The sequence below is a fragment of the Syzygium oleosum genome, unplaced genomic scaffold (assembly GCF_021117445.2).
Source record: "Syzygium oleosum isolate NSW1041296 unplaced genomic scaffold, Sole_v2.1 Sole_v2.44, whole genome shotgun sequence".
Lineage (NCBI taxonomy): Eukaryota > Viridiplantae > Streptophyta > Magnoliopsida > Myrtales > Myrtaceae > Syzygium > Syzygium oleosum.
This window is the reverse complement of record NW_026607528.1, coordinates 339415-394613: the sequence shown is the minus strand read 5'-3', so window position 1 is coordinate 394613 and position 55199 is coordinate 339415. Positions and strand designations below refer to the sequence as shown.

General features: G+C 38.8%; 3 protein-coding genes and 1 long non-coding RNA gene across 8 annotated transcripts; 2 read left to right on the top strand and 2 right to left on the bottom strand.

The window, feature by feature from the left end:
* Nucleotides 1–18183: 18183 nt before the first annotated feature.
* Nucleotides 18184–25028, top strand: LOC115692910 (26S proteasome non-ATPase regulatory subunit 12 homolog A-like). Its single transcript, XM_030619888.2, has 11 exons — nt 18184–18342; nt 18478–18672; nt 21990–22097; nt 22189–22293; nt 22376–22432; nt 22510–22706; nt 22912–23011; nt 23099–23211; nt 23314–23467; nt 23544–23621; nt 24325–25028. Exons 1-11 carry the CDS (start codon nt 18340–18342, stop codon nt 24541–24543), a joined length of 1329 nt encoding a protein of 442 aa, XP_030475748.2. The 5' UTR covers nt 18184–18339; the 3' UTR covers nt 24544–25028.
* Nucleotides 18972–19499, bottom strand: LOC130136245 (uncharacterized). The gene is made up of 2 exons (XR_008815236.1): nt 19266–19499; nt 18972–19083 (listed from the first exon to the last, which is right to left on the bottom strand). It is a non-coding gene; the product is annotated as an uncharacterized LOC130136245 (long non-coding RNA).
* A 4646-nt stretch (nt 25029–29674) lies between the features above and the next one.
* LOC130134342 (axial regulator YABBY 5-like) lies at nt 29675–34233 on the top strand. 2 transcript variants are annotated; one of them, XM_056306439.1, is made up of 8 exons: nt 29675–29811; nt 29908–29987; nt 30982–31107; nt 32157–32268; nt 32756–32804; nt 32959–33034; nt 33149–33217; nt 33976–34233. In XM_056306439.1, the coding sequence occupies exons 2-8, from the start codon at nt 29910–29912 to the stop codon at nt 34021–34023; spliced, it is 558 nt and encodes a 185-aa protein (XP_056162414.1). In that variant the 5' UTR covers nt 29675–29811; nt 29908–29909; the 3' UTR covers nt 34024–34233. The 2 variants fall into 2 exon arrangements, with proteins under 2 accessions (XP_056162414.1, XP_056162415.1); XM_056306440.1 differs by lacking the exon at nt 29675–29811 and having other exon boundaries at nt 29824–29987.
* A 10289-nt stretch (nt 34234–44522) lies between these two features.
* LOC130136235 (nuclear pore complex protein NUP1-like) lies at nt 44523–52915 on the bottom strand. 4 transcript variants are annotated; one of them, XM_056306417.1, is made up of 7 exons: nt 52498–52915; nt 50502–50563; nt 49699–49880; nt 48904–49117; nt 46821–47126; nt 45480–46172; nt 44523–45031 (listed from the first exon to the last, which is right to left on the bottom strand). In XM_056306417.1, the coding sequence occupies exons 1-7, from the start codon at nt 52826–52828 to the stop codon at nt 44600–44602; spliced, it is 2220 nt and encodes a 739-aa protein (XP_056162392.1). In that variant the 5' UTR covers nt 52829–52915; the 3' UTR covers nt 44523–44599. The 4 variants fall into 4 exon arrangements, with proteins under 4 accessions (XP_056162392.1, XP_056162393.1, XP_056162394.1 ...); XM_056306418.1 differs by having other exon boundaries at nt 49699–49874; XM_056306419.1 differs by having other exon boundaries at nt 52516–52915.
* Nucleotides 52916–55199: the final 2284 nt, after the last annotated feature.

Here is a 55199-nt window from a genome sequence, read left to right as displayed (position 1 = left end):
GATCGTGCTCGCAGACTTGTTGCCGATTCCTCGAGCTCGCCTTCCGATATCTAGGAGCAGATCGAGATGGTTAGTTCTTTTTCTTTTGATTGAATTGTCCTTTGGCAATTGTCCAATTTCGATGCTTGATTCGCCTGGTTACTTCTTCATCTTTTTCCTTTAAAGAAGGAAGGTTGGGGTTGATGATGTTCCCGTGGATGTCTAATGGTTGCGCCTGCGTATGTACACAAAGAAAATATGTAAAAAAGCAAAGAGATAGCCCTGGCGATATCTTTTCTGGCAGGGCTCTTGATTTTGCACTTACTTATGAAGTGAAAATTGATTGATATTGGGCGAGTCTTCATCATCTCAGTAGTACTAGTAACCAACTGAGTTTCCACCATAACCATTTGGCGTTGGAGGAGACAGCAAACTCGATAGGTAAAAGTTGTCGAAAGGTTACCTGGTGAAGAATATACCTTTAAAATTGAAGTAAAACATGTATGATGAACAAAGAGAAAAGGCACAATTTTTAAGTTAAGTAGTTTTATTTTTGGTTTCATCGTCTTTTTCGGGGTTTAGTGAAGTCAGTAGTATAGGGATGGATTCTCTTTGTTTTAGATGGATAGGTATTTCCTTGGTGCCTTGCTTAATATACCTTTTATGTAACAAAGAAACCGGGGAGAAAAGAAATTGAGATTGGGTGCCAGAGGAGTAATTCATAATAATACTAATTCAGGGATTGGTGTTTGTCCACCCACAGACAAACTAATAGGCAAAAGTACACTATAAATGCCATAACTTGTGTACGGCGCTCACTTTGGTGCCATAACTTTTTTTCGGATCACTTTGGTGCCAAGTCGGAGGAAAAACGATCACTTAAGTGTCATAACTTTTTTTTGGATCACTTCAGTGCTAAAATTTTTGAAAAACGATCACTTAAGTGCTAAAATTTTTTAAAAACGATCATTTAAGTGTTAAATTTTTTGAAAAACGATCACTTAAGTGCCAATCTCCGGCGAGACTCCGGCGAGCCACGTCGCCTCGTAAATTAATAAAAAAATGCCACGTCGATTTCCGGCGAAAATTTGTGTACGGCACCGGAGTTGGCACTTAAGTGATCGTTTTTCAAAAATTTTAGCACTTAAGTGATCGTTTTTCAAAAATTTTAGCACTAAAGTGATCCAAAAAAAAGTTATGGCACTAAAGTGAGCGCCATACACAAGTTATGGCACTTGTAGTGTTCTTTTGCCCAAACTAATATACAATCGATTAAAGATGAACTATGAGTATGGGTTGCACCTCTCCATTGCAATAAGGGTTTGCTGAAATTTGTTGTTTTTTATAGGTACGAAGGAAGATTGGTTAAAACTGTTGCCAGAAAAGTTATGAGCGAGTTAAGAAGAACTTCTCAACTAATTGTTCCCGAACAGTTTGTTGGAATTGATGATTGGGTGGAAGAGATTATGAGCTTGATAGATAATAAATTTAATGATACAGGGATTATTAGAATTTATGGAATAGGCGGCATTGGTAAGATAACTCTCGCAAGGGTCTTGTACAACAATCTCTCTAGTCATTTTGAACATCTTAGCTTTGTGGCAAATGTTCGAGAAACATCGGCAAAAGGACACTATAAGTGCCATAACTTGTGTATGGCGCTCACTTTAGTGCCAAAAGTTTTCGCCGGCTCACTTAAGTGCCAAAAGTTTTTTTTGGATCACTTCAGTGCTAAAAATTTTTTAAAACGATCACTTAAGTGCTAAATTTTTTGAAAAACGATCACTTAAGTGCTAAAATTTTTAAAAAACGATCACTTAAGTGCCAATCTCCGGCGAGCCACGTCAGCTTCAGAAATTAATAAAAAAAAAATACCACGTCGTATTTCCAGCGAAAAATTGTGTACGGCACCGGAGTTGGCACTTAAGTAATCGTTTTTCAAAATTTTTAGCATTAAAGTGACCAAAAAAAAACTTATGGCACTAAAGTGAGCGTCGTACACAAGTTATGGCACTTGTAGTGTTCTTTTGCCGAGAAACATCTATACACAAGGGTATTTAATACCTATAAAAGCAGCTCATTAACGATATACTGAAAAGTCCATATGATGTGTCTAATTTGATGTCATCAAATCTCGATTTACAAGTAAGAAAGTACTCATTCTTCTTGATGATATGGATGACAATACTCATTTGAATTCTTTGGCCAGAGATAGTAGTTGGTTTAAAGCTGGAAGTATAGTCATCATAGTAACTAGAAACAAGACCATTCTTGACAAGGCTAGGGCAAGCCCCATGTATCAACTCAACGAGTTGCCTTTGGATCAATCTTTGATTTTATTTAGTAGACATGCATTTCGAAAGGATTCTCCTCCAAGTGATTGTGAGGATATCTCTCGTGATGTCATCACTACTACCGGGGGGGCTTCCCTTAGCTCTAGAAGTTATTGGTTCATTATTACATGAAAAGACAATAGAAGTATGGAAGAAAACATTAGACAAATTACAGAAAGTTCCCCATAAGAGAGTGCAAGAGACGTTGACAATAAGCTACCAAACATTAGATTATGGGGAGAACCGGATATTTTGGATATTGCATGTTTTTTCATTGGAGAATTTCGACAAAGTCCGACTTATATGTGGGATGCTTGTGGCTTTTTTCCCGAGAGAAGGGATTGAAGTATTGAGTCGTATGTCCCTAATTAAAATTGACGAAGACGGCAAGCCAAAAAAGGCTAGGAGCCTCTTCAAAGAATCAACATGTCATTACAGAACTTTGTCGTTTTCTTTTCATTGGATCATCATTCAGATGTGACTCACTCTATTTTCTGCAGAATATTATTGTCGTTTTCAAGTACTACTCGAGGATTACCTTAAAGAGACTTGCAGAGCTGTTATGCCTCGGTATCCAGGTCTGATTATGTGGAACATTTGTTGATGTTCTTTATCAATGTCACTCTTTATGAATGATTAGCTAGACCCCTCGTTTAACCCTGAGCAGCCTCTCTGCCTGTCATCCCTGATTGGGGCATGGTTGCTGGACTTGGATATAAGTTCCAAAATGTGTGTAAAAGAGGTTTTGGTGTGATGAAAGCCAAAGGCTTGTCATGGATTTGAGAATGTTGTCTTCACAGTTTTGTTTCATAAACATTTCTGACTGACATATATGTGTACACTTGGCTTAGTCAACTTCTGCTCATAAATTTGTTGTAGCTATAAGTGTCATTGTCTGGCATTGTCAAACCGTTTCTTGTCCCGTGGAGCCTGAAATTCTAATGCGCTTTTTCTGCTAGTATTAACACTCACCATTTCCTGTGTTCAGAAAATCTTTATAGCTGAATCACTCAAGGAAAGAGCTCTTTTTTGGGTTCTCTTACTGCTGTTGTTAAGAGCTTTAATCAATCACATGCCTCAATTTATTAAACCAATACTATCATCTGATAGACAGTCCATATAATGATAATTATACAAGCTCGTATGATATTCTATCAGCATGACCTCTTACTTCTATATTACCATTTTAGGAAACTGAGAAGCATCTCTCCTTAATGGTTGTTTCCAAGTCCCTGGTGGCAAAGATCGACTGACCAATGGGAATTGTCAGTTTCCAAACAACAAAGGACGGCAATGAGATTTTGAACTCGGGCGACAAATTTGGAAAAGCTGCTTGACCTTGTCGAGAAAAGTTGCCACCAAATCCCCAAGGAAACCACCGTTCGTAAGGCTGCTTTGAGAGCTTGAAGATGTTTTTAGTTGAATGAATGATCTCTCTCCCCTTGAGCCTCCCTCTCTCACTCTCTCACCGAAGAATGCTGTTTCACATTGTGGTCTGAAGTGGGGACTGGAGATATTCACCATAGAACTCTCGCGTAGCTGTCTTAAATTTGATTGCATATTTTGCAGGGGGACCAGATCCGGGCCTTGTTTCGGACTTAAATGATATACTGAATACACTTTCTGTAAAGGAATGTAGTTTGGTCTTTTCATCTTTCTTCTTTCCTCTTTCCCCTCTCCTTTTAATTGAAGATTTGTGGGCTTTCAGGGTCCAGAACTTGTACCAATGGAACAGTAGCAGCACGAGATGTGCACTCATTTGGACTGAAATAAGCACCTTGTTACAGAATTGTGTTTCGCATGACAAATATTGCTAGTGCTTGTGTTTTTCTAACATCGGGGATAACATTAGCTCTCCAGATTAAAGGCTTAATGAATGCTACTTTCCATTCCATTTCACATTCGAAATGAGCACCTATTTCTAGGGAGCTTCATTTCAATAAGTTAACTGCACTTTTTATTTCTTTTTTTTTTTTTGGTCTGACACTTTTTATTTCTTCAAAGGACGTGATTTTTCTCCAAGTTGATACCTGATACGGGATGGACCTTGTCATGTAGATTTCCAACTCCTTCATTTTCTTCATGGAAACTGAAAAAATTGGGAAAAGCTGTGGCCACGACATCTTTTTGCTGTGGAAATAGTTATGCACACTAAGCAAAAAGCACCATTTTACTTTCTTCACAAAGTAAATGTATTTGTCATGTTTTTTAAACAATGTAATCGTCAAACTTACTTCGCATAAGTAAGAAACACTTAAAAGTTATTCTTGAAGTCCTCATTAACATATCAATTATTCATGAGAAGTAAATAGTTTTTGAAATCTTACATTCAGGAATGACGTGAAAGTTCCTGCTTTTCTTGATTGCTTGAATTGGGTTTTTATCATTCTGGTATAATTCAACTGCAACTCTCTCTTTTGTTGTTCTTTTACGACTGCTCAAAGTAATTTAATGATTAACATGTGAATTATTAAGGAAGCTTGTGGAGGCAAAGCACAAAAAAACTTCGGCAAAGGAGAGAGATCAATACAACTGGATTTATGGCGCTCCCAATCCCCAAAATTTGCCGGGTTCTTTCAAACTCCAAGGGTATGAGTTCGTTGTTTCAATGTCATTTCAAACTCTCGATGAACTGTTTGTGTGTTGAGTTTGATCCTAAGAAGATTCACCTCGTTTCTCTAATCACTATGCGATTTACTCCTCTGCTCATTAGTCATTCCAATGCTGGGATTTTTTCACCACTGCAATGAAGATTTTGTTCCGGTGAGTGATGCTCTGTTTCAACTTTCTAGTATGCAAGTTTATGTCTCCTGTTGCTTTCTTTCTTTTTCTTTTTTACTTTTTTTTTATAATCTTGGTCTTCATGATATGCGAATAGATCTGAGTTTCACATTTTCAGAGGGAAACCATATATGTTTTCAAAAAAAAAAATTGAACTATATTACAAGTTTGAGAAATGTTATCTATATAAATCTTGCTAGAATCGTGAGAAGAAGCCTTTTAACAAGTTTATTCACTTTATGACAAGTAGTAACATCTCACAGTCTACCTATAGTCCACCTGTATCTGGTAGAAACAATGATCCTCATGTATTATGCACTTATAAAGTAAGCTTACGGCAATGGACATGAGCAGGACTAGCAGTGTGACAACGAGAGATGGAGCACCACTTCCAGGTGGTGGCGGAGATGGTGATGGTGTAGTTGGGGCTGGTAATGACAGAGATCCAGCTCGACAGGAGGTCGGGCCGTTGGAAGTTTCACTGACCAATTTTTGGCCCTGTGAGCAATGGTCACCATTAGCAAAGGTGTAGATGTGAGTAATACTTGCTGGCTATGGCGACGGAAAAGGTGGCCGGTCCCTTGGTCAGGGCAATGAATGGAGAAGCAGCATTGCGGTTGTTGTCGTCATCCTTTGACACGTAAACGACATTGTATGACCTTGTATTGAACACTGCAAAAATAATGGAAGATCATCGGCATTAAAGAGTGCAGCTCTAGATTGATTTTTTGGCCACTGAAAGCTCAAAGATTGATTGCAGTTAGAACGGACTGGTCAGAGCAAAGTGCTTAACAACTATGATAAGCAAGTATCTGATTCCTATTCAAAGAGCGCCCAGATGAGAAAGGGCGTATTGGCTCGCGCAGTCAAAGCTCATTGTGGTGCCTAGAATGGATCTTTCATCCACGCGGAGAGCAGCACGGAATTCCACTATAGATCAAGCGATACAACGGAGATTACAACCACTCTCAGTGTTTCCTAAGCCCCAATTACACCCAATAACTCACGTAGTGTTTAGCCCCACAATTCCTCACGAAATAATCTCTCAATCTCACGAAGGAATTGTACACAAATCTTATCACAAGATTTAATCTGCTTCAATACTAACTTCATGGATGTAATTCACGAATTCCCTCTGCTCGTCTTCGCACACCAAGCACTCGCAAGCCAGCGGCGCTTCAAGAAGTCTTCTTCATCAACAATAGCGCACCAAGACCTCTGTGCGGCCAAAAAACAGAACAGCCCGTATTTATGCTTAGGTTCCACGGTCAATGTGGACTCCATGCAAATATACTTATTTCCTTTTCCGAATCCAACTTTCTCTGACACACGTGGCAAGAAGTCCACAATTTCCTCTTTCACAGTCAAAGTCTTCTAGGCCAACGTTGGACTCAATCCTGCTGATTTCTTCCCGACTTCGATAGATAATCCTTATCTTTTATTTTGCACCCATGTTGACCGAATCAAAGAAGACTCACTTAAACTTTCCTTTTCTTGTTTTGTTTGGAATCCTTGAGCAACGAAACTTTTACGCCGAAAAGGAAACTCTGGATTTCCATGGCTTATATTTGGACATCCGCAAATACTAATTCATCACGGGTCGGGTTTCATTCACATGCTCAAACTCGAGATATATTTTCAACATGAACGATGCACATGGACTGTGTAGGGAGTCACTAGCTTTGTCCCTTCGAATGAGTATAATACTTTCTGAGTGGTTGGTGAGCGAGACTGTGATAAAAAATGAATGAAGCCGGTGCTAGTCGTTCATTCTCTGTCAGAACGATGCATTCACATCCGTCTCTTGATGGAGCGAAATTAGTTGATTCTAAGATGTTGCCCGAACGGATTGCGGGATGGGGTGAGAATGAACGCGACACCGTTAAGCTCAAACTATTTGCATTTCTTTAGTCTTTCCCAAGAGACGAGAGAGCCGTGACTCAGAGAAGCATTTTCGGTCGATGTCATCTGAGAATCAATTGAATTTGTTTGTACCAAGTGTCTAAACAGAAAGAATTAGAAGACTATGTTTCAGTGTGTAAGCTCAACATCTATACACGAACATCGACTCGGACATGCAAAATACATACATGACATACAACCCATTGGAAACGACTCGCACGACGAGAAGAGATCGTCGTTGCACCACACCAATCCTATATCTGCTCTTCACGAATTCCGCGGATAACTCGCACAATTGCCCGTGAAAAAAGGGATTGGGGCAATTGCGAGTCTTTCCGAAGAAAAGAGAAGCACCGGGACTCGGAAGAGCCTTTTTGGTCGATGCCATTCGGGAATCGGGTGAGCTTGTTCGTACCAAGAGTCTGAACCTCAAGAGCTAGAAAACTATGTTTCAGCGTGTAACCTCAGCATCTGTACATAAACATCTGCCCTGACATGAAAGTTACATTCACGATAGACGAACCACTAGAAAACGACTCTCGCGAAGAGAGAAGATCAGTGTAGCATCACACCATTATATGCTCTTCGCGAATTCCACGGATAAATCGCGCCAACGATAGTCTTGAATGTACATACAAGATTGTGCAAGAAGCCTACAACTTTTGCTAGTTGAAGGACATAAAATCGACCCATCTCCGGTCGAAGCTTGTCGGGAATGGTTACTGATTTAGTCCGCTACTTCTTGGCTTTTGGTATGAATTTCTTTCTTTCAGTTGAATACCAGAAATAGGGAAGATGGTAGTCGAGGGCGAGCGATGAGCAGAACCTTTATTTCTCATTTCTCTTTCAGAAATAGAAAAGTTAAGAAAATTTCTACTTCTCATTTCTATTCCAAACATGTTTCCGAAATCAAAATCTGTTCCAGAAATAGAAAAAGGGAAAATTCCATTTTGGTACCCCAAGTGGAAGCGTTTTCTCAATTTGGTACCTAAAGTGGACACGATGTCAAATAAGGGCATGAAGTGCTCAATTAGTCTCAAATAAGGACCCGAAGTGCCCCAAAAGTCTCAAATAAGGGTTTAGGTTGCCAACCGGCCAAAATTGCCCGCCGATCGGCAAGAATGTTACTGTTCCGGAACAGTACTTTTTAATTATTTTTTCCTTTCTATTTTTTTTTTCCTTTTCCTTTTCTTTTTTTTTTCCTTCTCTTCCTCGGCCGGCCCCGGCTATGGCTGGCGGAGGAAGAGAAGAAAAAAAAAAGAAAAGGAAAAGGAAAAAAAACAGAAAAGGAAAAACAGAAAGGAAAAAATAATTAAAAAGTACTGTTCCGGTGCCGGAACAGTAACATTCTTGCCGGCCGGCAGGCAACTTTGGCCGGCCGGCGACCCAGGCCCGTATTTGAGATTTTGTGGGCACTTCGGGTCCTTATTTGAGACTAACTGGATACTTCAGGCCCTTATTTGACACCGTGTCCACTTTTGGGTACCAAATTGAGAAAACACTTCCACTTGGGATCCCTGTTCTCTGTGTCAAAATGTGTTCGAAATTATCTTCAGTGATGATTGGCGTTGGGTTCAAGGAAGAGGATGCATGTGTCGAAAGGTCTGGAAGAACAGTATTTGGAGTGTTTTGTGGTAGCAGGAGTTCATTCCACATTCTGATGCCAAGGTTCGGTTGTGGATTTTGTTCAGGTAAGACTGGCTGAGGCAAAACTGGCTGGGGCCAATTTCCTAGTTATGTGTAGTGAGAGGAAGAGCTGGCATCAAGTCCAACGAATAAGGACAATGGTCCATAGTCATAGGGGTCTTGAGAGAGTGGTCCACCCCATGGATCCTGAGATGATTGTGCTGGATCTTGAGATGACTATGCTGGATCTCCTATGTCTGACATTTCGTGATCTTGTGATGATCTGAGCTGTGCTTGTGCCTATTCGTGTTCGTATTCTCTGAGTGCTTGTCTTGTTACAGATGAAGATCCTTCGTGATCCCATGAAACGGGTGTGAAGTAATCCCATGCTTCTTTAGGGATAATACGATTTTCTTGGCATAGGATTCTCTGGAATTCCCTGTAATTATATTCAACAAAACCAATGCGACTGGGGAACGATTTATAGACACGTGCAACTTGGAGTTGTGACTGGGGCTCGTAGGTAGTAGTACCTACTGCGGCAGGAGTATCGGAAATGGTACCATTATTGTGCACAACAGTCCAAGGACGATGAAGGAGTATAACAGGGTGTGTTTTTGGATCATCTCGGACTTTTTTCACTTCTTCGAGAAAGAGCCGTTTTCAATAAACAGGAGGGTAGAACCATTTGAGCACAGTTAAAAGGTTTTTCTCGTGTTCATTTAGCTGAACGTAATCAGCAAGAAGCAAGTTGGTTAATTGGAGAAGGAATTTTCTAGTGGGAAACTCAATAGCTATTAAGTACTTATTGGTTAGATACCATAATAGCCATTTAAGTTTGTCAGGAAAATCATTTTTTCTCCAAAGTAATGGGTGGATGAAAGGGTACCTCGAGTGTAATCCAGAAGAGTCAAGAATAGATCCGCCATGGTGGCGAAAAAGGTCTGTGTGGCATTGCCACATGAGATTGTCAAGATTTTCAGTGAGCTTATCTTTTTGGATTTGCTCAATTATTTCTTGAGGATATTCCAGGCTTGGCCAATCTCGGAACCGTTCAATCTTGTACTTGTTTGGCCAGAACGGGAAGGAATGCCTGAGAATATACATGTTGATTTCTGCCAATTCTTTTGGTCTGGAGAGAAAATCTGCAAGCACATTCTTCTTTCCTGCAATGTGTTTGGTTTCGAAAGAGTATTTCGAAAACCATTCAGCCCATCTGAGTAGCTGAGGATGAGGGATTTGCTTCTGCTTGAATTTGGTCATTTGGGGAAAAGAAGCCATATCCAGTTCTACCAGAAAATGGTGGCCAATAAGATGAAATTCAAACTTTTTTATTCCATTCTTTACTGCCAAAATTTCCTTGAAGGTAGAATGATAATGCATTTCTGCCTGAGAAAACTTGCCACTTTTGTAAGCGCAAAGATGTCGCTTACCATGAAGTTCCTCGAACAATATGGCCACCCAATATTCATTACTGGCATCAGTCTGCAGAATTCTCTTCCCTGTGGATGGGATTTGCAGAGGGGGAAGATCTTGCATAATTTCTTTGAATTCCGCAACTGCTTTGGTTTGTGCCTTTCCCCATGTCGCCTCTATGCTCTGAGCTAAATCTCCGGGTAGTTTTGCAGCTAAAAGGTAGTCTCTGAAGGGCTTGAACAAGCGGTTCGCCCATGCGTGATAGCATACCTGCTGTAAACTGACATGATTTTCCCTGGCTCTCAGCATAGATCCCCCTATTGGTATCAGAGTGTGGTTTTATGTCTAGCTTGGTCCGTTCCATGCGCTTAGTTGGTGATTGTCCAGTGCTGCGAAGAATCCTTTCTCTACATCATGACCGATTCAGATACAACTCCAATCGCTCTTACTGCTTCTCTCACTCCATCGTCTTCTTCTTCATCTTTAACCGAGTTTCGTACTTCACATGCTTCTAAGATAGACTATCTCTATGAAGTCTCTCTTAGTGATGAAACCAAGATTTTCGAAACGCAACTTCCTCTCATGAATCCATACTCAGCCTTTGCCAAACCTGCTACATCTTTTCCCCCCATAAGGTCTATACGACATCTCATCCGTCATACTCCGAAAGAGGTCAAAGAATACGTCCAGTCTTCCAAATTTGACCAACACCCAATTTCTGCCACTGAAAAGGAGTACTTTGTTACTCTTCAAATTCCTCCTGAATTTCCTAAACAGTGGATCCAACAAGGGTATTCGCATATTCACTATGGAGCAGTCCATCTTGGTCTTACCTTTCATGAGAGAAAAGGTTTGCCTATTGTAGCAAGGCTCTTTTGGATACTAGGTTCCTAGAATACCAGCATGCTTGTATTGGTACTGTCCAAACCACCTTAAATGCTGGAACAATCTTCGTAACCCTTTATCCAAATTTTAATATTGCTCTTTCCAATCCCCAGCTACTTTCTTTCTTGAAAGTGCAACTTCAGCTTACTGGAGCTCCTCAAACTGCCGATTCCATTGCTGCAACTCTTCATTACCAAATGGTGTATAGAGTCCAAAATCATGCCCTAGATCTGAATTTTCAACATGGAAATGAAGATGCACTGTTCATCTCCATGCAAAATGACCATGCCTCTTGCATCCATGTTCCTCGGCAGATTCCAAAAGAAAAGTTAGCCAAGCTTCTTCCTGAATCTTGGATAACAAATTATGAAAAGCTCCACCAAATTAGCCAACCTCTCCGGTCTTCAGACTCTGAATTTGTCAGACAAAGAGATGGTACTGTAACCATCAAATTTCGCAAAGAAAAGGAAGAAACTCCTTCCATTTTTCCTACTATATTTATGATAGAACCCTGTGTTCCTAATCCAGTTCTTGAGGAACCAGACCCAAAAAAGTTGGTTCAATACTTCAAAAGTGACGGACATCCTGTCCATCACTACAAAGACCCTTATGGTCATCGTTTCTGGGATCCTTTTTACCAGTGTTCTTCATGTACAAATTCCCCAGATGAAATAGATCCAGCTATCAGGCCTAAGCGAAAAGCTAGGAAGGCCAAGATAGCTTCTACCAAAGATATTTGGATGGAGACCCTACCATTGATACTCTTGGGGAAAATAGTGGATACCAGTTTATGGTTTCATATGGTTCACCATCACCTTCGTCATCTCCATCAACTTCATCACCCCCATCGTTTCCATCATCTCCACCATCACCACCATCACCTTCAGTTTCACCCCCATATAAAAAACCTGTTGTTTCCCCTTTCTACAAACCCATCTATAAGTGGGTAAAGAAAAATTATTATCCACTTGAAATTCCAGTCTTTCCTGAAAACCCAACTACTGCGCAACTTCCATCTATCTCCATGTTTAATGAAGCTGATTTTCCTCCTTTAAATCCTGTTGAAAGTTCTAAGCTTTCTTTTCCTGCTACTGAGGAATTTACTGATCCACAATGACGATACCTTCATGCTCCAAAAATTCCTTCTCCCACTGATCTTGATGAATGTGGAAGGCCAAAAAGAACGCTTGCTGCTGAGGCTGTTCTAAATTGGCAATCGGAAACTCTCCTGGCACAAAATCAGGCTTTCAAGACGATTAACTCCAAAATTGTTGATGTGCAACAAGAAATCCGACGGTACGACGAGTCCATCAAAAAGATGCTTGTGGACTTCCAGAAAAGACTTCATGCTCTGGAATCAGGCCAGCATCTTGGCTACCATTATCTTGAAAGTTCGAAAAATGAAATAGAGAAACTCAAAAGGCAAATCAGTCTCCTTGAAGAAGGAAAATTTAAGCCTACTGATTTTTTCTCTATTCCGAGAATCGGATATTCTCTCCCACCACCGCAAAGCTCTCCAGTTTTTGCTGTAGCTGCTCTTGCAGCCGAAACTTCTACTCAACGAGACAGAAGTGATATGACAGAAATGCGCAATCGCATCCAGGAAATGGAAAAGCTCCGAAAGGAAAGAATGAAAGAAAAAGCAAAACCTGTTGCTGAGTCCTCTGGAGAACCTGAAAAGAGTTCTGACCAGCAGATGATGATCTCAAACCCCTTGGAATCCTTTCTGAGGGATTTAAGCAAAGATCAACAGCAGAATCCAAAAGCTGATTCAGACCAACATCTACCAGAGTGCACTTCTCAAGTAGCAAAGGTATCAAATTTGCTAAATTCAGATTCAGAATCTGACTCTTTATCCTCTTCCTCTTCGTCTACTTTTCCAATTCCTTCCATTGAATCTTTCCAAGTACCACCAACTACTCTTCCTATTTTCATGGCTAATCCACCGGAATAAGAAATGGAACCAAATCCATCTGAACCAGAGGTTATTCAAATCAATAACCCATCTCATATTTCTGTTTCCTCATCCAAACAGCTTTTCACTCTTGATGACACTCCTTATTCCAAATGGCCAGAAAAATTGGATGAATTCCATGCCTGGTTGAACACCAGAGCTCTTGCTGTTGAAAGCAAATATGATGTTCTTTTAGAATTTGCCACAAGGTTTACTGGAAGCCTTAAACACTGGTGGCAATCAACTTCTGAAATTGATCAAATGACTTTTCTTCTTCTGCAAGACTTTTCCCAAGCCATTGAAATCATTTACCTATATTTCATAGGAAAACCTGCTGATCTTCTTGAACTCAAAAGAAGAGAATATTTTGAAAGAAAAGTTGTTCTCTTCAAAAAAAGGCACCTAGATCGCCATTACAGAGAAATGCTTAAACTCTTTTATGGCCTAGGAGCTGATCCGAATTTGAAACAAGTCTTTTTAGCTTCCATTCCTAAAGAACTCTCCCAACAAGTTGAGAGATCTTTTCTCAACAAGCAAAGAAGAATTGTTGATATCCCCTTTGGAGAACTACAGCAAGAAATCCATCTTTGTCTTGATGAACTTTGCCTCCGAAGACATATGATGAAAAACTACATCAGAGACAATCGTGAACTTGATGGTGCTTGCTCCAAACAATATTTGAAGATCAAATGTTCAAGGAAAGATTGTGACGGTTCCTACGGAGAATATTCAAAGAAAAACAAGCACTTCAGAAAGTATCGAGTGAAAAGATCTAAGCACTTCAAAAGAAGGAAGAAATGGCGATTCCTGCGGAAACGAAGAAACTTCACAGGACGCAAGAAACCAAATCGTTGCTTCATTTGCAACAAGAAGGGCCACTTTGCCAAAAATTGTCCCCAAGCAAAGAAATGTCAAAATCATCTCATTCATAATATCGAACTAGAAACAGGAATTTCTCTTGACAATGATGATATCGAATCCCTGTTCTCTGTCGATGAAAATCCCACTGACCAAACGCTTTGCATCATTCCTTATTATCTCACCCCCAGTAAAACAGACTCTGACTCAGAACCTGAAGAACTTTTCCATCTATCATCACAACCAGAAAATCTGGACCCCAGTATACATTCCAGTCAACTTCATTGTCCCCACTTCCTAGTCAAAATCTATCTCTCAAAGTTTGCCAAACCAATTTCAGTCATTGCCCTCATAGATACTGGTGCTAGTGCTTCAATCCTAGACACTAAAGTTCTTCTTGAAGAATACTGGACTTTCTGTGTTCGGTATTTCAACTCTGCTTGAGGAGACACTTTTTCTACAAATGTTCGCACCACACCTGTGTCCATTCAGTTTTTCCCTCAGTGCTCCATTACCACTAGAATTCTTGGATTTAGTCTTCCCAATAAAGACTTAATTATTGGGTGGGATATCATGACTCAACTTCCAGACTTGAGAATTGTTCCTGGAAAAGGACTTAGGTATAAAGACCAATTCTCTGAATTTGTCAATATCCAAAGACTCTTTTCCATTCAAATGAGTCTGTTAGATCCAATCATACAGAAACTGTTGGAATCATGCTCAGAAAATCATTTCGAATTCTCCCAAAAATGTTCTCATCCTTTGTGGAAAATTTCAGAATTCTATGTTCGACTCCCTTTCAAGAAAAATGAGGATATAAATCCTACTAAGGCAAGTCATTCGGGAATGAATCCAGAGTATTTGGCTCTTGCTCAAAAAGAATGCTCAGAATTGTTACAACAAGGCCTTATTGAAACTTCAAATTCTCAATGGGCTTGTGAAGCTTTCTATGTCAATAAACGTGCTGAGCAAAATCGAGGAAAAATGAGATTGATTATCAACTACCAGCCTCTTAATCTTTTCCTCCAAGATGACAAATTCCCTTTGCCTTCTCGAAATTCCCTTTTTGCGGGAATCACTAAAGCCCATATTTATTCAAAATTTGATCTCAAAGCCGAATTCTGGCAATTGGGCATTCATCCTGATGACAGACCAAAGATGGGATTCTGTATCCCCAATCAACACTTTCAATGGCGAGTTCTTCCATTTGGTCTCATGGTTGCTCCTTCCTTATTCCAAAAGGCTATGTGTCGCATATTCCAGCCGATCTTGTCCAGTGCAGCTGTCTATATTGACAACATATTGCTCTACAGCCCAGACGAAGAATCTCACTGTCGACTTCTTAAGCAGTTTGCAGAAATTGTGAAGAAATATGGCATCATGCTTTCTCAGAAAAAGATGACCATTGCCCAGACAGAAGTTGAATTCCTCGGCATGCACCTTAACAAAGGTACATATTATCCAGGACCGCACATCGCCAGGGAATTACTAAAATTTCTTGAAAAGAATTTTACAACCCAGCAAGTTCAACAATTTCTCGGGATAATCAATTATCTTAGAGATTTTGTCCCGAATATTGCGAGGCTATTAATTCCTTTGCAACTGATGTTAAAAAAGCATCATGTGCCATGGGGAAAGGCACAAACCAAAGCAGTTGCGGAACTCAAAGAAATTATGCAAGATCTTCCCCCTCTGCAAATCCCATCCACAGGGAAGAGAATTCTGCAGACTGATGTCAGTGATGAATATTGGGCGGCCATATTGTTCGAAGAACTTCATGGTAAGCGACATCTTTGCGCTTACAAAAGTGGCAAGTTTTCTCATGCACAAATACATTATCATTCTACCTTCAAGGAAATTTTGGCAATAAAGAATGGAATAAAAAAGTTCGAATTCCATCTTATTGGCCACCATTTTCTGGTAGAACTGGATATGGCTTCTTTTCCCCAAATGACCAAATTCAAGCAGAAGCAGATCCCTCATCCTCAGCTACTCAGATGGGCTGAATGGTTTTCAAAATACTCCTTCGAAACCAAACACATTGCAGAAAAGAAGAATGTGCTTGCAGATTTTCTCTCCAGACCAAAAGCATCGGCATAAATCAACATGTATATTCTCAGGTATTCCTTCCCGTTCCGGCCAAACAAGTACAAGATTGAACGGTTCCGAGATTGGCCAAGCCTGGAATATCCTCAAGAAATAATTGAGCAAATCCAAAAAGATAAGCTCACCGAAAATCTTGACAACGTCATGTGGCAATGCCACACAGACCTTTTTCGCCACCATGGATGATCTATTCTTGATTCTTCTGGATTACACTCGAGGTACCCTTTCATCCACCCATTACTTTGAAGAAAAAATGATTTTTCTGACAAACTTAAATGGCTATTATGGTATCTAACCAATAAGTACTTAATAGCTATTGAGTTTCCCACTAGAAAATTCCTTCTCCAATTAACCAACTTGCTTCTGGCTGATTACGTTCAGCTAAATGAACACGAGAAAAACCTTTTAACTGTGCTCAAATGGTTCTACCCTCTTGTTTATTGGAAACAGCTCTTTCTCGAAGAAGTGAAAAAAGTCCGAGATGATCCAGAAACACACACTGTTATACTCCTTCATCGTCCTTGGACTTTTGTGCACAATAATGGTACCATTTCCAATACTCCTGCCGCAGTAGGTACTACTACCTACAAGCCCCAGTCACAACTCCAAGTTGCACGTGTCTATAAATCGTTCCCCAGTCGCATTGGTTCTGTTGAATATAATTACAGGGAACTCCAGAGGATCCTATGCCAAGAAAATCGTATTATCCCAGAAGAAGCATGGGATTACTTCACACCCGTTTCATGGGATCACGAAAGATCTTCATCTGTAACAAGACAAGCACTCAGAGAATATGAACACCAACAGGCACAAGCACAGCTCGGATCATCACAAGATCACAAAATGTCAGACATAGGAGATCCAGCACAGTCATCTCAAGATCCAGCACAATCATCTTAGGATCCATGGGGTGGACCACTCTCTCAAGACCCCTATGACTATGGACCATTGTCCTTATCCGTTGGACTTGACGCCAGCTCTTCCTCTCACTACACACAACTAGGAAATTGGCCCCAGCCACTTTTGCCTCAGCCAGTCTTACCTGAACAAAATCCACAACCAAACCTTGGCATCAGAATGTGGAATGAACTTCTGCTACCACAAAACACTCCAAATACTGTTCTTCCAGACCTTTCGACACATGCATCCTCTTGCTCGAACCCAACGCCAGTCATCACTGAAGATAATTTCGAACACATTCTGACACAGAGACAGATAGCAGAATATGAACGTGCAAACAGTTCAGACGGCTCGGATTATGACTATAACTCTGGATGGAGATAAGCTTGTACTATTACACCTAACCGGCACTGTTTGTTCTAGCATATCATAACCGGGTCCTGTTTCACCTATGAATAGGCTTTAAGTGTTCTACGAGTGTGTTCTAGGTGTGCCCAATAATGTACTTAGTTTTAGGTGAGTTTTGTTTTGTGTGGACAGAAGTCCAATAATGTACCCCGTAATAGGTGTGTTTTGTCTTACCTAGACTTTCGTCCAGCATGTATTCCCTAATGCCTATATAAGGCCATGTAATCCTTCGGTTTGGAATAAGAGGGAAAGTTGTGAAATCTCAATTCTCTCACTTTCCATGCCTCTCTAAAAATCCTTTTCTTCAAAGGCTGGCATGATCCTCTAAGAAAGGCAGCTCGGCCAGTTAGGCATAACATCATCCCGGTCACTATGAGCGCCTCTATGCTCTGAACTAAATCTCCGGGTAGTTTTGCAGCTAAAAGGTAGTCTCTGAAGGGCTTCAACAAGCGGTTCGCCCATGCAGGATAGCATACTTGCTGTAAACTGACCTGGTTTTCCCTGGCTCTCAGCATAGATCCTCTCATTGGAATTTTCCCATAGAAAAATGAAATTGCGTTGCCAAAACGGATTTCTGTTCCAAGCCTGTTCATGGGAACATAGAAAAATAGAAAAATAGAATGGTGATCATGCGCACTCTAAAATTCTAACCACCCTTTTGATCAGTGGAATTACACATTGCCGACACCATCCACGTGCAAAATCGACTAAACATAAATGCGAATGGTGTCGATGTTTGCGGCCCACCAATCGCCCTCAAGGAAAGGAAATTTCATCTCCATTTAAAAGATGGCCCGGTCCACAGCCCACGTAATTCCCTGGCTCGCTGGGCCGTCTTGGCGAAGTTTCGGGCCGTATCCTTACCCGCCATTGCATCTTCTCCGAGGACCGGGTCGGGCCAATCCCGATCCGGATCCGAGATTCGCTTCCGTTTTTTCCTATTAATTCCCCCCCGAACTCTTTCTTTTTCTTTTTCTCCTTTTTTTTTATAATTTAATTTTCCTCTCGCGTCAGTCGGTGCGCTCAAAGAGAAGGAAGAAGAAGAGAGAGAAACAGAAGAAGCAGAAGCAGAAGAAGAGGAGGAGAAAGGTTTCGTGAGCGAGGGTTCACCGACCGCTCTTTCTCTCACCTAGGGCTCCGGAATCGATCCGTCGCCGGAGGGCTCCTGCCGATTTCCAGAACCAGATTGCGATGGTCAGTTCGCCCTCCCTGCCTTCGGATCTACGTCCATCTAATAAGCTTTCTTTCCGTTTGTTTTTTCGATTGAATCGTCGTGTCCTGCGGTTTGTCCGATTCCTTATTATGCCGGGGTTCGTGTGGGCGTGGCAGGAGGGCGGAGGCAACTTGGAGGCCGCCATAGAGCAGCTGCTCAACGTGGAGAAGCAGATGAGGCTGGCCGGCGACGTTGCCGGCACGAAGAAGGCGGCCACGGAGATCTTGCAGCTGTGCCTCGACGCCAAGGCGTGGAAGACCCTGAACGACCAGATTGTTCTGCTGTCCAAGCGGCGCGGCCAGCTCAAGCAGGTGAAAGAGAAAAAAGGGGCTTCGTTCTTGCTTATTTCCGGTTGTGAGCTTTTTGCCCTTGCTTAAATTATGAAATTTGGATCCCGCTTCTCGAGCTGCGGGTTTTCTGGGTTTGAGCCTTGCGGCAAGTAATTAGCTGGTCGATTGCTGGCTTACGTAGTGGTCCTAGGTGATGGCATTGGGCAACTAATTAAGTGGGTTCTTAGTGTTTTGCACCTGAACTTGTTTGGTTTAGTACCATGAGTATTGAATGTCCGTGACATTGTTGAGTTAGCGGATGCACTATGTTGCAAATGATATTTCTTTTTTGGGTCGGACACCTCCTTCTTGCATTATCATTTGAAGTAAACTTCTCACGGGTAACAAATTATTCAAGTTGGGGAGATTTGGAAGAATTGATAAGAAGATGTGCTTTTGGAGCTCTTTAATGAAGGAAGCTTGGGGTTTATATTCCTGTGGAAGTTTAATGTTGCACCTGTGTTAAACAAAGAATGGGTGGACAGCAAAGGGTTAGCCTTGTGATATCCTTTCCGGCAGGGTAGTTGTATTTACTTTTGAAGTGAAACTGCTTAGTATCAGCGAGTCTTGAGCACCTGAGTAGTAGAAAGTGAGTTTCCATCATAACCACTTAGCGTTGTCGCTTGCTCCCAAAACAAAAAAATTACAGGAGACAGGAAACTCAATAGGTGGAAGTTGTTGAAAGTTTACTTGGTATCTTAACGGAAACTCTTATTCAAGATTAGCTATGGCTAAATATCTCCCAATCCATCAAGTCAACATGAAATCGTGTGATGTTGTATCCTATCAAGGACGCTAATTTGTAGGCAGTTACTAGCAAAATAGTTTGAACTTGTACTTTTGCAAGATGGACACTCCCTTTGGAATTGAAGTATAACACGTGTGAGTGAAGGATTGAAAAATAGTTATCCTTAGTCTATGATAACAAAGAGAAAAGGCACATTGTTCAAGTTAAGTAGTTTTATTTTGCTTTGTCATCTTTTTAGGGTTTAGTGAAGTGGGTAGTTGGTGCTACTCTTTGTTTTTGTTCTAGAGTAGTAATTTTGTTTTAGGATTTGAATAATCTTGTATAGGGATGGATTCTTTTTGTTGTAGATGGATTGGTACTTCCTTACTGCCTTAGTTAATATATCTTTTACTTAACAATGAAACCTGGGAGAAAAGAAATTGAGATTGGGTGCTATAGGAGTGATTCAAAATACTGATCAAGGGATTGATGTTTGTCTACACGTAGACAAACTAATATTTGATCAATTAAAGATGAACTATGAGTATGGGTTGTACCTATCCATTGCAATGAGGGTTTGCAGGGTTTGCTGTGGAGTATCTCCCTTGCATGAACACAGCACGTGTTAGGTTTACTGGTGGGAAAGAAATATCATAGAAGCAGGAGCTAGGATTATTGTGTTTGGTCGTCTACCAAGTTCGTGGGGCATGAACTGTTGTCTTCCTAGCTCAAAGCACTCTTTGTGTTCCTCTTCAAGTGATATTAAAGGAGTCAAAATTATTTGATGACACTGATGCTTGGATATTCATGTGTGTTAAATTGGTTTTTCGTTTATTTAGTTGCTCCAAACTTTTCTGTAACAGAAGTATGTGAGAAAGAATACACTACCTAGTCAGGAGTGAATTGGGTTGTTTAATAGCCTATGTCCATATATTTGCCTTTTCATGTCTGCTTTGGGCGATAAGCTGGTGGAATTTTCGCTCTTCATTGATGTTATTTTGTTGGTATGCTGTGCTGAATGCTGATAAGTTACTCTATATTAGTCAGAGCATTATGACCAGTGGCTATTAATTGTGCAAACACAATTTTTTTTACCTTGAACATTGTTTCTAGGATTTGTATCTGTGTACAATGCAATTAAAAAGATGGAAAGTGGTCACATCGAAAATCGTTCCCAGTCGAGATCCTGAGTAGGATCATCGGATGTAGAATGGGATATTTGCCTATTTAATTAGGACTTAACGTCATAATACTCAAATTAGGCCCAAGTTCTGATCGCGCATGACACATTGTATGTCTAAAGTTAAATGAGAATAAAGTGTTGCGCTCATCCTGAATTAGATTGGGTAGCCCGATAGAGGATTTAACTGGCGCTTGTGGCTAGGCTGAAGATACTTTCTATACAGACTTGTGAGAGTCCATAAGCTTTTGGCAGGAATAAGCAATAACCTTTAATTGTTGGAGTTGGAAATGGGATCCACTTTCATGCGAGCTTGTGTTGGGGTAAATAGGAGGTCTGCTGTGCCTCCACAAATGGCAGTGCAGCACAATGCCATCATCTTTGTACAGCAACCATCTCTTCTGGCTGGGGAGGGAATTCTTCTTGTCATAGCATATTGCTCTTTAGTTTGTCTCTTTCTTTCATGCTCCAATCTTCTTCTTTTCACTGCCATCATCTGGTTTTGCTTTTGTTTTGTTCTCTTCTTTACTTTTTCCACATATGCTTCTCTAGTAAACTCTTGAGAGGTACGAGAGCTTCTTCAGTGATGCGCTTCTGTTGTAGTGATGCTTGTGCTTTTGTTTTCTACTTTTGAGCTTCATTCCCTCTTTTTTAAGATAACATACAGGTGTTTGTACAGAAAGGAGTCAAGGATCTATCTTTAGACCTTACTTTTGTGTAGAGTCTTATGATCATTAATCCAAAGTATAGTCCAAATTCTATTATTCGATATTTATCGTGACAACCTTTACCTTAAGGATTATACTGATATGGACTTGTACCGCAGGGATTACCTCCCATATGTATACTGATTTAATCTTGAACTGTCGTTTTGTGTGGCTGTCACGTGCCAACTGTGTATGAATATCTGAAAAACGAATGTCGTTGGCATATCTATATGGGTATTGGCTCTAGGCAATCTCTAGAGATGCAAGAAGTCAGGCCTGGTGCTCGTGCTCTAGATTCTAGTATTGTGGAATCTTTTTCAGTTTCACACCTTGTGTTTTTGGATTCCTTCCCCTCATTTTGCTTCTTCTTGTTCTCCTACTAATGTATGATCATACCTTTTTTTTCATGTCAAGTTCAGGATATATTTCATGATATGTCCTTTATGGGGATATTTTTGTGTTTGTGCTGTTTGCAAGTTTTCAATTGGATGGGATGCTCTCGATCGAGATACCTGAAATTTGTATTGCACCTTGCTATTGGTTCCTATTTTTACTACACTTTCTTTCTAGAATGGAAAAATATCCTTGCTGTTAATCAAATAGTTGAACTCAAATTTTTCTCTGTCTCTAAACATGATCAAGTCATTGGATGGTGACATATGCGTTCCTATTTTCTTATAAACAGGCTGTGACAGCTATGGTACAGCAGGCTATGCAATATATTGACCAGACACCTGATCTGGAGACCAAGATAGAGCTTATTAAGACACTTAACTCTGTCGCTGCTGGGAAGGTGAATATGGAACTCAAACTCTATTGCAGCTTCTTTTCATGAGCAATCTGTTTTGTGTTTCGTGGTTTCTATAGCTAGTTTTGTTATGCAGATATATGTCGAAATTGAGAGAGCACGATTGATCAAGAAACTTGCAAAACTAAAGGAAGAACAGGGTCTTATAGCAGAAGCTGCTGATTTGATGCAAGAAATTGCGGTAAGTAGAAGTTAACTTCTGTGATCATAGATCTTGTAATTTGTTCTTCTTTGTCCAACATTATGATGGTTTTGAATTGCAGGTAGAAACTTTTGGAGCAATGGCAAAGACGGAGAAAATTGCTTTCATCCTTGAACAAGTATGGGTTTTCTGTGTATCTTTTGGCTGATTATGCACTATTACTATGATTGGTTTTCTGATCGATGGATTTTGCAGGTCCGTTTGTGCTTAGATCGCCAGGATTATGTCCGTGCACAGATCCTTTCCAGGAAGATCAGCCCCCGAGTCTTTGAATCAGATCCTTCCAAAGAGAAGAAAAAGCCTAAAGAAGGTGAAAATATTGTGGAAGAAGCGCCAGCTGATATTCCGTCGCTTCTGGAGTTGAAACGGATATACTATGAACACATGATACGGTATGTTGGTGTTTTGCTTTTAATAATTGTGGGTCCAATATTTTTTAACTAAAACTTTTCGCCAATCAAGCACTACCTGCCACTCTGGTTGCAGTTCAAAGCATGAACTTATATTGCTTTATTTATCTGGCACATACTCTTCTTCCTTGATGGATTTGAGTTACACATCTCAGTTTACCTTGCATTCATGTGGTTAATGATGTAGGTATTACTCACATAACAATGATTACCTCGAGATTTGTCGATGCTATAAGGCGATATATGAGATTCCATCAGTGAAGGGAAACCCAGAGCAGTGGATTCCGGTGAAGCTCTTTCCAATAAGGCTTTGTTAAGACTTCGCTGAGTTTTTTAAAGGACAGCTGTTCATTCTGTGATATAATTAAATGCAGGTTCTAAGGAAAATTTGCTGGTACTTAGTTCTGGCACCACATGATCCAATGCAGTCAAGCCTTCTCAATGCCACTTTAGAAGATAAAAATCTCTCAGAAATTCCCCAATTCAGGTACATCTTTGATTTGCTTTGGGTAATTGGTTGTACATCTTTCAATATCTCAATAATGTGCCATAGAATATGGTTGACAGTGCCTTTGATATTTTATCACAGGCTGCTGCTGAAACAATTGGTCACAATGGAGGTTATTCAATGGACTGCTCTTTGGAATACTTTCAAAGATGAATTTGAGAATGAGAAAAACATGCTTGGAGGCGCACTTGTTGAGAAGGCAGCAGAAGATCTTCGGGAGAGAATCATCGAACATGTAACTACAGAACTTTGTTGTTTGTCTTCTTTTCATTGGATCATCGTCCAGGTGTGACTCTCTCTATTTTCTGCAGAATATTATTGTCGTTTCGAAGTATTACTCGAGGATCACATTGCAGAGACTCGCAGAGCTTCTATGCCTCAGCATCCAGGTCTGATTGTGTTAAAAATTGGTCTATATTTTTTTATCAATGTCATTCTTTATGGATGATTGGCTAGACCCCTCATTTAACCCTGAGCAGCCTCTCTGCCTGCGATCCCTGATTGGGGCATGGTTGCTGGATTTGTGTACTAGTTCGAAAAAAGGGGAAAAGAGGTTTTGGTGCCTTGAAAGCCAAAGGCTTGTCATGGAATTGAGAATGTTGTCTTCGTAGTTTTGTTCCGTCAGCATTTCTGACTGACATATGTGTATACTCAGCTTAGTCAAGTTCTGTTCATAAATTTGGCATAGCTATAAGTGTCATTGTCTGGCATTGTGAAACCGTTTTTTGTCCCATGGATCCTTACATTCTGATACCCTTTAGAAGGGTGGGAGGAGCTCTGCTGTATATGCTAAAGTAGCTGGGCTAGCTTTTCTGCTAGTATTGACACTCACCATTTCCTGCTTTACACAATTATATCTCACTGTAACCGCTTTCTTAATGTGTTAAAAAAATCTATGTAGCGTAACCCTCAAGGAATAGAGCTCCATTTTTGAGGTTCTGTTACCACTGTTTTAGAGAGCTCTAATCATTCACATGCCTCGATCTGTTAAATCAACAGTATCATCTGATAGAGAGACCATATAGCGATAATTGTACAAGCTTGAATGATATTCTATCGGCATGACCTGTTAGTTCTATATTGCCAATTTAGGAAGCTGAGAAGCATCTCTCTGAAATGGTTGTTTCCAAGTCCCTGGTGGCAAAGATAGACCGGCCAATGGGAGTTGTCTGTTTCCAAACGACAAAGGACAGCAATGACATCTTGAACTCGTGGGCGACAAATTTGGAGAAGCTCCTCGATCTTGTTGAGAAAAGCTGCCACCAAATCCACAAGGAAACCATGGTTCACAAGGCTGCTTTGAGAGCTTGAAGACACCTTAGTTGAATGAATCATCTCTCTCCCCTCGAGCCTCCCTCTCTCTCACCAATAGGGAGAAGCTGAAGAATGCTGTTTCACATTGTGCTCTGAAATGGGGACTGAAGATATTCATCATAGAACTCTCGTGTAGCTGGCTTAGATTTGATTGCATATTTTGGAGGTGGACCAGATCTGGGCCTTGTTTCAGACAGAAATGATATACTGAATACACATTCTGCATAGGAATGTATTGTGGTCTTTTCATCTTTCCTCCCTCATTTTATTTGAAGATTTGTGGGCTCTCAGGGTCCAGAACTTGTACCAATGGAACAGGTATGAGCACAAGATGTGCACTCATTAGTACCGAAATGAATGCCTTTTTACTAAATTCTGTCTCGCGTTACAAACAATTGCTGGTCCTTGTGTTTTTCTAACACCTGGGATAACATTAGCTCTCCAGAGTAAAGGATAATGAATGCTATTTTTTATTTCATTTTCACATTTGAATTTCGTCTTCAGTGGAGAGAGCCTGTTTCTTGGCAGTTGGCAGCTCTAAAAACCTGTTTCTAGGATAGCCGCAGTTTCTATCTCCTCAAGAGACGTAGCTTTTCTCCAAGTTGATTCTTGATTGGAGAGGGCCTTTATTCTCTACGGACAGTTTGCCGTGATATCATTCCTCTCTAAACTTTCAGTCACTGGAATGTGTTTCAATGTCCACTAGTTTTGACATTTCTCTCTTAACACTTGGCATGTATGTGGGTAAAACATTGCGAAGCATAATATATTGGTGAAAATCTCCAACTGAAAATGAGTATCATGTGCCATTGCCTTCTCTCTCTGAGGTTGGTTGACCTGATAAATGTTGGAAGGTTGGACTGACAAATGATTAATTCATTGGTTTATGAACTTAGGTTACTCAGTCGCATTACTTGCCATTCTCCTTGAGAACTCAACCTACTCCAGCGTAGCACCTTTTAATTTCTCACCCGATCATTAGATGCCGCCAAATGGAGTCCTCTTTGCATGATCGCTTACCATTTTCAATTCACAGTTGGTGCTTTCGAGTGGGCATGGCAAACCCTCAAGGGAGGATGAGGAGCAACTTGCGTGAGTAGTCCTCATTTCTTCTTCAGTCTGAAACCTGATTACTTCATTTAATCTCAGTGTGTAGATCTTTGGATAGTTCATCTCTTTTCACGTTTTGTAAGTTAAGTGCGCAGAAAATGCTCCTGTAGAATATGAGAGTCCAACGCAGATAGTATAGAAGAGAATATGCGCAATTGTATATAGGTTGGTCATGAACGTCTTGTCAAATGCATTTTCTAGTTTTACACTTGAGAGTTGATAGAAGAGTCGTCCCGGGTAATGAACTTCTAATCAAGCCAAATTTGAGAAAGCCCATCCATAATCCTGTTTACTAGCAATAAGTAACTTTCTATGTGGTGTTGTTAGGATTTGGACATCATTGCCATGCCAGAGAACATTTGGGCTCAACTGACATTGTATATCGATTTATAGGTCTCGAAGTCGTAAGTTTGAGTTAGAGTGGACTGCAAAAATGTACGTGAAGGAATTCCAATAGTACTCTTGTAAGAATGACCAAAGTGGAGACAATATCAGTGGCATTCATTAAAAAAAATTGGGTTGAATGAAACGAAATTTTGTAGATATTTGTAGCGTAAGTTTCGTCGTATAGATGAGCGAATTACTACCCAAGTTGAAAATGTTTTATCGAGTGGCAGCAAGGCTCGGGTGGAGTTGTTTAATACAACACCAGGATTGGGATGTTGGGCATCTGATCACTAGTGTCGGAAAGCTAGGCTGTTCATTTAACAGCAACTAATACTATTTGAAACAAGATCTTCAACTGGTGAAATCAAATCGAGGCATTTGGTATAACTCTTGTTTATAATCGATATTGTTAATTATGAATCGCAACCCTAAACCGCGGCTATGCATTTCATTCATTACGTACTTCTCCAATTAAAGAAGTTTGTCTGGACCTTGTCGCCCGACATGTGATTGGGATGGTACAACCGAGACTTCAAGCGTCAATTTCAACTCAAAATCACTTATGGATTTTTGTATTGTCCAGGTTTAGTGGATTTTCTTTTCTTTCCTTTCTTTCGGATAGCCAGCATACTTGGGTTTCCTCTTCAAATCAATTGATCTTGTGATAAAATGTTCCACTTTAGTCTATTTTTGGGTAAGCTTTTGAACCTTGAATAATGAGGTGGGGTTAGTCACGTACTAAGCTGTTGAGCCTTCATGTCGCCTCTCATCACTTCGGATTCTGAAGAAGCTTACAAGGTAAGAGAAGAATATTTGCAGCTATGAGTAAAGAAGTGAATATTTGCTCTTACCTTCAGAGGATTTATTAGCTAAGCTGGTTGTCAGAGCATCCAAAATAAGCAAGCTACAGAGCTACAATATAGGGAAAATTATCTAAAAAGTCATAAACCTATTGTACAGCGGCCAATTCAATTCTAAATTTTTCAGTTGTGCCAATTTAGTCATAAACATTTTGACAATTTGTCAATTTAGTCTTAAACCTTTTAATGATTTGCCAATGTAGTCTTCGGCGATTTTCGACCAAAATTACTTAGAAGAACTACATTGGCAATTCGTTAAAAGCATTAGGACTAAATTGGCAATTTATTAAAAGGTTTAGGATTAAATTGGCACAGTTTCCGACCAAAAATGAATTGGCACAGTTGAAAGATTTAGGACTAAATTGACTGCTGTACAATAGGTTTATGTGAATAGTATATATAGATTCCTTCTCAACGATCAACTAGATCAGCATATCAATCCATTTACGTACTTTAGGCATGTTTTCCTCCAACCTAATTGAGAAGAAAGCCAATTCAAGACATTTCATTAATTTTTGTGACAACAATACTGTGTTTCAGTATACTCCGTACCTACCTATAGCCTTGTTTTACTTATGTACAGAAGGCCACATTTATATCCCTAGCCTATGTGATCTCATTGGAAAATTAACCTAGACCTAAGCCACGCATGGACCTGCAATAATTTTCCAATAAGGCTTATAGATTAACTTTCCCAACACAGCTCAATAGAACCTCTCAATTATTATGTTCGCATTTCCTCTGTCGCTGTGAAGAATTGCTCACAATAAAAGTAGATACGAAGGAAGTGATGGACATAACTAATCGCAACATATGACAAATTAACATTGTTGGAAACATGTTATGTTTTCCTTTTGTATGCCCCAAAATACATAAGGATTTTCATATGCTACCCGGTTTGTGTAACCCAAATATATATAGTACAACGACAACCTACCTCCACCATCATTGATATAGGTAGTTTTATTCTAAAAATTCAACCAACTATCCAAATCAATGGTGATGGATGTGAATTGTGTACAAAAAAAAAAATTGCACTGGTGGTGTATTTGAGATTAATCCATTATATAGGGGAAAATTGTCCAAAAAGTCGTAAACCTATCATACGGAGGCTGATTTAGTCCTAAACTTTTCAATTGTGCCAATTTAGTCATAAACCTTTCGAAACTTTGTCAATTTAATCATAGACCTTTCAATTGTGCCAATTTAGTCTTAAATCTTTTGATGATTTGCCAATTTAGTCCTAAATATTTTGACAATTAGCCAATGTAGTTTTTCTGGTCAAATATCCAAATAATAGATTTAAGATTAAATTGGATAATCGTCAATAAGTTCAAGACTAAATTGACACAATTTGAAGATTTATAACCAAATTGGCTACCGTACAATAAGTTTAAGAATTTTTGGACAATTATCCCCATTATATAGAGATTGATATTTTTTAAATATGTAATTGACTTGACCTAATAACAGAATGAGTCGACGCAATAATCTGTCGCCCATCATCATTGAAATTACTCCACAGGGTCCCTTCACAAACAATCATTCTTGTGGTCCATTCACCCATACAGGCAGACACACATACATGGCAGTAAATGCAGCCTCCAATTAAGTGCACAGATCCATGTATGGTGCATGCAATGCAAGGCAATGCATGGCATGCATGCGTGAGAACATACCCAATTCATCAAGTGGCTCATGGCTCTATACTGTCCACATCGTGGCATTATTTGACAGGGAGGGTCAAAATGTCGCCCCCCTCGTCCGCTGTAGAAAAAAAGCAGGTTTGATGAGGGCGTGTGTGGTCGCTCATACTTTGCTTCGCTTGAAGGGCATATATATGTCTATGCCTGGAAGAAAAGGGACATATATGTGCAAAAATACTCTCTTTTTTTTCCCTCACAAAAGAAGAAAATGAATTCAGTTTTATATGTACTCAAATTGACTTCACAAGCTATGTAAACATCTTGTCTGCAAAAAGAAAGGTACGCAGATCTTTTGATGTTTGGGCATGATTAAGTGATTAGCTTGTCTCAAGATCTGTTTTTTTTTTTTTTTTTTTCGTTAAATTCATACACAACCCATGTATAAAACATTGTTTAAAACCTAAGTTACTGAGATAATACTGTCAAATAACAGAAGCTACACCATTCAAAAAGGCCAAATAGAAAATTATACTAAACACGTGCCGACTAAATCGCATACATCATTTCACTTTTTTTCTGCTGTAGTTGAAAATTTCTATACTTACAGGCTGCTCTCAGAGATTGAGTATATAGATAGGATATCCATTCATAAAATATAACAGCTATTTTCTTCCGTCAATACATATATAATATTGGTTGTGAATTTTTCACTAACAATGTTATATGATACAAAAAAACATTCAAGAAAAAAAATAAAAAAAAAAACAAGAAACTACACTAGGTGTCTACCTGGGGGGCGGTAGAGTTAACTAGTCTAGAAAAATGTATCAGAATCCAGAAGTAATTCAAGTTGGAAGGACATGATATCTATGGTAATGCAACCAAAACCTCTTCTCTTCCTCCTCTAGCCCTAACCCTGCCTAATATCTGAAAGCTCTCTCCCCCACTTTTTGCTCTCGCCCCCACTTTTTACTCTCTACCCAAACCCAGTTATCAATAAATCCCAACTTTTTTCCTGTTCTCCCTTTTCCCGGACCCCGGACCCAGCATTTCCTGCCTGCCATGGCCACTTCCCATCCCACCTTTTTATCATAGAATTTCATCTTCTCTCTCTCTCTCCTCTCTCTCTCTCTCTCTCTCTCTCTCTCTCTCATTTGCCACTCCATTCGATCCTCTCCTTTTTCTGAAATATTTCCTCTATTTATACCACCCAGGACCATCTAGGTTTTGCTGTTGTGATACATCTCAACACCTCTCAGAAAGCAAGTCCTAACTCATCTTTCTTCTTCTTCTTCCTCTTCTTCTTCTTCTTCTTCTTGTGCAATTGAGGAGCTTTCTTAATATTTTTGTGAGTGTAGAAATGGCAAGCTGCGTAGATATCGCATCCACTGAACAGCTCTGCTACATCCCTTGCAACTTTTGCAATATTGTGCTTGCGGTATTATCATCATCTCATCTCATCTCTCTCTGGGCTTATTGGTGGGGTTTCTGCTTTTTCACTTCTTTTTAAGTCCCACCCGAGCTCTGATTCATCCATTGCTTTGCAGTTTTTATTGCTTCTGTGTGTGTATGCAATGAGTCTAAGCACTAGCAGCTGGAAAAGGAAAAAGAAGCACAAGTTATTAGGTCCTGCAAAAATATTGAAGGGGAAAGAAAAAGGAAAAAAACATTGCACCTGTGTTATTTTATTTTGTCTATTTTTTAGATGAAAACCCCATCGATTTCGTCTTTGAGTCTTCCTTGTTTTTTGGTGCAGTCACGTCTCCATCGTCCGACTGTACCTTTCTTTTCTCAGTCAAATGGAAGTCATTTCTTAAGGTCCTATAGAGAGGGAGGGCTTGTTGGCTTGAGCTGTGTGTTGCTCCTGCAGTTAAACGGTTTTATTTTTAACGAAAAAAAAGATTTATGTGCGAAAATATTCAAGCGCACAGTGACAAACTGACGAAGACAACTCCTCCAACATCTTAATTTCTTAGCTCTGTGACTTGTCTTTCCTTTGCCAACACAGATCTGATGCACTCTTATTGAAGGCAGCTTCACACAGTTTGTTTTAGTATATGTTTTAGGTCACCGGAGGAAATTAAAAAAACAAAGGCTATTTCTCAAATCTTCCATCTACTTATTCCATGCCCATCAAAGCACCCTTTTCAAACAAAGCACCAAGCACCATGACCTAATTTTTTTAGGGTTTTCTCTGAACTGAACTCACCAAAACCAAACCGAGAAGAGAAGGGTTTCGGTCCACCTAGCCCCCTTTTATTGTCATTAAAAAAAGAAAAAACAGTATCTAATCAGACAGATCGCAACCAAAAAATAGTTATTCGTTTCCTGATCTGGGTTTTCTTCCTTAGTTCTTCTCTTTTTGGCAGTGATTAAGTTTCACTAGATAACATAGGTATTGATTGATCTTGTGATTTGCGGATGTTATACAGGTGAGTGTTCCATGCAGTAGCATGCTCGACATAGTGACCATCCGGTGCGGCCACTGCTCTAATCTTTGGTCTGTCAACATGGCTGCTGCTGCTTTACAGTCATTCACCAATTGGCAAGATTTTCAGGTGTGCTGACAATAACTTCTCCTCCTTCTTTTTTTTTGGGTTCCTTTAGAGAAAAAAAAAAGAACATTTCTAATATGGTGTGTCCAAATTTATGACGATGTAGGGTTTTCAATTCTTTATGGTCTCTGAAATGCGACTATAGCAGCCGTCATAGGACCAAAGCCTATGTGTTTTTTTGCTTTTGTGTAGGAGAGCTGGATTTTGCGGCCGAAGTTGTTATTTTGAGTCAGTTTCTGTCCACTCTCTTCAAGGCAAAAGCATCATTTTTCCCTTCCCTAGGGTTATTTTTAGCTACTGTTTCTCTTTAATATTTTGAATCTTGATTTGATTGAGGATGGATTTGAGTCAAAAGAATCGGTTCTTTCCCATGAGATCTGCGTCCTCTGTTGTGGAAACAAGTCTCAAGAAATGGAGTTTTTTCCTTCTTTTTTTGTGTTTTTTAAGATCCCAAAGAAAGAGAGAGGGCTTGGCCTTGGTTTGAAAGGACTGTCAATCTGGGCTTTATGTGCAATTATTATAATTATTATTGTTTTCTTTCCTCTCAATGTTAGCCACCATTCTATGACTGATCCAGTCACTTCAATGCCGGTTTTTTCTCTCTCCCCTAGCTCCATCCCAGAAAACATCACTTCACCTCTCTCTCTCTCTCTCTCTCTCTCTCTCTAAAGACATTGCCCACATGAAAAATGTATAAAGTATTGTCAACGCCATCCTATATGTGCTAACCTAAGACCTCTTCTTTTTGCCCCCACTTTTTTTTTCTCATTTTTCCTCAATTAGTACATATTAAGGTACCTTTTTTCTTTAGGGAAACGCCTTTTTACTTCCTCACTTGCATAACTCTATAGTGTGAAAATAATTACCCTTCTTCACCGGGGGAGTTCTTAAAGGACTCGTTAAGCTCAACTTCCAAGTTAACAATATTGCTGAAGAAATTTGTGGAAAAGAGATGTAATAGCTAAAGCAATGAGCTTTTTTTCTTTGATCTTGCACTACTAATCACAGCTAACTTATGCAATCTCTCCTCTCTGGAAATTTTTCTCATATAGGCTCCTAGGCAGGATTACAAGATTGACATGGGTTCATCTTCAAAAGGCAATAACAAGATCACAATGCGAGCACCATCGGCGACTGTCACCGAGCAAAGGGTTGTTAATCGACGTGAGTATGGAATTTTCTCCTTAGACAACCTAAACTTAGTGCTTTTCTACCAAAATTACAGACATTTCATAAAATCTCTGGATGCGAGCAATGAGGAAAAACCTGCATACTTATACAGTGTTTCTCATGAAACTTCTACTTTGAGAAATGACATTTTCATATTTCCATTTATAAGGTATTTACGTTCTTTCGACCATAAGAGAAAAATTCAATTTACATAAAATAAAAAAGAAGAAGAAAATGACCTCCTCTGATTATAAAACAACTACTTGGCATGTTGTGAATAATTTCCGAGGGGACGAGTCTATCCTTGTGAAGTGAAAGATCAATTTGTTAATAAATTTCGTTATGTGCTTGATGAATGATATAATGAAGTTATTTTTCAAAAAAAAGAATGATACAAAAAGTTTTGACTGGACAAAATTACAATATATATATATTTATAATGTGTGATAACTCATGAGTTGTAGCTTTCTTGGATTTGCAGCTCCCGAGAAGAGGCAGCGTGTACCTTCAGCCTATAACCAGTTCATAAAGTAATGAAACAGAAATCGCTGCACAGCATGCGCTTAAAACAATGTCCTTTTTTTTATTTTTCTTTTTCCATGATAAAAGAAGAAAGAAAGCTCTCAGCAATTATTGACATATTTGGTTATTGTCCTCTGGTCAAAATCATGGTGATGTTTTTAGAGAGGAGATTCAGAGGATCAAGGCAAGTAATCCGGACATTAGTCACAGGGAAGCATTCAGTACTGCTGCCAAAAACGTGAGTTGATTCTGATAGATTGAGTAATTCTATTTAATTTTTGTTGGGTGAAATGCTAATGCCCATATCTTTTCATTTAATTTGTTTCTTAATGATTTTTGCTATCTATACTAGTGGGCACACTTTCCCCATATTCATTTCGGGCTGATGTTAGACAACAACAATCAGGCCAAAATGGATAACGTAAGTTCCTCTCCATCATACACGAATTACTCAGTTCTTTCTACTAGCTGGCTTCACAATACATATTCAGACGTTCTTGCATTTTTTTGAAAGTTTTTGGTAGAAACTCCGTAAACAGAGACTGTTTCTTAGATTCTGTTTCAGTAGTATGCTGTTCAATATGATACCTATAGAGCATTATCTGCAATAGTCTGTGCCCCTCCTAAGTGCCTGTAATCTAAAAGGAGATGTTCCTTGAGCTTTGGTGCAGAAACCTTTCTGAACTTGTTTGACGTTTAATTGTTTCATTGTTGCCGCTAATTTAGTCTGGTCATAAAAATAATGTACAAAATTATTGCCTAGAATATATATTCTAAATAGACTCGACAAATGATACCTCAAGAAACATGTGATGCCTGCGTTAGAACCCCACAGATAGAATGCACGGACCATGTATGTTTCCAGAACTGTATTGGCTGAGCTTACACCAAACTAGTTTCAATGTATCAAACTGCATATTGTGACAGTCCAATTCATTCGAGCATGTGTTTCGCCTGAAATGGCCTGTGATTGGTGCGAGTACTTTGAGGTTGTTTAACATTTAATCTTGCAATGGATATTATCATCTTGTCCATGTTAGTAACTACTAATCATCACGGTATGAATATGTGTAAAGTTTTTATTAGGAGACTTGATCATTCTATGTCCTTAATCGGCCCTATTTCTTCTCTGCAATCTCATTCATTCCTCATTTTCTTTATTTTTCAACTTCCATGCAGCATTCCGATAAGCATTTGATGTCAAGGTCGGCACTGCTAAACAAGTGAACCTGTGCTTGATTGCTCAAAGCTACCTCGTATTTCATTTGAAGATGCGAAGACTCTCTATGAAACCTTTGCTTATTATTATTATTATGTAAGAACGGAAGGGATTATATCCCCTGACTGCAATCCTCTCAAATGCCCTTTTTTATCTTTCATGTTTATTTCACGACTGGAAGTAAAATTCAATTTCACCTCAGAAATTTGTTAGCTAAATCTTTCTCTTTATAGTGAATGTGATTGTATGAGTGAAAAATAAGTACATTTAAGGGTTTTTTTTTACGTGAAAGAATTTTTCGCAAATTAGTTTTCTGGACTTTCACAAGTTTGGTTTGTTGACAATATCAGACAATGGAAAACCATTGGCGGTCAAAGAAAATGTACTTACTTAAAGTTAGGAATATCAATTCCATAACCTAAAAAGAGGATAAATTTGCCTGAAAAATGATTTCCCAAAAAGCATTTTCCTTTGTCATGAAGTTTCCCCCAAAAGAAACACGCCCTAATATACAGGTTCTCTTCAGCATTACATAATTTACATTGAATGAACCCAAAAGTATTTTTTTTCTTGCAAGTATTTCTTCATGTGGGAAGAATACATTGGAAGTTCTCAATCTTTTGTACGACGCTTATAAGTTTATTGCTGTAACTTTTAATCGTTCATTTGGATACTAAAACTTTCAAATTTCATTCATTTAAGTCACTCCAGTGACTTAGATCGCCTAAAATGCTAGCGTGGCATTTTTTAACGATAAAGTTGTTTTTACCTAGCTTTTTGAACGTTAGCTTTTGGCAAGGAATGAATACATTTTGAAAAGCTAAGAAAATTGAATGAGCATCGTACAAAAAAATTTGAAACTTCTAATGTACTTGTCCCTAAATCCTCAGAACTGTTTAATGAAAAAGTTGTGCCAAAGTTCCCTTTTAACCAAGTTATACACCTCCTTGGCTCAAGATGATAAAAAAAGATAGATATATCACTGTATAAAATGGAAGTGATCATCAAAATGACTTTTTTTCAACTGATCGATCATAGCACAACATGCAGTTTACTTGGGCATGATTTCAAAATTAAATTGCAATCCCAAAAAGTTTAAATTGTTAAATAGAATCATTATCTAATATATTTAAATGTGCAAACCCTTGCTAACACGTTTACTGGCATGGACATTGAATTTGATAGAAGCAACTTGAAAACGAAGAGCCTGTTTGTTGCAATTTATCAGCTACTTTTGACTTTTGCTTATGACTTTCTCTCCAAATTTTGAACAAAAATATCTATGTAATTTTTAAAAATTATGAAAATATTTTTATAGATGACAATATTTGAATATATTGAAAGGCTTTAAGTGTGTTGGATTATAAACAAATCAAAGTGTGAGTTCCGTAAAATTTTCCAAAAAGTCAAAAGTTAAATGCAGAAATCAACCAAGGTGGTATATTATTAACCGGGTAAAAGAGTTGAATTCATCCTCAATCATTTTACAGTTAGGCTCAGTTTGTTTCGCGAAAAATGAATGATTTGGAAAATATTTCCTAAAAATAATTGTTTATATCGCTTGAAATAATTAATCAATTAAAAAAGTTTTCCTTATCAACAATAATTTATGTCTAAAAATTTTCGTGAGCGATGGAAGTATTTTCCGTTCATTCATACGATACAAACGATCATTTTTTGAATTTTTCAAATCATTCATTTTTAGCGAAACAAATCGCACACTTCAATGTAAAAGATTAAAATTAGATTAAATGAATAGCATTTGTCATATTGGCAATTTGATTTCTAACAACGGAATGGACATCATATTTGATAACTCTGAATTTCTGGGTAAACTAGTACACTCGTATGAGTAAGTGAAAAAAAAAATTGATGTGTAAATAAAGAAAGTTATGAATCGTTTATGTTGAAGATTCACCTTCTCTCTTCTCCAATTAATCCTAGATGTTTTTAGGGGAAGTAAGCCACTAATCTCTAAAACATTATAAGGGGGGTTACTAATCTCTAGAGCGATCTAGGGTGAGTGAAACACCCTCTTGTAAAGTTATAAATAAACAAGTGCTCTCATTTGTGTATGTGGAAGACGTTCTCCCAACCGATATTGCCTCAAAGAGAAGAGTGTGTTTCCGATCTTTCTCAAAAACGGTATTAGAGCTTTTGCTGTGCGCACCCAACAAGCGGTATCAGAGCTTCTGTTAAGCGCCCTCAACATATGTTTGGATGGGGGAAATAGCAATTTAAAAGAAGAGGCATGGTTAATTGAAAAGGAAAAACAAATTGACTGACTGTTTTTTTGTTATTGGGATGAAAATGATGGGAACATAATGAAATAAGGAGAAAAGAACGAAAAGCCACTTAAACCATGAGAAACTCTCAAGTCTCTCCAAATTTGCCCCCATTTTGGAGGACCTTGATATTAACATTGACTTTGTTCTCCTCCTTCCACTCAAATCAAAGATTGTTTTCTAAGCTCTTTCCTAGAATCTCTTCTCTTCCCTCCAAATCTCCCCGTCAAAACTGGGAATAGGTTGAAAGGATGTCAACGAAATCTTTGCGAAAGATATATGGAATTACACATTAATCACTTACATTATTTATTTATTTGCAAGTATTTAACAAGATTGAGGTGTGTCAACACTGTGACACATACATAGTTTTTAGTGTGGTAGCCAACTACATTCGTTGATCAGATAATATTCCCATTCCAAGACTTCCAATAACAGAATTTTTAAAGCTCATCTTTCAATTACATGTGACACTGGCTTGATCTAAAAGTAATCAGATTGGCTGCATAGATTATTAGGTAAATATCACAATACATAAATGAAACATGGCCATTTCCATCATCTCATTATAGGGGGAGAAACTCTTAGGTGCATCGAGAGCACGGCATCCATTCACCCAATGCATCATTAACTTTCGGTTTTTGTAGGCCCATGTGGGATACACACGATCCAAGAACAGGGAGGTAAATCGAAACAATGGAACTTTCCTCCAAATTTAGCAAGAAAAAAAGGTTCGCGTTTTCCTCTGGCCACAATTGGTGGGTTATAACCATGGATATCACCTACATTTTTCTTTAGCTAATTTTGCGTGCCCACCGATATACATTAGAGGACATTATAGCCCGGAAAAAGATATGGATCTTTTTTCTGTATAGTATCAATGAATGTAAGATAAGGCTGCATTTAGGTAATAATTAAGTATATTGCCATCAATCAGAAGTATGATTCAAGGAACCTTCGAGGCAAGCATCACCAAAAGACAAAGTACGTCGTTGTGATAGTTAAAACTTTGTTTGTTATATATAATGCAAGATTAGGTTGATTTGATGATATGAATGTCCTGTTTATTGTCTCTCTATGGTTTAGTATGGATTTTGAGTTAATTTTGCATGGAATAGAAGTTATTGTCTAAAATTTAATCAAAGCGATAACAATTAACTTTGGATTTCGATGTACGTTTTCATTACAAACCGACTAAGTTTGATTTTGACAGAAAAATAGGTCAAACCGAACTGAATCAAACCATGATGACCCTAATAGAACCCAACAATTACTTCCATTAGTTTCAGTAGCATTGGTGAATTACGTATACCACATCCAAAAGAACTTATCGATGAGGTTCAAACACGATTCTTTTTTCTCAAATAACACAGGTATCTAACTTTTAGCTCGACTCATTCTTACGGACGATCTTAAACGGAACCATCCACATGCATTAGGTAAGGTTCCACCTACAAGGTTCGAAGTGGGGGAATTATTACGTATCAACGCAGCTTTTGTTGCGCATATTATTGGCATGTGCACATGTGTGAGTACAGAAAACAAATTGAGAGAATCCTGGCCGCTTCTCAAAAGTGAAATGTAACACATGATTCTCCATATAATGAAACTGAATAAGGTTCGCAGCAAGGCTTATTCGGCTGGAGGAGTTGTCGTAGTAGGCTTATTCTCCTTCTCATGTCGTTAACACATGGAGTCGTAGGTTCTTCTTCCTTTATTCTCGCTGTCTACAAGGATTCTTGAAAATTTTATTCACTACATATTGAATAGCGTGTACATGGATTCTGGTAAAATTACTAAGGCATGAGAAAATTAAATGATGTGAGAAAAGGGCCATGAGGTTTGTTATGCTTTTTTCTCCTCAAAGATCTCGATTGAACTTTTATTCTATCTATTTAATATATAAAAGACTTTTAAAATGGTATTTGAGGACAGAAGAGAGGTTCATCCCTTGAAAAGATAAGGATTCTAGATAGTTATCTCGAATTTGAATTTTGAAATAATTCATGGGTTTGATTTATGGTGATTACAGAGTTATGAAAATCACCCACATGGAAACTGAACTAAATACAAATATGAGTGATGTTCGTGTTTGTAAACCTAGAAGACTAGTTGAAGGATCTCCCACTAAAGATGGAGGAAAATATGGCCCAATACTAAATAAAGGGAATTGCTCGATTTAATTATCTATATTGCATACTGGGTGTGTGGTGGGCAGTCCTAACGGGTGAACACAATGACAAGGAGTTCACAGATACCAACTCATGTGCCATCTGAAGAAAACATTGTCTTCCTTGACATAGCATACTGTTTGAGCACGCAAGCATGCAACATAAGCATCAAGATGCACACAATACAGGTCAAGTTTCATAAATCAAGAAAAAAGGGAAAGTTGCATATCTAAGAAAACCAAAAAGTTGCTTCCCCCTATCCATAAAAAAACTATGTTTTTTTTTTTTTTGCTAAAAAAAAACTATGTTATTTTTATTTCTTTTCGCAATCATCTCTCTCTAACACAAACCTAGGTATGTATGTACATGACTCAGGCCGTTTCACATGGGCCAAATTTTTAAAAGGAGTATCCAAGTAACCACACAAGTTGATGATCATTTAAAGTTGGATCTTACTTATGAATTTTTTCGCAGGCCATCTCCATTCAATGTAATATATATTGTAGGACGTCACAAACTTCCCAACTTAAAGAACTAACATGCTCATCAAGTAATACTCTCCTTAATCGATGAGTGATCTGGTTCGTTCCTACCTCCTCCACCATCTTAAAAGCCTTTGAAAAATCGCAACTTGTTTGAGCCATGTTGCCCCCGATGAGCACTTTTTGATCTCGTTAGACTAGGTATGGGCCTAATTCGTCCATGAACTACACATCTACTTATGGAGTCCGGCTCCGATATCATCTGTATCGATCCGACTTGTTCCATATGGACCAGAGACCCCAAAAAAAATAATCAAGTAATCAAACAAAGCGGCGACCATTTAAGGGCAAGTCTTAATTATGAATCACTCAGCATAGACTCTCCTGTGGGACTTTGGGGTGTTACTATTATTGTTTGTGATTTGAATTCCTCAATGATGGTCCTATTTTAACCTAATCCAATAAATTTTGTGGCATCCTCTTATTGAGAAATTTTCATGAGGCTGTAGCATTGACCATTATAACTATTGTTTTTTTTTTTCCAGGGCTTTCATATAACTCTTCAACTTTGATATTTCAGAATGTGTGAAAAATATCCAATTTATTCAGGGGCTCGAGGTTTTGAGAGTTTTATTTATTTATTGTAGTACTCCAAATTCTGAGCTCTATCCAGAGGTCATTGGCCAGGCCATATCAATTTCTTGTATCGCTTCTACTCTCTCAATTTTATTTCTGCTTCGTTATCGCCTTATGCTTAACAATTAGACACTCCTAAAAAATCGAGGCAAAGTTATCTATGCCCCTCTACTTCAAAAATTATTATATCGGATATGACATGGCTCCTAAACCATTTTTTGTGGGCAAAAATCATCTATTAATATTATCGAAAATGTAAAATACCCGATACTAATTAATGGGACTAGGGTTTATGGTGAGTAAACCATTCTTAAATCACGATAGGGAAGTCATGGATAGCGACACCATCACGTTCTTCTCACGAATAATGCCTTATACTTAAGAGATGCTATTCGTTTTTTCTGTTCTTATTTCTTTTCCCTTTTTCTTGCTTCTTTTGTTGTTTATGAAAGTAGATGTCTAGAAAAAGGGATCTAAGTGCCCAAGGATAGGCTGCAAATGGCAGGCTTCTGATATTTTTTGATAAAGTGATTGGACCACATATCTGGCATCCAATCTCAGTGTCCAAAGATCCTCCTGAAAAGCAATAGCTAGGGAGAAAAGCTTTCTGGTATAGCTTCGTTCAAACTTGGCCGTATGCTGTTCTTGACTAATAATTGCAATTAGGGTTCACATTTCACTGCTCATCTACTTTGTTCTCGAGAGAGAAGTGGCTCAGCTTAATGTGAATCTCAAGCAACATGGAACCCAAGAAAACGCCGCGCCCTTTCTTCATTCAAACAGCTCTTCAGTAAGCAAAGCTACCAAAAGGCTAGCGCAAAACAGGGAACATTGGTCACCATGTAAGTGATAACGTAATTTTTTTATGCGGAAAATTTATGATTTAGCATCTTAGATCTTCATGATTTTCACAATAAGAAAGATGAAGACATATCTTTATCCATAGCGTTTTCCTTGAAGACAATTGTTGTAGAAAACGGAAGAAACAAAGAAATCCGATTTCTCTCCCTTGACCCACTTTTCTCTTAACGTATCTTATTGATGGGGGATAAAAATACAACGTTCTTTTCGTGCGTTATCGTGGGTGGAGAGAGGACCAGACTCTATTTATATATACCCCTTCAAGTGATGCCTTCCATCAAAACATATCCCACTTCATAAGAGTCGCACCTCTTCGGAGGAACTTTAATTTCTCAATAGAATTAAACATTTTCATCTATTTTTCATAGCCAATACGTTTTAGCACTTAAATATTTATTAAACCATTAATTCATAACATCATGTGGGTCACATTATTCTTACACACTAAAATCGCTTTTTCAACGGATGAATTCGACTCTTCGAGTTGTTATGTTAAAGTTGTATCGCTATGAGGTTTAGAGCTTGATTACTTTCATTTCACTTGAAGGTTAGGAATTCTTATGAGAAACCAGGTTTGTCCAGCATAGGTACTTTTTATTATCGCAAAGTTTCAGATGCAGTTCAATGGCTTTCGCTGCATGTCAGGTTCATGCTTTTAAAGCTCAAAGCCGCATCCAATTTTCTCACTAAGCGACTGTAATATCTAGTTGACATATCAAATTATCTATCAAAACCTGATGTAATTCGAGCCATTGAGTCTCGAGTGAATCACGAGCTAATTGGTCCAGTCAGAAACGTATTTGCCCGAAAGAGGCAAAGCTAAGGACATCAATAGTTAATTTGGCAAAGTAAATCATGGAAAGATATGAAGAACTAAGTCTCACAGAGCCTGTCAAGCGGAAAGAACAAACTTTGAACTTTGGTATAGTACTTGTAAGATATTCTCTGTTAGCCTTCTTTTGTATGGCCATTTTGCCGACTCTACAAAAAACTAAGAGAAACTTTCAATTATCATATCGTAGATGATATAATAAAGGATATACACCAGTCTTGCCGCGTAGGTTAAGCGGTTGGACTCGAGGATTTTAGTATAATTCGAGTACATCGAGTAATACTCGATTTTTCCCCATATTTATCCGGTGAAAGAAGTTTCAAATGATCTCATTCTCTATGCTAGATTCCATAGAAAGACACAAATAAAAGCACAATTGTGAATTATAAAGCACAAAACATGTCCCTCCAATCAATTATTGCCGAAAATTTACTAATGCTGGAGATATACAATGTTTATCAAGATTGTCTTGTCATGTCATAATGGGCCATATATTATTCGTAGTTCTGTGTGAAATATTTATGACTCAATTGCAACGATAGATGGCGGGCAACGACAGTGTCATTTTGTTCCAGAAAACTTATTATCTCTGGCAAATACCTCTTAGGAAGGTCTTATAAAACTTCCAATTCATGTTGGCCCTTTACCAAAATTGTATAAGCTGTCACTTATTGACTTTTTGGTCCTAAAAACCTGAAAATCGGCGAGCCAAATAAGACTAATTGTGGAGAGAGAAAATATCACTGAGATTGAGGGCATTTCAAGCCACCAAAATGCCTTAAAAAAGAGAGTCCACCCCTGAGTAGATCTTGTATTAATTTATTGCTTGGCTTTATCGACTTGATATTAGTAGCTACTGAAATATTCTTCTTTATTTCACATTTTTTGTAATAATAAACACAATTTTTGAAATTGAGAATACTTAATAAAGTGGTTTGATGATACTACATCATCATGCCATATGATTCAAGTTATGAAAGTTACATGAAATTACCACATATGGGAGGCAGGAAAAAAATATTGAGTTTTCCTAATTTTTATGAAGCAGAAATAATGCATTTTCCTGTTAATGTATTTGGCAGTAAACTCACAAACTCGTACCTTAAAGCAAGTAAACCTTGACCACTTTGTGGACCAGCCTTACATAAACAGAAAACAAAAGCAAAAGGAATGGAGAAAGAAAGAAAAACCCTCTCTCACTTGAAGGGTTTTTATGATCTCTCAAAGGACCAATTCATCGTCTTAAAAATGTTGTATTCAAGTTCATTTTACTGCACTTCCTACATAAAATGTTGTTCTGCACAAACTCTTTAAAAAATTTCAATGAACGGCTGAGAAAATCAAAATGTTGCAAGGTTAGTTCCCAACAAACCAGAATATGGGTGCTGATAAATGCAGGTGTTTGTGGATGTGTGTGTACAGCTTTTAAGTGGGAGATAGAGAAAAAGGGAGGGGTTAGCAGGGGAGGAAGAAGGTGGGAGAGAATAAAAACAATTGGGGCACCTCGGGATCAGCAAAGTGGGATAATATTGCAGATTACAAGCTGGCATATGCTGCTTTTATCAGAATTCAGAAGGCACCCAGAACATGTTTTTATCCTCCTCCTTTTTCTTTGAAAGAAAAGAAGAAGCTATATATCATTTAACAAAAATAATAAATAAATAGAATAGACATTTTGTTAACGAGTGGTTCCAAGTAATTATTAACCATACCCCATTCATAAAATATTACATTTTCAACGCACCGGTTACATGTAATACATGACAAACATTGAATTGATAATAATAAATTTTCCTTAAGAGTTCAATTTTAATTGTAATGTAGTGGATCTATGGGCCTATAGCCTTAAGGATGAGACATTTTCAGATTTACTGGTACATATAAGCACAATGCATCCCGATCTTTAATCATGTGAGAATTATCAATTTTAAAGGTTTACATGCACTGAACACACACTGCACATGGATCAACTAAAAAAAATTTAGGTTGGAAGGGCTGCTCTCTCTCTCTCTGCATTGCACTGACACCTATTTCTGACACTTAGAATCTGAAACGTCAAGCTCAATGTCTGATCACGCATTCAATTTCAATTCTGATGTCTTCTCTCTCTCTCCCTCTCTGACTTCTCCCCCTTCTCTCACGCACTTGCTTGCTCTTTGGAATCTTATATGCTTTGATCCTAGTGTTCCCACACGAGGACACACAGTACCATTTTAATTGGGACCCATCACACGAAAACTTGCTTCTGACTGATTTGCAAATTTCTGTTGCGGGACCCAATTGCTCTCTCTCTCACCACATGGGTTTGGGTTTTCTAGCAGAGGCGCAAGGGGATAAGTTCTTCCTCCCTCTTCCGTGAGTCATTTGGATGGGAACATGTGACTCCCATTTGGCACCATGTTCTGTGAACGACAGCATGTTCGTTGTTCCCGAGTGGTCAGAATCCACGCCACGTGTCGCTCCCGGAATGCTCCTGAACCTCCTCATGCACAGGCAAGTGGAAACTCTTCCTATTATTTTCAAGGAGATATGAGACACGTCGATTGGATCCTGCAAAAAGTACTGACTGATTCCTCAATGTAAAAGTCAGATTTTACATTGCTCTAGACCTCGGGCGGGCAAAATTTGTTCAAGTATCTCATAACGCAACCTACGAGTTGACTCTCCACTCTATATGAGTAACATGGGGAACCGGAGTTGCGAACCCAGGAAATCGACCTTGTAATTAAAAACCTTCATGAGACAACTTTCCTAGAAATATCCTTTCACATACATGAGAGCCACGATGCTAGATAACAGCGATTGATAACAACCGGACCAATCCGAGTACTTCACATGTAACTTCCAGGCTACTAGTGTCAATACCCACTAACACCATGGGGCACTGAATGAACACAAACCGTCAAGAGACGACTTTCGTAGAACATAGCCAAAAAAATCGATTCGCTTCGCATACTTCCAGAGATGAAATGGAGGGGGTGAAAAAGAGCTTCCACATTTTCCCAAAAGGTGTGCCTGAAATCGGAATGCTTAGAATGATATTCAAAACCACAGACAGTCTGATTAATAATATCTACAGTTCCCCGTGAAAATGCCATATTTGCTTCAATCGAGCATCGATGCCCCACAAGACCAACATTTACTATACATCAAGGCCAATCCCGTGGCTCTGAAATGCACCCGCGTGGCCTGTTCAATCAAAGTCCTATGAGTCCAAACTAAGTAGAAAATAGATTCAAATGACCGGGTAAACTCTATCTTTGAAAAGGAGAATAATAAAGAAATTTCATGAAAGTAACCCAAATATATGTCTACACTTAACAGCAAATGCTATCATTTCCTATTGAACTAAAAGAAATCCTCTTCTTATCAGATCCGAACGTAAATTTTAGATCTGAGGCATCACTGGGAATTGAGGCATTGCTTGTTGAAGGGAAAGAAAAGACCAGGGCAGGTGAAGAGCTCCTCAGACCAAACGTGTAAGAGGGAATGGCGGAATCCTCTTGTGGCTGATGCAGACTATTGACAAAAGATGGAGGCGTGATGGACGGTGTTGGTGGCTCAGGAAACATCCCACGTGAAGCAGAAATGGGAAACGTAAACCCGGAGTTATCAGAAGAAACCGTAGCCCGTACTTGAGGCTTATCGATGGAAATAGATGGAAGAGGTGCTTTAGACCCCGAAGCCGGTTTCTTTGGTATCATGTGTCCACGAGAGTCAGCAAAACTTGGAAGTTCCTTGGAGACATCCTGCGTATGACCCAATCAGAAAGACATCTATATGAGAATCTTTTCAGTATATATCTGTAAATACAAGCCGGTGTTCATATACTGGGTGGAATCTACTTCTACATCACGAAATGACTGAAAGAGGACATCTAATCTCCTAACATCTGCATAGTTTTAAAGAAGCTATTAGATACGAAATTTTCCTACTATCAATTTCCCCATTGTAAGAAATAGCTAATCGCTTAAGAAATTCACCAAATATTATACTATAGGCAATCAGTTCTAAATCAGTGCGAGCATCTACTGTTAAACAACTCATGTCTTAACTGCCGCTAAAGGTTTTTGACCCAAAAAAAAAAAAAAAACTGCCGTTAAAGGTCTAAATTGCTGATAAAAGTTGGAAGGAAACCCATTCGCACATAACTTAATTGTCTCTGTGGTAGAAAAGCATTGCCAAATTGGGCTGTACCTTATCTGTACTCTTGAAGACAAACTTGTCAGCCACACCAGAATCTAGTGAAGCAGTGTTATTAACTCCAGGAATCGGGATACCATTGCAAATATCTTCATCAGAACCGGAAAAGCGTCGTTTTGCAGCATTAGCAGTTTTGGTAACATTCTCTTCTGCTGGAACTCTAAAAAATGAAGTTCCTGTACCTCCATTTGGAAGAGCAGCATTCATCTGGTTAGTCTTGTCTGCTTTGCCATATTTAACAGAAGCAGACAGATACGATAAATTACCACTACTCGACATCGAATGAGCAACATCAGAAGACTCAGATTTTTTCCTCAAAGAGGCTTCCTTCAACTCCACAGCCTTATCCTTGGGACTTGGAAGGCTTCTATCAAGATGCTCCAGTATCTTTCTAGCCATCTGACTAGAATGTGTGGGAACGGTTGGGACACCTACCTCAAAATCCAGTGACTTGTTTTCTAATGATTGAGATTTTGAACTGCTACTTGTTCCTCCAGCCTCCATATTCTTGTTGAAGGCAGGCAAAGAAGGCAAGCGAAAGTCAATTGTTTCTCTCTGGGAAGAACCAACTAAAGAAGGAAAACTACTAAATTTTTGGGCACTTCCAGTGACGAACTTTTGCCTTGAACTACGAATGGGTCCTATGGATCCATGGTCACCATGCAATTCATCCTCTCTGAATCTAACCTGCGTTCATTCCAACAAATTTAATACAATCAATTTCAGTTCACCACAATCATAAAATGTAATCAGAGAGGACAGAAAAAACTTTTCGACTTAAGTTTCACTTTATAAGCATGGAAAAACACAACTTTAGTAACCACAAGAGTCGAAGCTTATTATGACTAAGAACAAACAAATCCAAAAACAAAGATCCATATTCATCATTACTGCTGTCGGAGACATTCAACTGGGTTCCACATTCTTGATGAATTTTCATTGCCACGATAATTGATCCAATTGCTTCCAGAAACAAGCACGCACTTGCACCATGCTTAGCCAGAAAAAGTACTCACCCAGACCCAGCTTCAGTTTGCTTTAATGACAGATTAGAGTGCAAAAGAGACAGTGAAACAGTAAATAGGCATTGGTTTTCTACTTCATTTCTCCTATCTGTCCTTAAAGTTTAACACCATTTCGATAAAAGATAGAGGTAATTAACCAGAACTAGCTCAGTTGCAGCTGCCTCTGGTGACTTTATTTCTCCCATTTGTCGTTGGAGCACAAATGGGATTACTCTATTTGCTTCACAAGCAGATGAGCATGTCCACATTGATGGCATTTATGTTACAGATCAAATCGAAACTGAAGATTCACAGAACATGTTTCACATACCTTAGACTTGGACATAGAAAGTACAGGTCTCGAATATGGGGTTCTGTGGAAAGTCGGAGTCCCATGGCTACCTCTTTGAGTCTGTGGGGTCAAATACCGATCTTGTACTACTGAACCAGGCCAGCATACAGATGACTTGGGTAGAGGTGATGGACTAAAAGGTTTATGTAAATAGCCATCTCCATGAAGCAATGCTTTCGGATCTTCTGGCAGGTTACTTTTAAGAATAGAGCCAACTTCTGATGTTCGACTTCCCATGTATGCTCTAGCAATGTCAACAGGTGAAGCACCGATTTCGTCACGTAACTGCAAAGTTCTCAGAGCACCATAAACACTGTCAGAACAAAAATTACCAACTCTATACATTCGGTGCAAACCAGCAGAAGATAACTATACCTAGACTGAAGTGGAACTCTTAACACCTGAAGAAAATTTCTTCTCGTCTAAGATGGACTCCCCATATATATACAGAGGCAAAACAATTAAATAAATGGAATTTCATTGCTAAGACCATATTAAAATTCATGAGCTAGCACCAATGGCTTCCACTTTGATCTAAGAAAATCACTCCATGCATAAGATACAGTACTACTTGAGTAGATTTATTGAAAAAGATATAGATACATAGGTATTTTAAAACAGACAAAAAAACAGCAGAAAAATTTCAGTAACTTATAAACTTGAGAGATGGCATCATGGCACATTTAATAGGATGTATATGTTAGAATACCAAAGAGACAATCTAATGCTCTTAAATAGACAAGACGGCACCAGAAAATGCCTAAATGTTATGAACATGAAGAAGCAATCCACGCTATTTTTGTGAAATGTCCCGACATGCAGAGGGAGAATATCAAACATGTTACACCATTTAAATAATTAATCATGCATTGATTTAATAGCTTAAACTTTCAGAATACATGAGATCCTAAATCCAAATCCTTCCACGACCCTCATTTGCCTCCCCATATATATTTCCAAGCTTTAGTCTTAGATCAAAGTCACACCTACGTGTGAGGGGCAGTATCAAACCATTTAGGGTTTGTCTCAATTAAATTTTTTTTTTTGGTAAGGAACTGTCTCAATTAAATTTTACATTTTGTTTTTTGCTTAATCTATATCTTGCGCCTCAACTTAAACTTTCATGACACTCAAGTGTTGTTATGTAAATTTACATTAACTTTTTAATAATTTTTTTGAACTTTGAATAATATTTTTCAAATTTTGGCAGGAAAGAAAAAAAAATCTTTCATTTTTGTTTAAATGCAACAAAACATACCCTTAAATATTAAATCGCACCTTCATCTAATACTTAACCTTTTAGAATAGTTGATTGTGGTCCCACAAAATTTTACAAAACAGCTAGTACTAGAAAGAAGCAAAAGGTCATCATCAACACCAACAAAGACTCGCTAATGCTATATGCCAAGGCTCAGTCGAATACCCTTCTAATATTTCCAAGACAAGCATAGCAGAGGTGCAGGAAGAGCATTTCTTCACTATACGCTTCATCAAACACACTTCAAAAGCACATAAGGGAAATTCCATTATACTTCATGAACAATTTGAGGCAAAGTTGGGGCAAGGAACACAAAAATCACATGCATCCATTTAAAATCTCGTCTCAATGAGCTATTTGCCATGTAAAAATAAGATTTATCTTCAGCTTTTCCAATATTAAACTACCTTCAACTTTCTCAGTAAAAATAATTTCAAGCTGCTGGAAACACACAAATACAATATAATTAGATGTAGGCCACAAACCTCAAAAGAAGGCATCTTGATAGTTGCCAAACCATCAAGTGACCAAGCATCAGTTACCAACTATCGATGCCAACCAAACTTATTAGTCATGATGGCCAAAATATGAATTACAGCAATCCTATAACTTTCTCTTTAACTCGGGGGATCTGTAGGTCCTTCTCATATTCTGAGAATCCTCGACTCACATCTAAAACAACAATGATATTCTAAACAAGTTGCTTCGATTCATTGGTATTATGCCTGTGTACTCTAGGACAAACATTCGCAGGAGAAAAGATGTTCTGACAGAGAAACGTATTGAAGAATCTACTCCACTTACATTTGAATGATGAAGGGGCGTTGAAACTTCCCATAGAGCTCTGTTCAAAACTCCCTGCTCCCCCCCATTTGTTTTGCTTGGAATGTGAGGCACAGTTGCATGGACCTCAACTTCACCCACGGCATTCATTTCAGAGTTGTTCTCCCTTTCCTTCATCTTTGGTAGATCAACAGTCTTCGATTTTAAAATCTCGGTCAGACGACTAATTTCATCCCTGCATGATGATAAAAACCATCAAGGCATGGAATATAGAAGACATCCCTGAATAGCATTATGAACAAATATTGTTGGTTCGATTGCAAAGTCCCTATCAAATATACATTGTCAACCAGAATTACTTTGCAAGATTAATGAGCCATTAAGGAGTCAAGGACAAAGGAATTTCTAATAAACAGGTTGAAATTTTGCCAACATTTAAGTTGTTCCAAGTGCACTTAACAAGCTATTTGAAATGAAAAATTTACCTGAAGAAAAAAAAAAAAAACTCTCCGCAAAAGGTACACAATGCAGAACAAACTACAGAAACAAGGTTCAGCCTAGTGGTGCTTTCCCCTCACCAACACCTAAGAGGTCATTGTTTTTATCTTTACCTTTCCCCTCCCTCACAAAAGAACTTAAAGGTAAGACAACAGAAGTTATCAAAAGATAAATTTTCACAAAAAATTATCACGAATGACTTTTCAAAAAGAGAAATACATGCTTGGACTCAAAAAGATAAAGCACCTCACAAGTCAACGTGCACTGGGACAACATAGTACCAAGTACATTTAATCTTTAGAGAAAAGGTTGACTTACCTGGAGAACATTTTTCCTCTGATCAGTTGCTCAATTTCAGAAAGGGCAGTATCTTTTGGGAGGTCTGTTACTTTGTTGTGTGTTGTTTTGAATTCTTTGTACCCATCAAAAACAGTTCTTTTTGGTACATCAGATGCAACAGCATTTCCTACTTCTGCTGATCTTGATAACCCCAGCTGCATCTAATAAGAACATCATCAAAGTTATATTAAAAAGAAAGACAAAAGAAGCCAATGGTAGAAAACTATGAGATTCAAAAAAAAAACCTATGTCTCGCATCAGAAAGACCTATACCATGTCATTTGATGGAGATAAGAGCATGTGCTACTTTTGGGACAAGATATTTAATCCAAACACCCGAACTTGAAAGCCGCGTGCATATAGAGCCACACGAGCAAGGGTGTCACATGTAGGAAAGAATCATCCTTGAAAAACATGACAGCCAAGCATGCATCTTTACCCACAAAAAGATAGGCAATGGCACGCCACATAAGTTATTTGGCAGAATCACTTGAATTTTGGCAAAAGAAAACAGGAACAAAAATGACACGAAGATGAAGAAGATAGGGACAAGTTGCAATACTTGGAGAAGAATATGTGGCGCCGTCAGCCACTCTTTTAGTTCAGTAACTTCAAGATTATAAAACTATTTGAGAATGAACCCAGTCGACCAGAACGACAAAGACTTCATGCAATATCCCAGAAAATGCAAGATCCAGAAATCATGAAAGAATTTGCAAGAATTTTAACCAGAATACAATCCGGAGAGCCTCAACATGAACAAGAGCTATTCAGTAACTTACATCTGAATTGCCTTCGTGGTTACTCCCTCTAACATCTTGATCGATCTCTCTCTTCGACTTATCTATAACAGAGCATCACACTGATTGAAAATATGAGCATGGCATAGCATACAGAAATAGAAATTGAAGCATGTCTGACTATGAAAGTTACAAACGGTCACACTACAAGATATAACCAGAAGATGTGCACTAAAATGAAGAGAGGATTATATGGTCCACATGCAAATCACAAGCAGTAGCCATCCACTATAACTTCCCAGAAGAGACCAACACACTCATTTATCTCAAAGAAACAGATACACATAAAAAAAAACAAGAACTGAATATATGCAAAGTAAACAGACAAAATTATCTTGAGCAGAAAATGCACTCCAAAACTGCCCAGAAAGGGAGTATATACATTGGACAAGCAGAGAATCAATTATCTCGAGCTAGGGGCAGGGAGCAGCTTAGAAACTTATTTCAAGTTGCCCAAATAAAAATAAAGAATTTATCTTTTAAAGTCGCAAAGGAAAAAATCTACATGACTCTAAATGTCAGCATTTATATGCTTTTAAAAGTTGGGGTTGTTTGATATTAAACAAAAATCGAATTTCAAATGTTTAAAGTAAAATTCACCTCAAACGCATACTTCACGATAAACTTCCTCAACAGAGATAATTAAGCTAGCAATATGAAGAAAATTTCCTTTCTAAAAAAGAAAATCAATGCAAGATGGTGGCAGACAAGATCAGCCATACAAAAACAAGCATTCATGACAGTAGGAATGCACAAACACCGCATGAAATTTTTCCTGTTGTGCAATTGATCCCTAATTATATTATTCATTCAGACACTATCCTTTTTGTTCAATTGTAATCCTTGAAGACTTCTCATAGTCATAAACGACTTTTGTATGTCAGAAGCACATCCCCTGAATCAGAAACTGCTCCACAAACAGATTCTAATAATGCAGCGAATATTAAAACACCAAGCTACAGAAACATATTATCTTTCATTATCAGATATTTCTGACAAGGAAAGTAACATTAAAAAAAATATACATATAATGGAGTCTAGATTTGCAGAGTGGGTTGTCCGACCAAATTTGGTTCTCACAATTCCCACTCTATTTTATTTGGTCCTTGCACACTGAAATTAATAATTTCCTTATTAGATTGGGATGACAATCCGAGATTTCATCAAGTTAAATGGAATATTGTGACACAAACAGTTGCTAATGGGGTTGGGGGTAAAGCATTGGTTCTGGTAAATAGAGCTTTCCTTCGAAAATGGTTGTGCAGATTTAATGTGGAGAAAACTAGCCTTTGGAGGAGGGTAATGGTCGCGAAACTTGGTTTGGAAGATACAGAGTGGATAGCTAAATCTAGTGAAGGAACACATAAAATCGGGCTTTGAAAGCACATTAGGCAATGCCGAGATGTTTTCACAAGAAGAGTTTCTATATCTAGTGGGGGATGATAGAAACACTATTTTGTGGGATCACATATGGTGTGGAGACACCACTTTCAAAGATTTATTCATGGATGTGTATGCATAACATCAGTAAGAAACACATTTTAGCAAATTTCAATGCTTTTTTCTCTCTAACCATCTCTCTCTCTCTCTCCCTATCTCGTTTCATCAACACTTATTACTCTCCTTCCCTCCTAGATTCGTCATTTTCCCTTCCTTATCTGTTCCTAATACTCTGGTAAAAGATTTCAATCAATCTGGAACGAATAATTACTTCAATCCCCGAAAACAGCATAAACAAAGAGAAGGAAAGGAAACTACTTCACGTCAACAAGGAATGAACAACGCGCTTCCATTGCGGACTCAACCAGAAAGTCCCGGAAACCTCTCTTAAACAGAGCAGAAACAAGCAAGAAACCCTAATCACGAGAATTAATCGAGAAAGGGTAAAACTTTAACCCCCAATTCATCTGATCATCCATACCGACCGACCAAATCACTCAAGAACAACTAGAGGCAGCGAAGATTAGAGAAGCGCAACCGAGAGAGATCAACAGACCGTCGTCCTCGTCCTCGTCCTCGTCAGAGAGAGGAGGCAGCGAAACAGGGGAAGGCGGCCTCGAGAAGAGCGAGGGCAGCATGCGGGTGGCGCCGCCGGAGATCAGGCGGTACGCCGGATCCACCAGCTTCGACAGCCAGCCGCCGCCGCCGCCGCCGCCGCCGCCGGCCTGGGGTCGGTTTGAATTAGGGCGGGCGTAGGGCGTGGCCCGCGGATTGCGGTTCGGAGGCCTCCTCACCTTCCCGCCGGCGCCTCTGCCGGGCTCCGGCTGCTGCGACGCCGCCGCCGCCGCCGCATCTCCGTCGTTCTGCATCGCCGGCGAACTTCTCTCGAGTGAAGTGTCGTAGAGAAAGAGAGAGAGAGAGAGAGAAAAAAGCGGGTTTACTTTGGGTAGTCAGCGGCTAATTATTTTGGTGTTTTGAAAAATTGCACGTTTGCGATCTCTTTGGCCAATTATTAGGTCATCAGTGGGATTAATTACGTCATCAGTGCTTAAAAAAAAGAGTTTTATAAGCCGCCACGTGTGATTTTAACGATATCCTATTCATTATGGTGCTGAATTTTAACCGGCGGAATTGCTAATTCGATTGATATCTTCCAAAAAATTTAGGTATATATTATTGCCAAATTAAGGAAAACCTAATGCGAAAATACATTAACATTAAAGGAATCTACATAATTTTACATGTTTAGAACGTCTTCAAACTCGTTAGTCAGAATAAGAAATATTTATCAATTTTCCTAAGGTTCATCAATGTATAATCAAAATATGAAAATAATACACGATCTTTAGTTTTATTGACAAGAAAGCTTTTCAACCGTAGTCTCTCTCCGAGAAAAATGGATCTATACTATAACATAGGAGATTCATAATCACAACCACACATAATTTTCAGAACACTAAAGTAATTTGGTGTGTCGAAGATTGGTGCCTAAAAATTGAAATTCACAATCTCTAAAATTCTATCCTCATTCCAAGGCAAACCATCAATTTGAGGGAAAATACAAGGAATAGGCGGAGATTAATAGTATTCATTGATCCAAAGATACTAGTAAAGACTTAGCTTCCTTATATATAGAGAAATATGTCACGACCATGAGTGGGAAAGGTTACAACTGCATTGTGGCCAACTGCGCCGGTACGTCTCGCGAATGACCACAACGAGAATGCATAGCAGAAGCAGAAGAAAATGACCCGAAGAAGCATACCACACGATCTTACTATCAAGGACTTGCAAAAGACAACCAGTGTTATGGCTATTATGATTCGCAAACGACGACCCGCGAATGACCACTTGTCATGGCTAAGACCGAGGTGGCTACAACTTGCGAATGGATTTAGAGTTAGGGGTTTCAAAAGGAGAGAGAAGTACAAAGGGACGTGCGAAAAGAGAGAAAGAGTAAACGGAGTGTATGTACCGTGCAGAGCGAAAGAATAATGAAAAGGACAGTTGAAGTCTGCTTCGCACTTTTCGATGCAATTGGACGTGGGTCCTAATCGTGTGCTATACAAGGCCGGTTCAAGTGACTTTGTGTAAAGTAGGTCTCACTTGACATCGCATCTTAAATGAAAAATAAAATGAGTTGACCTAGGTCTTTTCATGTAGCAACCGATGAAGGGATTTACGAAAATCACATGTCGCACTCAAGGGGTACCCAATATTTCTCGGCCAAGGGACCTTCCCTTTTCCCCTTCTCTCTCTTTTTTTCTTCCTCTCTCTCTCTTTCCCTCGCTCTTTTTTCCCCTCTTCCTTCGTCCTTCTTGATGCAGTTAGTCTGAGCGATAATGTAATTCTTTTATGCGAAAAAATTTTGAAATTCAGAATCTTAAATCTTTATGATTTTTTATAATAAGAGGGATGAAGACATAACTTTATGCATAACGATGCCCTTTGAAAATAATTGTTGCAAAAATAGAAGAAGAGAAGAAATCCGATTTCTCTCTCTTAACCCACTTTTCTCTTAACGTATTTTATCTGATGGAGAATATAATACAACCGCTCGTTTTCCATGCGTGGAGAGAGAAGCAGACTCTATTTAAACAGGCTATCATTAGGTGCTTTCCATCAAAACACATTTCATTGCACCTCTTCGGAGGAATTGTAACTTCATAATAGAATTGCGCATTTTCATCTTTTTCATAGCCAATACGTTTTAGCACTTAATTTATTAAAGCATTAGTTAATAACATCTTGTGGGCCACAATTATTTTTACAATGAAATTTGGATCCCAATCGTGTACTTTACAGGGCCCGATTCATGCAACTTTATGCAGAGTGGGTCTCACTTGACATTACATCTCAAATGAAACTTTATGTAGAATGGATCCATCCGGCATTGCATCTCAAATGAAAAATGAAAATGAGTTAGCCTAGATCTATATGCGCAGCAACCAACGACTGGATCTACGAAAATCCCATGCCGCACTCAAGTAATACCCAATATTTCTCGGCCAAGGGACCTTCCCTTTGCCCTTCCTCTCTCCTCTTTCTTCCCCTCTCTCTCTCTCCCTCACTCACTCTGTTTTTCCCCTCTGTTTTGGTCTCTGTCGCGGTCTGTTCTCAGACCATGCTAGGCGGAATCTAAATCCCACATCGCAACCGAAGCTGGTCATCGGGAGCGGTATATTAACCCTTTGCCCGGGACATCCGCCAAAAAGATTCAAAGTACTAATAATAGCGTTA

Coding starts and splice junctions, on each gene's coding strand:
- LOC115692910 (XM_030619888.2), top strand. Junction 22,294..22,375: donor ATTTGATGCAAGAAATTGCG/GTAAGTAGAAGT, acceptor TTTGAATTGCAG/GTAGAAACTTTTGGAGCAAT. Junction 23,212..23,313: donor TCAGAAATTCCCCAATTCAG/GTACATCTTTGA, acceptor ATTTTATCACAG/GCTGCTGCTGAAACAATTGG.
- LOC130134342 (XM_056306439.1), top strand. CDS start 29,910: ATGGCAAGCTGCGTAGATATCGCATCCACTGAACAGCTCTGCTACATC. Junction 29,988..30,981: donor TTTGCAATATTGTGCTTGCG/GTATTATCATCA, acceptor GATGTTATACAG/GTGAGTGTTCCATGCAGTAG. Junction 31,108..32,156: donor CCAATTGGCAAGATTTTCAG/GTGTGCTGACAA, acceptor TTTCTCATATAG/GCTCCTAGGCAGGATTACAA.
- LOC130136235 (XM_056306417.1), bottom strand. CDS start 52,828: ATGCAGAACGACGGAGATGCGGCGGCGGCGGCGGCGTCGCAGCAGCCG. Junction 49,881..50,501: donor ACCACGAAGGCAATTCAGAT/GTAAGTTACTGA, acceptor TGTTCTTATTAG/ATGCAGCTGGGGTTATCAAG. Junction 46,173..46,820: donor TTTCTATGTCCAAGTCTAAG/GTATGTGAAACA, acceptor GAATGAACGCAG/GTTAGATTCAGAGAGGATGA.